The sequence below is a fragment of the Tachysurus vachellii genome, chromosome 11 (genome assembly GCF_030014155.1).
Source record: "Tachysurus vachellii isolate PV-2020 chromosome 11, HZAU_Pvac_v1, whole genome shotgun sequence".
Lineage (NCBI taxonomy): Eukaryota > Metazoa > Chordata > Actinopteri > Siluriformes > Bagridae > Tachysurus > Tachysurus vachellii.
In genome coordinates this window covers 21,432,491-21,492,957 of record NC_083470.1, presented here as the reverse complement: position 1 = coordinate 21,492,957, position 60,467 = coordinate 21,432,491, and the positions used below count along the sequence as shown (strand labels likewise).

General features: G+C 40.9%; 7 protein-coding genes across 8 annotated transcripts; 1 reads left to right on the top strand and 6 right to left on the bottom strand.

Annotated features, from left to right (window-relative positions):
• The first annotated feature begins 6,543 nt into the window (after positions 1-6,543).
• On the top strand, positions 6,544-8,811 carry fmodb (fibromodulin b). Its single transcript, XM_060881789.1, has 3 exons — positions 6,544-6,930; positions 7,230-7,761; positions 8,420-8,811. The coding sequence occupies exons 1-3, from the start codon at positions 6,544-6,546 to the stop codon at positions 8,569-8,571; spliced, it is 1,071 nt and encodes a 356-aa protein (XP_060737772.1). The 3' UTR covers positions 8,572-8,811.
• Positions 8,812-9,365: 554 nt separating this feature from the next.
• On the bottom strand, positions 9,366-16,810 carry pabpc1l (poly(A) binding protein, cytoplasmic 1-like). Of its 2 annotated transcripts, none has more exons than XM_060882510.1 (16): positions 16,649-16,810; positions 15,607-15,809; positions 14,983-15,176; positions 14,545-14,660; positions 13,481-13,620; positions 12,988-13,082; positions 12,759-12,896; positions 12,541-12,636; positions 12,172-12,438; positions 12,000-12,081; positions 11,743-11,835; positions 11,207-11,343; positions 10,480-10,588; positions 10,219-10,349; positions 10,031-10,108; positions 9,366-9,790 (listed from the first exon to the last, which is right to left on the bottom strand). In XM_060882510.1, exons 2-15 carry the CDS (start codon positions 15,797-15,799, stop codon positions 10,046-10,048), a joined length of 1,854 nt encoding a protein of 617 aa, XP_060738493.1. In that variant the 5' UTR covers positions 15,800-15,809; positions 16,649-16,810; the 3' UTR covers positions 9,366-9,790; positions 10,031-10,045. The 2 variants fall into 2 exon arrangements, with proteins under 2 accessions (XP_060738493.1, XP_060738491.1); XM_060882508.1 differs by having other exon boundaries at positions 9,491-9,790; positions 11,722-11,835; positions 16,649-16,807.
• A 645-nt stretch (positions 16,811-17,455) lies between these two features.
• LOC132854222 (14-3-3 protein beta/alpha-A-like) lies at positions 17,456-20,900 on the bottom strand. Its single transcript, XM_060882512.1, has 6 exons — positions 20,762-20,900; positions 19,091-19,391; positions 18,826-18,949; positions 18,566-18,729; positions 18,393-18,488; positions 17,456-18,295 (listed from the first exon to the last, which is right to left on the bottom strand). Exons 2-6 carry the CDS (start codon positions 19,382-19,384, stop codon positions 18,239-18,241), a joined length of 735 nt encoding a protein of 244 aa, XP_060738495.1. The 5' UTR covers positions 19,385-19,391; positions 20,762-20,900; the 3' UTR covers positions 17,456-18,238.
• A 357-nt stretch (positions 20,901-21,257) lies between these two features.
• On the bottom strand, positions 21,258-25,329 carry LOC132854221 (cytochrome c1, heme protein, mitochondrial-like). Its single transcript, XM_060882511.1, has 7 exons — positions 25,154-25,329; positions 24,027-24,217; positions 23,821-23,947; positions 23,471-23,628; positions 22,703-22,863; positions 22,187-22,287; positions 21,258-21,615 (listed from the first exon to the last, which is right to left on the bottom strand). The coding sequence occupies exons 1-7, from the start codon at positions 25,277-25,279 to the stop codon at positions 21,511-21,513; spliced, it is 969 nt and encodes a 322-aa protein (XP_060738494.1). The 5' UTR covers positions 25,280-25,329; the 3' UTR covers positions 21,258-21,510.
• A 1,235-nt stretch (positions 25,330-26,564) lies between these two features.
• eif2s2 (eukaryotic translation initiation factor 2, subunit 2 beta) lies at positions 26,565-32,567 on the bottom strand. Its single transcript, XM_060881672.1, has 9 exons — positions 32,410-32,567; positions 31,336-31,513; positions 31,013-31,113; positions 30,651-30,783; positions 30,157-30,257; positions 29,153-29,301; positions 28,997-29,053; positions 28,795-28,880; positions 26,565-27,607 (listed from the first exon to the last, which is right to left on the bottom strand). The coding sequence occupies exons 1-9, from the start codon at positions 32,422-32,424 to the stop codon at positions 27,432-27,434; spliced, it is 996 nt and encodes a 331-aa protein (XP_060737655.1). The 5' UTR covers positions 32,425-32,567; the 3' UTR covers positions 26,565-27,431.
• Positions 32,568-35,480: 2,913 nt separating this feature from the next.
• On the bottom strand, positions 35,481-40,625 carry LOC132853474 (charged multivesicular body protein 4b-like). The gene is made up of 5 exons (XM_060881262.1): positions 40,323-40,625; positions 39,079-39,256; positions 38,826-38,940; positions 38,232-38,358; positions 35,481-36,584 (listed from the first exon to the last, which is right to left on the bottom strand). Exons 1-5 carry the CDS (start codon positions 40,504-40,506, stop codon positions 36,523-36,525), a joined length of 666 nt encoding a protein of 221 aa, XP_060737245.1. The 5' UTR covers positions 40,507-40,625; the 3' UTR covers positions 35,481-36,522.
• A 4,134-nt stretch (positions 40,626-44,759) lies between these two features.
• LOC132853672 (rhamnose-binding lectin-like) lies at positions 44,760-48,590 on the bottom strand. The gene is made up of 11 exons (XM_060881584.1): positions 48,557-48,590; positions 48,423-48,458; positions 48,252-48,296; positions 48,018-48,147; positions 46,452-46,561; positions 46,185-46,229; positions 45,951-46,086; positions 45,771-45,874; positions 45,287-45,331; positions 44,971-45,106; positions 44,760-44,865 (listed from the first exon to the last, which is right to left on the bottom strand). Exons 1-11 carry the CDS (start codon positions 48,588-48,590, stop codon positions 44,760-44,762), a joined length of 927 nt encoding a protein of 308 aa, XP_060737567.1.
• Between the last annotated feature and the right edge of the window lie 11,877 nt (positions 48,591-60,467).

Below are 60,467 nucleotides of genomic sequence, written 5' to 3'. Positions count from 1 at the left end.
TATATATATATATATACACACACACACACACACACACACACATACACACACACACACAGACAATTATTCATAAATACTAATAGCAGGTGTCCTTTCTGTCCATTCTCTTCTGGCCTCTCTCAATGGAAAGGTGTATGTACAACGCTGAAAGATTTACCTTGAAAGAACTTACAAACTCCATGTTGATGTGTTGTAACATTTGTGACAGTTTCTGATTTATGGCTTATGAATCCTGATGCATACAAAATTTAGATAAGCTAAAGTTTTAAAATATCAAAGCAGTGCACATATTTAATTAAAACTCGTAAAAAACTGATGGACATGAAGGGGAAAATTTAATGCCCTTATTTTTGTCACTGATATAAAATAGATTTAGTAACGCTGCTGGTAACAACAGGGAATAAATGAAAGATGGTATTTACAGTGGCTAATAAACTTCAGTCTGAACTGCAACAGAGAAGCTACTGAGTTTATTAATATATGTATTAATAGTAGTGCATTAATATTAGTATAGAGAGGTGTTAAGGTGAGAATTGTTCCTGTCTGCTTAAAGTAAAGCTAAATCATCAGAGTTGAACCTATCATCACTGATATAGAGTCTAAAACTGAAATCCAAAATTCAGGCAATAATCATATTAGTACTTCATAAAACTGGATTGTAATCCTACCCATTACTAGGGGCTCATATGTATAGATGCAGTTGGAGCTTTTTGTTCAGCTGTTCAAACAAACAAACAAACGTCAATCTTTGTTTTCAGCTCCATACATTATTTAATTTATGCTAAAATACTAATGATTGCATTTTACTTTCTAAATGTTGGGCATTTAGCATCTACAGAGCATCCTAGAGTTATTATTACACCTAGTGGTCCAAAGGAGGAACTACAGCAAATAGTAATAGAATCCCAATGGGGCAGGAATCATGTAGCCCTATATTTCCTCTCCTTTCAGTGGATGTTGAGCAGCAAATAGGACGGTCAATAACAGGATTCCCAATTTGGGATAGTTCTCACTCACTCATTTTCTACCGCTTATCCGAACTACCTCGGGTCGAGGGGAGCCTGTGCCTATCTCAGGCGTCATCGGACATCAAGGCAGGATACACCCTGGACGGAGTGCCAACCCATCGCAGGGCACACACACACACTCTCATTCACACACTACGGACAATTTTCCAGAGATGCCAATCAACCTACCATGCATGTCTTTGGACCGGGGGAGGAAACCGGAGTACCCGGAGGAAACCCCCGAGGCATGGGGAGAACACACACACAAGGCGGAGGCGGGAATCGAACCCCCAACCCTGGAGGTGTGAGGCGAATGTGCTAACCACTAAGCCACTGTGCCCCCAATTTGGGATAGTCTTATTATAATAATCCAACATGTTTTTACCAAAAACAGGAATTAAATAACACTTGTAAAATTATACAAATCAGATAAGGTGTATGTGCAGATGTGTATTGGGCATGAGTGTGTTTGTATGAGGTACAGAACCATTTTTAAGATATAATAAAAAAAAAAGAGGGAGAGAAGAAACTGAAGATTATAGACTGAATCATTCCTAGATCATCCTGTACCTATTCCTCATGTGCACCAGATTGACCTTGTTTTTCATCTCTCTCCTTCAATGCCCATATTTTTGGGTTAGTTTCATGTCTTTGGTGTGTGTGGGGTTTTTTTTTTGGATGTAGTTGTAGCTGTATACAGAATAACTACAGTATTGGCACTTAACGGCCGATTACTGTGTCCCTCTTAAAATTCACTAGATAGTAGCATATAGCATGATTCAGGTGCAATAGGCTCTCTTCATTTTGTTTGAGGCTCCGTCATTGATCAGGAACCACAATTGTTCGTTATGAAAGTAAACGATCAAAGGGGAGAATTTGTTACCGATAATGAAACTAACTTTAAAAATAATTGGTCTTTAAATTTTAGCCCCCAAAGTGCTTGTCCTGCTATATGTTTGTCTGTCTTTGCACGATTTGAAATTCTTTAACACCAATTTCCACCAAGAACAACCTTTTCTTACTTTTAGTTTAGAAGTCTCAGAGGAAATTGTGAAAGGTGGGGTTCATTCATTCATTCATTCATCTTCTACCGCTTATCCGAACTACCTCGGGTCACGGGGAGCCTGTGCCTATCTCAGGCGTCATTGGGCATCAAGGCAGGATACACCCTGGACGGAGTGCCAACCCATCGCAGGGCACACACACTCTCATTCACTCACGCAATCACACACTAGGGACAATTTTCCAGAGATGCCAATCAACTTACCATGCATGTCTTTGGACTGGGGGAGGAAACCGGAGTACCCGGAGGAAACCCCTGAGGCACGGGGAGAACATGCAAACTCCACACACACAAGGTGGAGGCGGGAATCGAACCCCGACCCTGGAGGTGTGAGGCAAACGTGCTAACCACTAAGCCACCGTGCCCCCCCGTGATGTGGGGTTTAAAACAGCAATTAGGGGTTGGTGTACTACAGCAAATTTACAAATGGGTGCCTGGGTTATTAGAATTTACTCTCCAGCTCTCTGTAAGGGTGGAATAAAAAGTTCTTGGCATGATAACACTACAATTTAATATCTGTCATAAAAATGAACCTTTAACTGTGAGTCTTACTTATTGACCATTACAAAGCACTGATACCGGAGTATCAGTGCTTTGTAATGGTTCCAAAACTATTAAACAAACATTTATAAGAAATATTATTAGGGCTCAAATATATGGAGTATCTATGTTAATAGCGAAACCTTTCAATAAATTGAGTAACATGAGTTGAATTACAGTAATCTATTGTCAGAGCTGCTGATATAGAAAACTAAGAGAAAGACTCTTTAGCTGTGTATAAAACAAAGGTTTTTTTGTGTGTAGAAACCGCATTGATAAAGCATGAGCATAATTGGAAAATTATGTTCCCTCACCAAGATCTCTTCTACCGCTTATCCGAACTTCCTCGGGTCACGGGGAGCCTGTGCCTATCTCAGGCGTCATCGGGCATCAAGGCAGGATACACCCTGGACGGAGTGCCAACCCATCGCAGGGCACACACACTCTCATTCACTCACGCACTCACACACTAGGGACAATTTTCCAGAGATGCCAATCAACCTACCATGCATGTCTTTGGACCGGGGGAGGAAACCGGAGTACCCGGAGGAAACCCCCGAGGCACGGGGAGAACATGCAAACTCCACACACACAAGGTGGAGGCGGGAATCGAACCCCGACCCTGGAGGTGTGAGGCGAACGTGCTAACCACTAAGCCACCGTGCCCCCTACTTTCAGCTTAAAGTCAGCAATTTTCATTCCTCGCTATCTTCTTTGGGAGGGAGGTGTTTTGAGAGGACCACCAGAAATTGAATTGGAAACTAGAAAATACAATGAAGAGGTCAGGGAATAATTTAAATGTGTAAATGAGCAAGGCAGTAAACCAACGCCAAAAGCTCCAAGTGCCCTTGTCCACGTTTTCCTGGTTACTTAAACTTTTTTTTCATGGTGTTCAGTAGAATTAGTGCAGAAGCTGGATTAAAAACAGATTGGAAGCATGTGTGGCTATTAGCATTCAGCAACAGGCAGTCACGCTTGTGCAAACCACCACCACAGATCCTGGCCAAATTCCTCATAAACACAAATGCATGTTTGCTGGGCTAATGATAAGGCTCACGTTTCCATCCCGACAGGCTGGAAATGAAGGTTGTTAAAGAGCAGATGTATTGCCTTGAGACACACATGGCATTCATACAGTATTTGTATGGCTTCAGGACATCCAACCCAGCTATTTCAGATCCAGTGTGTTGACGGATACAGGATGATTAATGATGGAAGGGATGCTTGTGTGTTTGGGGTCCACATGAGCTACATGTGCAAGATTTGGTGATAGCACCACAAGTACAGTATCAATCATCATTCTTTAGTAACTGCTTTGTCCTGCTCAGGGTCAGGATGGATCCAAAGCCAATGCCAAGAACATACAACCTGGATGCCAGTCCATTACAGAGCAGCATGTATACACACATTCACACCGGAGAAGTTAGATAGAAACCCACCTGAACATAGTGAGGACATGCCCAACAATTCCATCCAGATAATATCCAGAGCAACTGAGGATTGAGGGCCTCGCTCAGGGAACCAGGATTGGCAGCTTAGTCGCCCTGGGATTCAAACTCACAACGTTTCGTTCAGTAGTCCAACACCTTAACCACTGCGCTTTCACTTCCTCAACCTAGATTTGGTATACATGTGGAAATTAAACAATCATATTTTTATATATATATATATATATATATATATATATATATTTATTTATTTATTTATTTATTTATTTCGTTGTCCTTCGGCTGCTCTTTATTCAGGGTCACCATACCAGATATTCAGATCCACATATATTTAATTTGGCACAGATTTTTAGGCTGGATGTCCTTTCTGCCCCACAATCCTTTCATTTTTTCTAGGTCCGAGTGTCACACATATGAAAAAAAAACCCAGGCATTACCCTTGTACCCTGAGACATTATGGGAAGTGTTTTGAAGTATGTGGGTCCAGAGGCCAAAGACATGTGCTGTAGTCTGTTTGCCATCTCTTAATTTCCCAGTTGGGTTGGTTGCAGTCCAGGGAGTCCAGTGGGATAGACACCAGGTTCCCCTTTACCATGTGTAGGATAAGCGGTACAGAAAAAGAATGGATGGATGTTATATAGCCATTTGTGTTGTAAAGCTAAATACCAGATGCATTTTCTGAAGCAATAGAGCCTCATCTGGCTATTTTTTAAAAACTATTTTAAATAATAGGCGACAGATTTCAACTAAAGGTAAATCAAGGTCATTTTTGTCTGCCTAGGTAGCTAAGGTTTGCAAGCTACCCTGATATTCTAAATATCTAACCAGATTTTCACCAGATTAATACAATGTAATAAAGTCATCTCAGTCTGTTACCTTCTGCATTGTTCTGTCTACATTGTATATTAACAGTGTAAAACACAATGTGTAAGTGTGTGTAATTATCTCTAGTAATGCACAGTTCGAGAGGCGTTTAAAGATGCCGTGCCTCTACACCCCCTTTGTTTCTCCACCTCTTTACCTCGTCCTCTTGCTGTTTTTCACTCGAGGGGAGATTGAGGCAGAAAGAACACTGCAATCAGAGGTAGGTATAGCTCATTCTCTAGCTTTGAAGAATTAATATGAAGTCAGTGTATTGGTTTTGTACAGTAAAAACTATTTCCCTTCGGGTTTAGGTTTTTGTTGCTGATTTTAAAATGTGCTTCTTCCATCCAAACATGGTAAAGTTTACAATAAGCTTAACAGTTATTATGCTCTAATAGTCTATTACTCTGAGATCAACTGATTGAGTTTGAAATTAGACCTGGATTTTAGCTCTATTTACAAAAAAAGCTGAATATACACAGGAAAAGTAGGCATTTATGATTATGCTGGTGAAATTATACCACGTCGCTTTCGAATTCTCAACTCTGATTAGTCGGAATCATCTCTGTATTGATTCATTTTCTAGAACAGCAGCTCTGACGATGGTTCCTGCTGCAAGATTTACATTAACATGTTTGTTCAAATACATCATCTCTGCTATATTAACTCCTGCTGTAGGTTCGACGCTTCACATAAACAGATTTTAAGGATCATTTATACATTTTCTGTGAGACAGAAAGTGTGTACCATTAAGTTTTCGGCCACACCTTTTCTGCCAGTTACTGTTCTTCAGTAATGGGACAAAGCTGCGGGGAATTAATGTATAGCCGTTATACTATAACTGAAAGACGTACCACAGTATAAACGCTAAATGTAAAAGGATAAAAAGGGCGAGTTATTGTTTAATTAATGAAAATTGTAATTGTTGGCAAATTCCTGGGGTATTAAATGCTCATCTATGACACTGTATGGAGTTATTGGAAAAATAATTAGATTTGTGTTCCAAACTGTTAACTATACACACACACACACACCTTAATTAGTTCCTTACTTACTTTATATCAGGTATAAAATGTAATGTAATCGTAGTGTTTTCAAGCCACATTCTGAGCTGTGTGTGTCACTCTGCACATCTGTATCAGAAAAACACCCTCAGGCCAAAATACACTTCTCTCTGTGCTCAGATTCCGTGTACAATACAAAAAAAACCCAGTATTTAGAATTGATGCTGCCTGTCCAGACATGAACATATTTGTAGGTAACTCTGTTTTTAATGTATGGAGTTTTGTTCTGACTTGAGCGGGACAGATCTTTACATTGTTAAAGAGCAGAATGTCACATTTAATCCCAGATTATAGTGATGCATGTAAGAGAGGGGAATCTGCATTATACAGAATCACTGCATTTCAGAGGATAAAAATTAAATGGGTAACCAGTTGCACAACCTTGCATCATTATATGAACAAGAGATAACAGTTCTCAAAAATCCAATGTGCTGGAAGTACAAAAACCAAACCTGAGCTGTTTAAACATCTTTATGTGTAGGAACCAAAAATGTATAATTCTGATACAGTGAGTTTTCATCATTTGGAACAGACAAAAAGTGAAGACCATAGTGATCATGAGGAGTACGTTTTTGCTGTGGGCGGGGCTTGTGCACTTCTACCTCGCGAACGCAGATTCCCTCACCTGGCTCAACTACCTACGCAGCCGAGCCTACAGATACAGATCGAACCAGGACAACTATGCCTCCCTTCAAGCACAAGATGATGCTGAAGCACTAGACTGCCCCCTGGAGTGTGAATGCCCTCCTGCCTATCCTACTGCCATGTACTGCCACAACCGCAACCTCCAGCACGTGCCTTTTGTGCCCTCACGCATGAAGTATGTTTACCTCCAAAACAACCGGATCACTGGAATCACAGATGGGGTTTTTGACAACGCTATTGGGCTTGTGTGGGTCATCCTGAATATGAACCAGCTAAGATCTGACAGAATCAGCAGCAAGGTCAGTACAACACAACAGTCACAAGAAAACAAGTGTGGAATTTGTCCAGGGCACAGACCAGTACATAGTTACACAAATTATCTATGTTCATAATAAAATCTTTTTGAAAGTTTTGAACTTTAAGGGTTTGAAGAAACAAATTGAGTTAGAATTAAGCACATAACAGGCAACAGTAAAATAGAAAACCCTTTATTATAAAACATAAAAGCATTTATATTACACATCAGAAGCAAGACAAAAATCTTATGTGCAAAAATTTTACTCCATGCTACATTTAATACTTTTTATTCTCTTATTAGGTCTTTGCTAAGCTATCCAAACTGGAGCGTCTGTTCTTACAGCACAACAAACTCGAGTACATCCCAGAAGGACTTCCTCATTCTCTTCAGGACCTACGCTTGGACCACAACGCCATCACGTCCGTGCCTCCTGGGTCCCTGCGTGGCATGAACAGCCTCACAGCTTTGCGTCTTCATTATAACACCATCCAGGATCTGGGCGGTGCTGTAGAGCCACTGGTCTCACTCAGCTTTCTGGATTTGCGTGGGAATCAGTTATCAAAGGTTCCTGAGCAGCTTCCAACCAAGCTGAGTCAGCTGTACCTCGACCACAACCACATCTCTTCTGTGCCTGTGGATTTTGTGAAAAAGCGACCAGAGCTGCGCTTTATGCGCCTCTCGCACAATCGCCTCGCCGATGCTGGAATCCCACCCAATACTTTTAATGTGAGCACGCTCATGGAGCTGGACCTGTCCCACAACAAGCTGGAAAAGATTCCAGCCATCAGCACAAGTCTGCAGAACCTCTACCTCCAGGCAAATCACATCAAAGGTACAAGAATCACCTTTCTAAAACAATAAGAAATATGGAAAATGTTTTACTGACCGATATCTAAGCAAATGATTTGGCAGGTACAACTGGAGTGAATGTGCTGCCACTATTTTGTACTATAGACAGCACAAGCTCAAATCACAGTTCCCCAGTGTCATCAAAAATAGCTATTCTGTTAAAAACAGCAACACAAGCCAATCAAAGGCACATGTCAGCTTGTTTGTAGAAGAGGTCAGCTAGCACCTCAGCGTGCATCAAGCATGAGCAACAGTTCAGCAAAATGTAATGGCTAACTTTCTGCATATAGTGGGTAGCATTTAACTTTCCCAGTTCCCATCTTACTTTACATTATTCCCACTAGAACTTTATTTTATAAAAACTTTTTTAATTGGCAAAATTTTAAGTGGGGGTATCCACTACACAGATTTAACTTGGAGATTGTTCTCAGTGGAATCTTGATCAGTAACAAACAGTTTCTCATGTCAGGAGAAATATATTTAAAAAAAAAAAAAAAAAAAAAAAAGTACTTTAGTCTCTCACACACAGAAAGATGAGAACTACAGTTTTCACTATATAAACAAAGCAAAGGGTTCATCAAAAGCGCTATTTGTTTATAATCACTGACGTGCCACTAAAATGCTGTTTTTCCCTTCCTCAGAGTTCTCGGTCAGCAGTTTCTGTCAAGTTATAAACATGACCAATTACTCCAACCTGCGTGTACTGCGGCTGGAGGCGAACAAGATCAACCCTCAGGATGTGCCCCCTGAGGCTCTGTTATGTCTGCGCAAAGCCACAAGTATCAATATATAAGCATGAAATGAGATCATGCCGACATTAACATCCAGGCAAAGTGGCTACAAACTAGTCATCATACTTACTTACTTAAAGAACAGGGCTTAAAGTAATGTACATGGATATTAATAATGGTCATCCTACAGGCATGAACAACTCAAGTATTTCATGCATTACACTGTGGTATATAACAAACCAACATGTTATATTTGAGTAACAATACTCATAGGAAATCAGTAAAAGTCTTATTTGAAAAGACCACACAGAGTGCTGACCTTTGACATACTTGATTTCATTTCTTGCTCAATACATTTCCACAGTCAAGGAAGTGAGAAACAGGTCACACTTTGATCATGGGAGGATCAAACGTAATACCGGTTTTACAAACAGCAGCCGTGAGTCACAAAGCATCCAGTACTTGGTTTTAATTCTTGAGTCAAATGAAACAGGGAAACTTGAACTTTGATTGCTACTTCTTACATTTCATCGAAAGTATGTACAATCCCCTTGTCCTCTGGGCAAATTGAGAACAGAATCAACATAAAATAAAAGGTAAAGGGATTATTATGGGTCATTGTTCTGCTTTCTTTTGACCTAATATGACACAATCAGTTGAACGATAATTCATTTGAAGGAACAATGGAATTAATCTTACCCCCAAAAAAGAGGGAACACAACCAGACTCCAAATTAACCTACTGAGAAACAAGTTGGTAAATGCATCGCTCATCAATCAAGAAAATCACAAATAAAATCCCCACACATTCAGACAAACGTCTGTCATTATCCTGTCCACATTAGGTTTAGCCTTTGTGACTTACTCTTCCTAGTATAAACTTGTGAATATGGTATCATGCAGTTATGGGAGCCAGTAACACTCAAAACCCTTCCACACTTAACCCAGTGAAAACATCTAGATAATAGACAAGATGACAAATGTTTGCCGATAGGCCAAAATATTTTAATGCACAACAGTTTTTTTTTCCCTTTTCAATTTTTTTTTGCATTTTTCCTAATTCCTTTTTAATTCACTTTTTTTAATAATAACAAAACTCAGAAATAACATAACATAGTACTGAGCAGTACTGAAGTGAGGAAAAACTACTCACAAAAGTGCCATTGCCTTTTGTGCCTAAGTGCTTATCATTTTTTCCCCCCACCATTAATCATTTTTATTCTTATTACACCCCTTTTTTCCCCCTCCTTCTGCAAAGCCCACGGACCTTCAAAGTTCATGCCTGGGGAAAAAAAAAATTGAGATCACAGTACATCAGTCCTCATGACCTACTTTTAACAATATATTGTTAAAAAGCAATAAAGCAAAGCAATTATTATTTTGTAAACATGTACTTGTGTAAATTTTAGTGTGCGTGTTTACTCCAGCTAGGAGTACATTGCAATTTAAATGATACCAATGGCTTTGCATACTTTTGAAGATATTAAACATTTTTATTCAGCGTGACCGTGTGGCATTTTACCTGCATAGACTTCCACTATTTCTTAGGGGAGGCTTCCTTTGCTTGATGAGCTTGAAGAACAGCCACTGCCTCCTCAACCTAAATGTTGTAGATTAACAGGAAAAGCATGCATGTGATTATTGAAAGAATATCATGGACAACAAGAAGCCAGGTTTTGGTAGGGCATTACGTTTGACAGTTAAAAGTACCTTGGCATGTAGGGACTCTGGAGACTCGAGCATGTGCAGAAGTTCAGAGTTGTCTATTTCGAGCAACATGCCAGTGATCTTACCAGCAAGGTTAGGATGAAGGGAGTGGATCAGAGGATACAGTCGTTCACCTGCAGAGACACACACACAGAGTCCCTGAGAGGTAGGACAGTAAACCAAGCTAACCGTTAATCCAAATCCACACAGCACATCACAAACATCTCCACAACCTAAAAAAATCCCAACCTGAACGAGACGTACCCAGTAGTTGCTTCTGCTCCAAGAGGGGTGCAGCTGCCAACATTGATGGAGTAAGGGGCTCTTGACCTTTTATGTGAACTGCAGGCTCAATAACTGGAGAAGGCACCATCTATAAAATAACATTTTACCCAGACAGAATACGGCTGAAAAATTAATGAACCTCTTAGGCAAGTCAGCTCGAGTGCAGAGAACTCTCAAGTTCAGCTGGAATTAGTGCCACTGTGATGTATGACTGACTTTATAAGAAAGCTAGCTGCTACAGAAAACATCCGGGTCGAGATATCCATCCTTGTCTCGTGTTTCTGGAATGCCTTATCTAAATACAGATTCCTGAAATCTCACACTGATAAGAACACGTTAGGTTTTATTTTATTCAGGCATACAACCCTCAGTCCAGCTAAACCTAAGCCAAGTATGGGATCACTTAATGAATTTGAACGGGTGGTTGCTTTTCTTGACAACGTGCCCATTAGTTGAACAAAATGGAAAAACACCAAGGTTTAAACACAAAAAATAAAAATGCGTATATAGCTACATAATGTGTGGTGAACAGATTAAAATGTGGTGTGATTTTATGCAGTGATATGGTCCACATCATTTGGTCCAATGCTTCTTTCTTTGGCTATGAGCCAAATATATTTAATAACTCACTGCATTCAAATTCAACAGTATTATTTACAGATGCTTCAACAGCCAAGCCTGAACCTTTCACATAGATGTACATTACCTGTTGGGGAACAGGAGCCGGTACAGTGATGACATGCTGAACATTTCGAACACCGCTGGAGTATTTGTAATGACTTACGCCTCTCATCATTGGCCCTCCCACAGTTCGCCCACCTGCTGTCTGAGTCCCGATGTGAGCTGGAGAGAGAAATGATGTTTAATTTATTTCTGCTACATGCAACAAAACAATCTAGACAACACACAAGAAACTGTAGATTGTTTAATAAGAGCACATTTGAAAGGGGATGCAAAGGTTTTTGCATTTATTTGGGTAATTAGCTTAATACATTTCATTTTTTAACCTATCTGGCTAATTTGAGTCGGGTGAGACTACTGTATACGTGGTAGAAATGACATCCGTTTTAACGTTGTATCAACTAGAATCAGCCGTCTGTGTTGGCTGTCTGTTTTTTTTTTTTGTTAAACCACCCCCATAAGCAGAAGTACAAGGGGGAGAGAAAAAAAAAAACAAAACAAAAACAACTTGAGCCTTGTTAATATTCCCCCAGACCTTACCCATTCTCTGAGTGTTCACACCTGGAGCCTGGGTGGAAGCCTGGCGCATGGTGCTGATGGGAGTGGAGGTCCTGCGTGGTACCACTGGCCTCAGTGACTGAGCTGAGTAAGGAACTAGTATGGCCAATATAAGAGAGCAAACATTAGCACTGTTTATACAGACACACTCCCACGCAAAACATCCATTTGTCTCAGTACAAATGCAAAAATGAAGGAAAAAGGAAAAAAAAATAAAAAATAAGAAAAGGGAGGGCACACTTATGTACTCATATGCCTACCCTGTGGTCTTGGGGCTTGTCCAGTAAAGCGTGGTGCTGGTCGTAGATTTGGTACAGCGTTGTAGAAGGCACGCCCCTGAGGCTGTTCAAATAAATGAGAATACTCATAACATTTATTTAACAGAGCAGTTATAAGGAGTCTTAAACACTAACTCCTAACTCATTCACCCACCTGAGGTATGGAAGGCATGTAGTAGCCAGAACTCTGCTGGTAAGCAGGCATGGCAGGGCCGGGAATGGCTCTCACGCTGGCCAGTCTCTGCATGTACTGGTTTGTGAGTATGGCCTTGCGCTCCTCTTTCCTTTGTGCCAGGGCCACATACAGAGGCTTAGTGCTGACGATCCGGCCGTTCATCTCAGTCACAGCTTTAGTGGCCTCCTCAGGAGAGGAGAAGCAGACAAAGCCAAAGCCCTTACTGTGTCCTCCCTCTGTCATCACCTGGATCAGAAAATCATTATACCAACCTGGACATCAGTATTTTTTCCCAACCTGCTGTGAAATCAGATTTTTTTCTGAAAATTTAAAATATGATTTAAATACCTTAGCACTGGTGATCATGCCATAGGGGGCAAACTCTTTTCTCAGTTTGTCATCGTCAATGCCATCATCCAAATTCTTTACATACAGATTCACCCCCTGCAGCCAGACATTAAACAAGGACCTGGTATCATCAGATTACTAGCAAAAGTAAGAGAGATTTTAAGCATCTATTAAAATCCAGGTGCCAAGTCAATCAGCCATGGATTTGCCACGTTTACCTGGTATCGGTTCAAGCGTTCTTGCTTGATTTGCTCGAACTTGCGTTTGAGTTCGGACTGTCTCTCCAGTCTCTTCTGAGCTCGGCCCACGTAGAGAACACGTCCGTTCAGCTCCTTTCCATTCATCTCGGCTACTGCCTATAAACAAGTTAGGTAGTCTAGATGATGGATTTTAGTTGTCAAGATGCTCGACAACATTCACACATGACCGCTCTGTAGCATCCCTTACTTTCTGTGCATCTTCATGGTTTTCATAATTCACAAAGCCAAAGCCACGTGAACGCCCCTTTTCATCAGTCATCACTCGAACACTCAGGGTTTTACCTGTGAACCACACAATCAGCAACAATAGTTAAAAGTATGTACTGACAGAGCGAGACAAGATACTTATAGAACTGTCTAACCAAACATAGCTATGAGGATACAAATCAAATTTCCACAGAAATACAAAAAGTATTTTCAGCACTTTCAGCCTGCATGTTACCTACTGACCCTTTTAAAACAAAAGGTTTTGCTACTATGCATGTCAAACAATGTGCTTCACAGTGATGCAAAGCACCTCACTCTTAACTATTACATCATGTTTGCACAAACGTAAACAGCTTGTCTGAGGTCCACCTATTCACATGGGTTAGAATGCTAACCCTTTTAACTGTTAAAAAAAAAAAAGTATACAATTTTTAAAGAAATTCTTGAACATATGTCTCAAATCACTTTCTCACCAAATTCAGAGAAGATATTGCGCAGTTTCTCATTGTCAAAATCGTCCCCAAAGTTCTTGATGTAAACATTGGTAAACTCCATGGCTTTTGCACCAAACTCGGCCTCCCGCTCTTTGCGAGATTTAAAATGTCCAACAAAACTTCATGAAGAATCCAGAAATATGCAGGAAGGAAAAACAGTTATTTTATGGCTAATATTTACGTACAGTTTACAAATCACAAATACAAGAGAACCCTAGGCAGAATCCAAAGGTCTAATAGCAAAGACAATACAACTACTGCTAAATTTATTTCACAGGCCTGCTGAAAGTCTGAAACTCATCCTGACCATCACTGACATACAGCCATTTCAACTCAAGACCTGCTGCAAGCTCTTCCTCGAGTGCACTGACCTAACCGCAGACAGTTGACTTATTTTCCCCAAAGGATAGACTGGGCCTGGGCTGCTTTCCAGCTCTTTACCTGCATATTTTCTAAGCAAAGAAAGGTCAAGAGATGTTTATGACGAAACTTTTCACTACCATTTCACTCTACATTACTTTTGCTGGTTACAAAATGGATCTTGTTCATATTGGTACCAAATAATTCTAGAAACCTATAAACAAAATCTGAGTTTGTATGTAATAGGTTAAACCCAGTTTAAACAACCTACAATTTTTTTAAAAACATACTTTACAGGCCTATGCAGACAGAGATTCTAGCTCAATATAAACTCACATGGATGCGGCTTAAAGAATAAACAGTGGAAAATCTCTAAGGTGAATAAATTATGGTAGATATGTAATGTAGATGTTGTACTTGTAACATTATACTTTTTGTTCTTGTAGGACTTCTGTAATCATGATTGCTTTCATTTTCTTCCCAACTCTCATTTTATAGCTAACTCAAATTAACAGGGATGCAAAGTTGTATAAAGGTAAGTATAAAGTACATATACTAACTTCAACAGAGAATAATTGCTTGTTTTAAAAACCCAGACATCTTCTGCACATCTGTCTGAATCCTGGTTTAAGGAGTGGTGTGATGTACAAGTAGACTACAGTGCATAAAGTCTCTGTACTTACACTTTGCGATCGTTCAGGAGCATGCCATTCATTGTTTCAATTGCTCGCTTCGCTGCCTCCTGTGTCTCAAAGTGCACAAATCCATAACCTTTTGAGCCATTTTCATCACACACCACCTATCAAAGAACACGTTATGACAAATGATATATTTAAAAACATATGCTTAACAATAATACTGCAATGTCAAAGGTTTTGAAATCTAATGTAACTAATGCCTACCAAAATTTAACACAATTGAGTTTCTCCATCATCTACTATAACAAAGTAAAACTTGTGTACTGAATATATATATCAAGATGTTTCCTAGACTCTATTCTCCCCATCATGCTTGTTATCTATTATGAAGGTTTTAAAAAATAAATAGAGAGATTCTTCATGGCTAAGCCTAAATCTTACTTGAACTAAGGAGTGGAAAATGGAAACTTGTCTGATGCTGACCTTACATGACAAAATGTTTCCAAAGGCAGAGAAGGTGTCGTAAAGAGCCTTGTTGTCGATTGACTCATCCATGTTCTTGATGAAGATGTTCCCTACTCCAGACTTCCTCAGACAAGGGTCTCGCTGCGACCACATGATCCTGATTGGTCGACCCTTTATCACTTCATAGTTCATCGTGTCTAGTGCACATTCCGCTGCAGCAGAACGGCACAATCGTTAACTCCTCTCAGCAGCACATGACCTTAAAGATTCTATCTTGGTGGAAAAGCCATTTTTCAGATCAAGTACATCAAGTCTTTGATTTCCCTCTAACATATTTTTAGTAATAAATGTTCCTAATGAGAAAAGCACAAGTAAATGCATGATCTTTTCCATTTCATTTCGCTTTTCTGTTATATACACAACGATGCACAAAGATACCTTTTGCGTAACGATTCCTTAACACTTTTCACAAGCTTGTGTTTATTTTTAATGGTTGATTAACAACATAAAACGTATTAACTATCTTGTCATAACGCAAACATCCCTACTATAGAGAAATAAGGTCATTTCGACAGATTAAAATGTCAAGTTAAATACGCTTAAATAATTAAAGACCTAGATCAGGGAGGTGTTCGTGTTTACCATCAGCAGGCTGCTGGAAATTGATGTAGGCGTAGCCGAGGGACCTGCGTGTGATGATGTCCCGGCAGACACGGATAGACATGATGGGTCCCGCAGGGGAGAACTTTTGATATAGCATGGCCTCTGTGACATCAGGGTGCAGGTCACCCACATAGAGCGAGGCCAAAGGATACACTGGCCCACTGCTGTTCATCCTGCAAGCTCTGCCATGGTTTACACACACGTATGAATGACCAGACACTGCAAAACCTCAACAGGACAAACTAACACATTATCTGTGATTAATATCAAACAAACAGATCAGTTAAATACTTTAGGTGTTACTAAAAGTATCTCAAGTATTATTACTGTTGTTATCTTATGAGAAAACGTCTCCAGTATAAAACTACACATAGAGGAATAATTATACATTTAATGCAAGTTCGTTCAATACATATTCGTGTGATAAAAACTCTCATAAAAAGCGTTAAAACAATTAAACGAATTGTATGAAAAGGCAGAGTAGGAAAAAAAAAGTAGCGCGCATGCGCAGAAACCCTTGGTCGGAATAACGAGTGATCCTGATACAAAACTTATAGCTTGTGTGATGACAAGCCTAAAAAAACCACATTTAAATCTTTATTATCAGACCTCCAGGAAACTATACAACTAGTACGCATCAATTAGAACAACAACACTTATTAAAACATAGCAATTTATATCACTCTGGTAATTATTTGAATCTTTTGCACTTAGCTATCAACAGCGGCTAATATCAGGCGACCGTTAAGGTCTCGAGCCACTGAATTAAAGCGAATTTAATCAAAAATACTGGATATAAAGTGAGAAATATTATAGTGACTTTTTCTGGCAATAAACGTATATGAAAGATCACTAAGGGGGAAAATAAATAAATAAATAAATAGCAAAAGAAAACTTAATGAATTAGCTGAATTTTGTTAAGCTAGTGTTATTAGTTATACTATAACCGAAACACCTAAAAAAAAAAAAAAAAAAAACCACTTTCGTGGTGTAAATTTCACGCTTGTTTAAAAAGAATCACCTTTTCCCGCGAGAGAAACACAGATGGTAATGAAGATCCACCTCCTCAAAGCGGCAGCGATTCTGTGGCAAATGTTTTCGTGTGATTATTGTCTTGAAACACCTGTCAAATCAATGCGCGCCACGTCACCGCTAATTAAAAACCGCCGCCGATTCGTTGAACTTCCCCAGAATTGAGAATTTTAGTCCTCGGCGTTAAATAGTTCCATGAACAATTGAAAGGGCGGGTACTTGACACTTTTATTAACAGATAATGATTCAAATAAAAATAATATGCACGTCCTAAAGAAAATGTTTTTATATCATTCACTGTAAAAAAAAAAATAAGTAAATAAGTAAATAAATAAAACGTGAGAGAAAAACTCAATTAATCATAACTGTCCACTAGAAGGCAGTCTGTATAAAAATGCACCAAAATGCTTTCCCACCAACTCATTGGACAACGCAGTGCGTTAGACTGTAAAAGCCATTCATGTCCTATAATGTGCAGTCTGAGAGGAAGCCATTTTCAGGAACCAGAATTATACTGGAGTTATTGTTAGAGAATGGAATTGGGCATTTATCGAGCTTCAGGGCTAGATTTTCTTTAATCATATGTGTACACCATTAAGAGCGGTTCATCCATATCTGCCCATGATATATAGTTTTTGTAGCCACTTGATAAAACCCTACTGACCAAATAATTTGTACTGGTCAAATTATTAGCCGCCATTTGTTTGGGAAATTATCTGCTTACTGCATGTGTTTGTAAGTGAGTGTGAGAGAGAGACACATCGTATAACAAATAAATACACATTTTCTACTGATATTCGGTTTTCAGACATTTACTTTATGAAATGGCCCATTGACCATGTGTCTGAACAGGGCTTTCAGTGAATAAACGGAGCACTGAAACCAGGAATCCAAGCTGAGGCAGAGCATCACAGGTCCCAAAACAAATTCCATACAAAACTCAAAAAATTACAGTGTTTGGTGAAAATAAACTGCCAGTTTAATAACCATACAATAAAACCTGCAAATACCATGACGAATTACACTAAAAAAATCCATAACAAAAAATAAGGATGAAAATGCACAACCAGCTAAAGTGGAAAAAATGGAGGGAAAAAGGGAATCATTAGGAAGGACTTTTAGAGTTTATAACCCCTGACTCCAAAACACACACACACACACACTCACATGAACAACTCAGTCACACTAACACTCACTCTGTCTCTTATACACACATGCTCACTCATGCACTTAACCAATATGGATCTGATATTCAGTACAACCGCATTAAGTTTCACAAACAAAACGAGTGGACCTATTGAAAATGGCATGTCACCCTGCAAACCCTCCCTCCCTCAAATCCCTGCCGCCGGAGCTTGTGTGAGAGGCGTCACTGTGTCTTGCTTTGGGTGCATCTCGTGATGACTGTATGGTAAGGTAGGTACAGGGAGCAGGCTGCTGATGGAAATAAGTTGGAGGATGGAAAGCAGGGTGGGTAAATGGGTGGTCGGTGGTGGGTTTGGAGGAAGCCATGTATAATTTTTTTTTTTAAGTAATATGAAGGTGTGCGCGCGGGTGTTTGGAGATCAGTGTAGCTCCTCTAATTCTCGCCCTCGCCTGCCTCTGCCTCTTCACCCTGGTTTTCCGACGTCCACAGCTACAGAAATGACACCACAAGAAAAGTGTTAGACAATGCTTCAAAATAATCAGAATAAAAGTGAAGTGGGAATATACAAATACTAAATCTATCTTACGGTTAGATTGTCCCTTAGTAACTGCATGATCAAGGTGCTGTCTTTGTAGGAATCCTCATTTAAGGTGTCAAGCTCAGCAATGGCTTCATCAAAGGCCTGAAAAAGTAATTAATTTCTTAACAAAAACATGTTGGAATTGCTAGAAAATTAATACAAGGGTCATGAAAGCTAACCGTCTTGGCAAGGTTGCAGGCCTTCTCAGGCGAGTTCAGGATCTCATAGTAGAAGACGGAGAAGTTGAGAGCCAGACCGAGCCGGATGGGGTGTGTGGGCTGCATGTCTTTCTTGCTGATCTCAAACGCATCCTGGTAGGCCTTCTGAGAGTTATCAACTGTAGCTGCATGAAGAAAATCAAATTTTACAATCACCCTAATTTCCAAGCCATCTGTAGCTACCTCAACGGTGTAGGATCACCAACAACCAATGAACTTACTGCTCTTAGACTCCCCAGATGCAACCTCAGACAGGTATCTATAATAATCTCCTTTCATCTTCAGATAGAACACCTTGCTCTCAGCCTGAGTGGCATTGGGAATGAGAAACTTTTCCAGGAGACCCTAAAGAGAACAAATGGCAGATTACACGCATTTACATACATTAGGTTATTCAAATATGAAACCCACCCATTCCCAGTTGTCTCATTTGTTTAAAAATCAAGGCAAAATAATCAAGATTGCTATAGAGGGAATAAAGATTACCAGAACATCATTGCAGATATCTTGCAGCTCATGCTCAATCTTCTCGCGGTACTCGCGCACCATTTGCTGCTTCTTCTCGTTGGATTCGGTCTTCTGCTCAATGCTGGAGATGACACGCCAGGAGGAGCGGCGTGCACCAACCACATTCTTGTAGGCCACAGACAGCAGGTTGCGCTCTTCGTTGGACAGCTCAACACCACCCTCAGTCACCAACTTCATGGCGGCAGCCATGTCATCATAGCGCTCTGCCTGTTCAGCCAGCTTGGCTTTCTGCACCAAGTCGCTCTTGTCCATGATAAGACTACAAGACGAGACAAAATCGGCATTAAAACCGGGTTCGCCAGATTGCGGCTTCTCAACAAATTCACGTATAATGCATCAGATTGATTTTCAAATAGGTTACAACTGATTCAGCCTTTTACTCGATGTCTGGTGAGGTCCATCTAGTGGTAGGTTTAGTGAAAGCACTGTCAAGTTTAGATTTTCCAATTTCTTTTTAATGATCACAATTGACACTGGAAGCTAAACAAAACTGGGGAGTTGAACGGTGTTCCTTCTTTTATATACACACTTCCTCAAAGCAGATAGTTAAGACTACCTTTAAAGTGTGAATCCTGATCTGAAATAACAGGATGCGAAGATAAATGTGAAGCAAACGGATTCTTTTTCTCCGTTCATACTAATCTTTCATGTTGAAATCTAAGCAGAGGAACAGGCGAATCGAGGACAATCTGATTTCTGACGTTAGATTATCAAGCTATTTCCTAAAGCGAATATTAAGACGAACTAATTAGGACACGACCCACTTAAACTCATCGCCTACGTGATCCATTTGTATTCATTTCTCTCATGTACAGGATGGAGCGCCCTGCACACCTTCCAGGATATAAGCAGCTAGTGACATGAGTAGCTAGCAATCCGACCCCTAATCCTTCAAAAAAGATTTCATCTACCAACCGTAACCATGATGTTCTTCCATCAATGCTTCCTGTTGGGACAATTCTTTATATTCTCGGGTTTCGAGACCACAAAACGATTTATTCGAGTCGTGACGTTAATCCCAAAGGCCCGACTCTCAATGAATCACTAGATACACAGCACTAGTTAGCTGGCTACAATGACGTTAGCGAGCTAATCGCCGCTAGCAACTTAACCAGCTTAAAAGAAATCCACACATTGTACAGAAATACCGTCTCGCTTTGTATTAAAATGACTACGTTTCTTTAACACTCAATCCTGTCATTTCTGGGTATATTTTTTGCGTTGTAATGGCGAAATTTTCCATTGCGGTCTTTCACTGAAGGAGAAAGACAGAGGCCTCGCCTTTGACGAGCATTGGTTATCAGAATAAGCTAGCAAGCTAACAAGCTAACCAAAACCTTGTCCGAATCCCAAATTATTCGATACGAGATGTATAATCCACTAGGTATTATGCTAGGTGCGATATTTTACACCACAAGTAAGGCGTTTAGACGGTGAGCAGGAAGCCATTTTGTATTCAGCCCTCGTTTTGTCTTTTCGCTAGCAAAGGAAGCTAGCTAGTCACTTAACGCTTTTCGCTAGCTAATGCTAACGTCTGCGGTTCAGTTCTTTTTCCAATTCAGACACCAAAAGTGAACAGTACCAGGCACAGATTTAGTATTTTTGTCATTTAAAAGCAGGTAAACTCACGTTTTAAATAGGCTTTAGTTCCGCTTTTTTTCTATGAAAGCTCCGGTTGGAGTGTCCGTCCTCCTCTCGTTCTTCACTGTCTCTGGGCTGTACCACTTCCGCTAAACTTGACACATCCGCTTCCTATAAATTGGGACAGCCTTACTTTATAGGGGGTTTGTTTCCCCCCCTCCCTCCTCACTCCTAAATAACCAAAAAACTAAATAACGTTTTGATTATTTATTTCACAAAACGTGTGTGTGAATGTGTGTGTGAGAGAGTGTGTATAAATCTCATAACAAATCTCATACCTATTGTATTGTGTATGACGTGAGGACGTGGTGCACGCGCTCAGTTTCCATATTCAGAGACAGAACAATTTGCATCAATCACACACCCTCAGACATTATACACTTTATGAGTGCATGAACAAGAGACCTTACATTTTATTGTATCAAAGGGACAGGAAGGATTGGGCTACCCATTGCTATAAAATTCAAAAATAAAGTGTACACACTTGAACACTTGTAAAATACAGTTTATTGGATTCACACCTAGATAATACATATTAACACAGACATGTGTATATCATATCTGGCTAGCCTGGTCTATCAGCTCATGCTGAACCATTATTCGACTGTTGATAGCCTTTAGCCTCCGAGTTTAAAATGTTCGAAATCGTTCCCTTTGTAAAAAGTGGAATGTCCCTTTATACAAAGCGGATGACCGAGTGGATGCAAATTCTTGACTGACTCGATCCAGGTTCATGTTTATTTTGGTGGCCTGTAGGCAATCTTCCTGCTCTTAAGTACAGACCAACGGTGCCTCTTCAAATAATACACCAGTGGCAGAATGATTGCTGAGCCCATAAGCAACTGGAATAGATAGAAATATGGTTAGAAGGAAACCCAATACTACACAGTTCAGATAAAATAAAATAAAAATGTTACTCTGAATTTCAGCAGTGAAACAGTACATTTCAAAATTATTGGTCCCTTTCAAAAGAGAGGGCAAAAATGATAAATTCAATATGAAGTCTTCAACTGAAACAACTAAAGAAACCTTTCCTTTAACAAAAAGAATGTTAAATAGTATTTTCCTTCAAAATAAAACAAAATAGCTTTTTTATTTATGAAATAATTGTTGCCCTGCTGAATTTTCATAGAGGATCCTTCTATATATACACTGTGTGTATGTATATATATATATATATATATATATATATATATATATATATATATATATATATAAATATGAATATAAAATCTATTAAAACTGATATGAATAGTTATTGATAGTAATATTAACATTATTAACTAATTGCGGAGTTGCCTGTACATTTCAAATACTTCAGAGGAAAAGTTCAAGAATGGAAATTAGTTTTTAAGCAGTTTTAATTCCCTACTTTAAAGTGTACATAAAAGGGGTCAAGGCATCATGCATTACCTTAAGGCCCATTTTTTTCCGCTGGTCATGTTCTGGTTCAGCTGCCCAGCGCAAGAACGTACACACATCTTTAGCCACCTGGCTCATTGTGGCTGGTGTGCCTGTAACAGGACAAAAGCCCTTTCAGTTAGAGAAATTCTCCTGTCATACATGAAAAATGACATCATCTACACTTTTTAGACCTCCAGTCATCTGCCATACATCTACCACACTAGTTTGTTCAAGGCACTGAAGTAAAGCCTTCAAACAATAACAGCAGAGATACACAGAGCAAGGTTAAGATTGAAGTATAAATCACACAGCATTGCTTTAGCTGTTGCATTATTTGAAGAAACAGTATAGAATTTAAATAGATGATTTTCCCCCTTAGATTAATGGTAATGAGCTTTTACTTTGTCTTTATTCCCTAGATTAAGCTTGGCAGTGACCCAAACTGGCACCATTCCTTTGGCTAGATGTTCACTTTGAGCATCATGTGAAGTTTTTTTTTTTTATTCTTGCTTGTAGAAAACTCACCATCCTCATACTCTAAGACCTCATTATAGATGGGTGGAGCCATGCCGATGGCCTGGCCAGGAAAATAGGGATTGTAGTAGAGTCCCTCCCTCATAGACACACCAGCAGGGGGATCACAGTAACCAGTCAACAGTGAGAAAATATAGTCCTCACCACCATGCCTGCAATGCACAAACATTCACATTAGTAACTTTCATACATAAAAAACACACACAATTCACACTGTCAGAACAAATGTCTGAGCGTGAGACCATGAACTCTATTTTCTTTTTACATGTTTTTTTTTTATTACAAAAAGGACACTGTGCTTCAATGATGATGCAATTTGCTGCTATTTATAGCAAGCAGTCAGTGGCATAGGAGTGAGAGACATGGGGAGCGCATTAGACCTCTTAAGCGCAAAAGAAGGCTACCCCGCATTAAGAATGAACAATTCTTTTCTTGCCGCATCATACAGCATTTCACGTTACTGCACTGCAAAAGGTCTGCTGAATGTGACTAAGGTTTGAATATAGAAGTGAAGTGTAAAAACAGAGCAGAGGACATGCCCAAGGCAGTAAGTCATCTTTACACTAATAATTTATATATATATATATGGAGATTAGTCATGAGGTCAGGAATGTCGGCCTACTACTACACATTCTCGTTCTCTACTACTAGATGACTCCAGTTATTGTTCACAATTTTAACTTGAATTACAGCTTTGTGATGACTGTATATGCAAAGGCGTGACTTCCTTTCACTAAGCAAATTAAGCTCCAGTGTTACCTGGCATTAACAATGTAGCTAAGGTCAGGAGGCAGAGCTCCATTGTTAGCGGCACGGGCAGCTTCCGGGCTGGCGTAAGGCTTTGGGAAATAATCAGACAGCTTCCCAGGACGAGTGAACATCTCTCCTGATTCATCTGGACCATCTACTACCTCGACCTGTGAGGTGAGAGGAAGAAAGGGAGATGTTCAGAGCATTTAGTGATGTCTCTCAAACTAAATAAACAAATGTTAAAATACAATGACTCTAATCGCTTAATTGGCTCAACAGCTGTTTATACTACAGTTTTTTTTTTTATTAATGGGTTTTTACAATCAAATATAAACCTCAGAAACACCCTTAAAACCCACCTCCTCAGCGAGGGCCTTGGCCTCATCCTCTGTGTGTGACACACCCACAAGGTTTCGGAAGGCCAGGTACTCCATACTATGGCAGGCTGAACACACCTGCTTGTACACCTGATAGCCACGTCGTATGCTGTGAAGATGCGGAAGCATTTCAGTAAAATATAGCTGTATAATGACATCATAATGAGTAAGAGAAAATGTAAGTGCACCTGGCATGGTCTAAAGCAGAAAGCATGCCACCATGGCTCCATGGATAAGATGGTGCATGTAGCTCTAAGTCAGAGGCTTTCACAGACTGATGTAAAATCAGAGCAAGTCCGGCTCCTCCTGCAGTCAACACACCCAGGGTAGAGATCGCTGCTTTCTTCCCATTTGACAGACTGGCAAAGGATATATTTGCCTAAAAATCGGACAGAAATGGAGTTAACATTCATTCATTCACCTTCAGAAACTGCTTTATACCAGTCAGACTCCTGGTGGATCCAGATCTTATCATGGGAACCATACACATAAGGTTCAACCCAAATGGGATGACGCTTTATCGCAAGGCACCGTGCACGTACACACTCACACATCTGGAGGAAACCTGTGAACATGCACAACACAACCAGTAAACCATACTCTGGATTAAACTACAGACCCTGGATCTGTTACACTTTGAGAAACATGCCATCCTTTATTTAAAACAATTCATAACGTCTCGTTAGGATACTAACTAAGTGTTAATGCACTTTTCTTAAAAGTTAAGTGAAGGTCAAGGCACGACAGATCGAGCTTACAGCTTGCAGGCCAAACAATCCAGCAATCCTGGAGGTTCACAGAAATGAGGTTTATAATGTTAGTGTGTGCTATAACATGGTCAAATTCTGTAGGTCTTCAACACCTGACTCTGGAAGGTTAGATTTATATGTTAATGATCTGGTGGTTATTGCTATTATTAAGGTGCACAGATCAGTCTTGTGGAGTCTTATATTACAGTGTAATATAAAACAGTTGCCAGGTTTTCAATTAAAACTGCACTAAACGTCAGCTAATAAACGACACACAGAGATGAACATGTCAGAATCTCCTATGGAAGAGGACAGACTCAGACATACTGCACACGTTATTGACACGTTAAATAAAAACCAAACTGACTCGAGGTCAGTAAATGTGGTCGAATTTAAATCCTACAAGCAATATAAACCTATATTTGGCAACAAGGACAAGGTGAGTAAAATATCACTAATGTGACCTTGTGTTGTCTGACTGAGCTCGTTAGTAACCCTAAATAGTAAAGCTAAGCCTCGATATTTTCCCCAAATTTTTATCTGTTTGTTTAAATCACTTGACTCACTCGAGAAAACCGAGCTGGTTGTTTTGAGTTGAGTAAAGCTCTGCCGGTAGACCGCCACACAAAAAGCCGGAGCGCCGCCATTTCTGCTCCAACATCGACCTGAGGAAGCGTCCTCGCAGTGCGCATGCGCGTTACACGCCATGATTTCACGTTTGCTTCATGGCGGAATGTCACGCCGTGTGCTAGTGGCTTGGCAGAGGATGTAGTATTGGTGTGTTATTGCTGCTTTGAGAGACTGTCCATCTCTCCTGGTGGCTGTTAGAGATGCACTTTGGAACCGGGGTAGTAAACCTCACCCTTCCTTGTCACTGGGTTATTACCCTAAAGCATGATCTTTGACCTCCACAGCCAAATGGAGGGTTTCCCCAAACTGTTAACAAATATATGCTGCACCTTTTACAATAATCCAAGCTTTTACAGGGCTTAACCCGACCCTGTTCCAGCATGACGAGCACAAAGCATATTTTATCGACATTTTATGACTTTAGAGTTTAGGATTCAAGGATTATGTGGAAGAAATTGAGTGGCATTCACAGATCATTGACCTGAACCTGAGTGAAAACCATTGGGATGAACCTACCTGAATTAACTAACGGTCTTGTGGTCGAATGGGTTGATCTTTACAGCGACAACTTCTGGAATGTAGTGTTCAACAAGTATTGAGAAGCGTCCACATACTGGGTGAAAGATTACCTCTTAAATGGTACACAGGAGAAATGTACCACCCCAGCATGGGACCTAATAATTCATAGGAATGGGCAGTTTTTACTTACATTTACATTTCCAGCATTTGGCAGATGCCTTTATCCACAGCAACTTACATGAGTTTTTTTTTATACAACTGAGCAATCAAGGGTTAAGGGCCTTGCTAAAGAGCCCAACATTGGCAGCTTGGTGGACATGGGACTGAACTCACAACCTTCCGATTGGTAGCCCAACACCTTAACCGTTAGGCTACCACATGCCTTGCAGCTGTGAGTGGTCAGTCACATGATGCTCACAGAACAATAAAAGAAAGGCAATGTTTATAGGTGATGAATTGCAGCACAAGGTGATGTACAGAATTCATGCATTTGTTTTCAGTTTCAGTGTTTCGTCCTCATCAGGGTCATGGCCATTGTAGTTTGTATTACTTAATTTTGTTTCCTTTTAGGAAACAAAACCAAAGTTTATTCAAAAATATTGTGGACAAATGCAAACAAAATAATAGCCAGAGTAGTGGGATTATTCAAGAGTGTTTGCAGGACCAAACACGATTGATCTGATTCATTTTTTAATACATACATTTTATATATAAACACAAACACACATGTATATAGACATTAAGAATAAAAAGTCTAAAATCCTGCCAATGACTTGCATGACTGCATCTGCTTGAGAACCACAGTCAGACACACAGATATTGATGTTATAGAGTAAATTTTTATTAAAAAATTCAGTTTTAAACAATGACATCCATCTTATTTTCATCAGAAACACTGCACTAATCTCTCCTGCCCCATTATTTTTTATACATCCTACATAATCATACAGCTCTGTATTTCTCAATATTATGCAGGGCTGTTCTGTGAATACAATTGAAACAAATATGTGGATGTCACCTTTATTAAACTGTGTAATAAACAGTAAACAACCAAAATCCTAAGCACAGCACTCGACACTCCTGGTGGAGTTTTGTCACAAAGGTAGCAGAGCTCTCCAAACCCTCAAGGCTGAATCAAAACACTATAAATGGAATCTATATAACGCCTGCTGGACAAAAATTTTCATCATTATCAGGTCTCGTTAGAGAGAGCGAACTCGATCAGTCACTGTAAAGGTCTGTAATTCCGTGTGGTTCGGTTTTAAAAAGCAGAAGACAGCACGCAGGCCACTCGCCCAGATTTTCACCTACTATATTCATGCAACAAAATCAAAACAGTAGAATGAAATCTGCTACCACTGTGCAAATAAAATGTGAGTCTGAAATGCTCTGGCCCCTATTCCGGCTTCTCACACTACTTTGTGAAATCAAAAGCTGTGATCAGAGAGGCGACGTGACTCATTAAACCAGTGGCTCAAGCTGTCCAGCCCTCTTGCTTATTGTACTTTAATGTTTTCTTTTAGATTACAACCAAAAAAAAAAAAAAAAAAAAAATCCACTTTAAACCTTTCCACCAGTTCACTTCAAAAGTCCATGACTCAGAATAAACTAGTGCTGAGCAGTTGAAGTGGCCATATGGGGCAGCACAGGGTTTGGTAATGGAGAGGAGAATGAAAAAGAGTAGAGGTTGTCTCGTTAGTTGGCTTTGGCGCGGAGTTGCGCTCTCTTGCCCGTGACGGCCTGGAAACCTGTTTTAATGCTGGCCACAGAGCAGCGCGAGTGACACGTCTCACACTGCAGGAAGTACAGGCGAGTGTCCTTCTGCAGGATGGTCTCTGGAGAGCGGCATGTGTGACAGGTCACATATTCCTCTGCAAAAGAGAACAAGATAAGTTGTCAGATACCAGTAATTACTAAGGGAAAAAAACACTTCTTTTTAGCTCAGAAAACAGTCAAAAGCTAAGTAATGTTAAGCACGTTCTCACCCGACCAATCAGGTCACAGGCAGAGAGTGTATGAGGAATACAGATTTTTGAACAGTGTGTAATGCTTAGTTATGCTATGCTGGCGTTATCACATTAGCCACACTATTGAAAAAATTAAGCCACCTTTTTGGAAAAGGTGTAAATGGAAAATCATTTACAAGGACACAAATTTAGTCATTACTATCTGTGTAAATTAATTACCATTGTCTGCCATTGTTTAAGTCGAAATCGACTTAATATACTGACAGTGTACAGTTTATTTTTTGAGAGCTCTATTCCACAATAGTTCATTCAAAGGGCTAACATCACCTCCACAAGTGAAAGATGGCTTATTTTTTATTTATTACCATATAATGCATATGGTGCACGCAATGCAGACACACAGTAGTTTGAAACAATCATAGTTTGAAACAGGTTGAAAGCATTGTTATGGAGCCTTGGATCACATCACATGTGTAATAGCTGTGTGTGTAACCTAAAAAAATATTGTACTATGATGCCATTGTGGTCGGAATTTAATTCCATCTCCTTAGTGAGCAGTTTCCATTTTATTGATTTGTCCACATTCAAGTAAATTGAAGCTTGGTTTCTCCTGACTGGAAAACACAGACTAGGAACGTTGACAAGGAAGCTGATGAGTGAACACACACAATAATACAGACTTTGCTACAAGGGGGAAGTGAAAACAGTGACAGTAGCTTGTCGATCTTCCTGTATGCAGTAACACTCACGTTTCTTTCATTTTCTGCCTTCTAAAAGCCAGTTCATCAAATATTATTATCTACCTAGGCTGGTTTGCTAGCCAGTACAATCTGGTGCAGGGCAGTCGTCCGTGGCAACCGGGTTACTATAGTTACAGAGTGTGTGTGTGTTTATACCGCATCAGAACAGAAATTTGTCTATATATCATGGATGTTCTTTTTGAATACAGCTTTGGCAGTCAGGCAATGAAATAATCTAGACTTATGTATGCTTTGTAGAACAACCCTGCACGATTTAAATGCATTCACACTTATCAATAATGTAACAACCTACAAACTTATGTGTTATGTGAAGATCATTATTTTACTCACTGATGTATCTTCTCAAGACGTTCTCGATCTGTTTTTGCTGGAATCGCCCTTTGATGACAAGCTGGTTATTACCATCTATGGACCCACTGCAAAAACATTACGTACATTATTACAAAAAAATACAATAAAATAAAAAAATAAAAAAAATCACAGTGGAACAAAAAGCGTGCGGCCTAAAATGTCGTGTAATATCCGCGTTTACCTCGTTCCCAACTCAGATAGTAAGAAAGCCAAAAGATGTTTTGGCTGTCGATGCAACCTGCAAAGAGACACAAACAAGATATTAGACTCTCATATTCGTTGTAGGATTGACACACGGAAAAGGGCTCCACAAAGGTGATAAGTGATGCATGCTCACAGTTTGCAGATGTCGGTGAAGTTGACGAAGGATGTTTTCTTTGTTCCCACTCGCACCACTTGAGGGGGTTTCATGACAAATTTCCTCTTCTCTCCTGCCACCATGTCAGGATTCTTCTCCCTCATGATGTTAAAGACACGACTTAGCAGCTGTTGACACAGAGATATTGTCAGATGACAAAGAAGGGGGGGGGGGGGGATATATCTATAAAACTGCCCATGTGCTTTTCGGACTTGAACCCTGGTGCGTTTAACCCTCAGTGCACTTCATGTATGCAGGTGAATACACATTAATGACACTAAGGTGTGGATTAGTGCAAAAGAATGCATCTTAATGAAAGGGTTTCAGTTCAGAATTCCAGCGCAGTGAAATTGAAATAAGAAAGTGAGTTGGCTCTGAATCGACTCAGCTGCAGAAAGTGAAAAGCCGAATATATAGCCGTATATTCTGGGTTGTAGCATTGATCAAGTGGCATGTGTTTGAGATATTTGGACCTACAAACAAATCATGCTAGAAATCTCTTTACAGTTCATTCCATCATCATGGAATCCTTTATGTAGCATCAGCTCGCAGGTCTCTCTATGTAGGGTAATTTTTGCCACTGTTGTACTTCTGACCAATAAAGGAAAAGTTTTGTGAGCATGTTTTCAGCCCTACATGTCCCTCTGCCAAAATGTTATCCAAGTAAATACAGAGTACAGGTATGTACAGAATCACACATGGTTAAGATCAAGATAAAAGAAAAAAAATCCAAAAAGGCAGATCTTTTTTTTTTTTTACGAAATGTGCACTTAAGTTAAATCAAGTGATTTGTTTGTGATGAAACAAATGAACCAGAAATGCTTTAAAACCAGTGCTTAGCGTTTCACTACATGATATGAAGAAGAAAGATTATGCGTCATGCTGTTTGAACACCTGTTCACATATAGCAATCAGTCCAAGTAATTACATAACATCTGGAAACAGCTGGCATTACACCGCGTGAGCTAGGAATGTGTGCGGACCTCATCATATGTGTAGTCTCTCTCTGAGCCTGCCCAAGCTGGACCAGTCTGAGAGCTGAACATGATGCCATCAGCATTTTTACTCTCATCATCCTCCAGGGCTGCAAAAAACAAAAAAAAAAACAAAAACAAAAACGACATGTTTCATATGAGAAATCATACTCATGACACCTTTTAACAAAGTCATGCCAGCCAACGCTACATGATCCTTTTGTTGCAGATAAACACATGAAGTTTGTAGATCTTACTTATACTGGCAGAGATGGAAGGGAAGGTGTATACAGTATGGAACATTGATGACTTCATTAAGTAAGAATAACTTTGGCAACCATTTCACATGTGTAGCAACAATTAATTTTGTGTTCTGTACAACTGTGTGAATTTAAGACACTGTCTTTTACATTGAAACCATCACAAAATAATGTCATTTGATTTAAAAGACTTGCATTCAAGAAAATCCTAATTAAGTATAAAAAAAAATAGCGTTTGCTCACCGTCGTCCTTCTCAGCCGCATCACATTCATTGTCAAATTCCACCTTCTTAGGCTTCTTCTTCTTTGTTGGCAACATCAGGTCTAAGTCATCATCTTCCATCACTTCAGGCTGCTCACCTTCAATCTTCAGCTCCTGGTGAACCAAACCAATAAAACACATTTCTTCAGGAAACAGTTTACTGCACCTGTAGCTAAAGTGTGGACTATCTGGATATTTCTTTCTTTTAGGCTTGTATCAACATATGATCATTTCTGTAGAGGAATTTGCAGTATGACTTTATCTTGTGCAATTTTAGATCAAAGGAATGTGGGATTACTTGCAGGGGAAAAGGTTTGACCGTAGACTCAAAATGGTTACATACCTTCATGCCTTCTTCAATGTCGTTGTCAAACACTTTCTTGGGCTTCTTTTTCTTTTTCTTCTGATTGAAGAAATTTAAATCGTCCAAGTCATCTGTGATCTCTGTGGAATTACAAAACAATCCAGACTGTGATTGGACAGCAAAGCTCATATATAAAATATATTCATATTCAAATATTTACAATTGCATGTCTCGTGTGGCCCAGTACTTAGTTCCGAACATTTTCCTGCTTAAAACATGTTTTTGCTGTATTTCTAGTACAAACACAAAGGGCAGATTTGGCTATTCTACATGACCCACTGTATAGCAAATAGTTTTGGCACCTTTTTTCCTTCCTTCATCTTCCTCCGGCTCCACCTCACGTTCCTCTCCTGCCTCGGGTTCGACTTCCCGAGGCTCTGCCTGCTGCGTCTCCTCGCTGACTCCATCGCCTTCTTCATCAAGCATAAAGGGCTTCTTCTTCTTCTTCTTTTTCTTGGTCGTGGAGGGATCAAATAAGATCTGCAAAAAAAATCAATCATTAAAACTTCAACATCCAAAGGATAACTGTGGTTATAAGCTTACATAAAAGGTTGTGCATCCAATTCTGTATTTATAAGCATAATATTGCACAATATTGTTATTTGCACTCCCACACTTTATGTACATAACTGATCGTTCATATTCTATACTCAATTTATATATTTTATTCGTTCTATATTCATATTTTATACTCATCCTGTCTATACTGCATCTCATCGTCTGCATTGTTTTCTTGTATAGTATAGTGTTATTTATGTCTCTACCTTTGAGAGTCACAAACTGCTGGAAATTGTGTGTCAACACAATTGGCCAATAAATCTGATTCTGATTTCAAAGCTCTTGGTGTTAGTTCTGATCTGATGATCTACTTACATAAGGAGTGTGGAACTACTGAGCTAGTCTTATTCAAAACTCTCAAACTGCATGTGTTTGTTTTTTTGTATATATATATATATTGTGTGTGTGTGTGTGTAGGGAGGGGGCTTCTATTCTCCTTTCAAGACAACGAGGTTGCTTGCTACTCATTGAAAATTAGCTTCCATGGCACTTTAAAAGGGATCAAACACGTGCTATGTAAAAATAACAAAAAATAAACAGGTCCAAGCATATTGTCAGCGCTGCAAATGACACATTCTAATCAGCTGATTATTTATTAAAGACAGGGATTCGAGTAAACAATAAAAATCGAGCCCTATTTCCTAGCTTGGAGCTAATAAATGCAACTCACTGTACGTTAGCAGAGTTAGCGCTCGTGCTAGCTGGCTAAGCTATCTAGCTAGCCGGAAAGGCCCAAAGTCATATTCTAATACATTATTTCGTTCATTTCTCTGTAAACCAAGGCTACAGAACGATAAATCGACTCGTTTTTAACTTACCTCGTCTTCTGACATGGTCGCTGTAGCTGTTGTGTTCAAAAGCGCCTTAGTAACAATAAATAGCTAAATAGCACTGCAGCTCTTCACCATAAGTGTCTTGCATCAGCAAATGAAGCCAAAGTGCGCATGCGTGTTTCCGACGGGTGATGATGACGCTCAGAGCGCGACAATATGCATCGACGCAAAACGTGGTTGTGGCTCATGATACATTTCGACCTGTCTTCCGATAAATTCCGGCACCGCCCTTACAGGCTGATCAGAATGAGAATTGTTGCCGAGTACGTTTGCGTGTACAAGGACTTTATTTTAGTGTCATACACTTCCAGAACACAGTGACAATACACAGACAATACAAATAATAAAAATGACAGATATGTAACTAGAAATAGACAAAAAGAAATTGAAAAATAAATAAATGGTATGTACAGTTATGTCAGACAGTACTATCTATGTGCTATAGATGATAGAATGGGACAGAATAGAATGAGATGCAGGGATGTACTAGGATGGAGGTGGTAACCAATATACTGTATATATATAATTGCACATTGTTATTGTCATACCTGCAAACTCACAAGAGGTGAAAAAGGTGACAAGGTTCGAAATACATCCCCCCCCCCCCCCCCCGGGAAGAAAAAATTGAGAACTTACAATAAAGCACTCTGACAAGAACATAAAGGGAAAAGACAACATTTGCTTCAAGTGAAAAAAGCACTTTTACCAAAATTTCTTGGAAATAATTTTTCTCTGTACAATTTGAGTGCCTTGGAACCAGGGGCGGTTCTAGACCTTTTTTTAGGGTGTCTCTAGCCCCCTGTCTGTCATCTCAGCCACCCTAAAACTATAAGTATAATTTTTACTTTCATAAATACACAATAAAAATTACGTTAAAATGCAGGACATGTCGTGGATGGGAAAGAATATTATTTATCAGTTTGATCCAAGAGCGATTTTTTTACTTTGCTTTTACGCGCGTGCGTTGTAGTCTTTCAAAAGTGCGTTATTTGAACGGAGAAGCACAGGTACGCGCAGCGTGCACGCGCAGTCAGAGTTGGATGCGTTTATCTATAATGTTAATCGCCGCAAAGACGGCAACCAAAAGCAGTGAAATTTCACTTACCAGAGTTGTCATATAATATATAATATAAAACTCTTCTTGTAGATGCATTGTAAGCACTACTTCGCCTAATTATTGGATGGAAGTTAGCGGTTTCGGACGCAGCTGAAAGAAGCCCCCATAACCCCCCCCCCACCCCCCAATAAAAAAACAAAAAAAAACAAAAAAAAACAAAAAAAAACTCTTCGGATCTACACGATTCACACAAATGACACATTTTGATTAAAAAAAGGCGAATTTCGCCGAAAAGCGACTAGTTTGCAGGTATGTATTGTGGAATGGGGGGAAATTTAACTGATCATGATGTAGATTGACTGGGGAAGAAACTGTTATTGTGCCTGGTTGTGCTGGTATTTGGGGCTCTGTAGCACCGGCCGGATGATAAAAGTTCACAAAGTGCATGACTTGGATGTGAGGAATGCAGAGCGACTTTCTGGGCAGTTTTCCTCACTCTGGATATAAACAGTCATTGAAGGGTGGGCATGGGAACAATGATAATCCTTTCGGAGGTCCGAACCGTTCTCTGTAGTCTTCTGGTGTCTGATTTTGTAGCTGAGCCAAACCAGACAGTTATTGACGTGCACAGTACAGACTCGATGACGGCTGAGTAGAACCGTTTCAGCAGCTCCTGTGGCAGGTTAAACTTCCTCAATTGGTTAAGGAAGTAATCCTTTGTTGGGTCTTTTTTACAATAGTGTCGACGAGAGTGTCCCACTTCAGGTCCTGGGAGATGGTAGAGCACAGGAACTTGAATGCCTTCACTGCAGCCACAAGTGCTGTTCATGATGGTGAGTGTGGGTGGAGTGCATGGGGGTTTGTCCTGAAGGATATTATCATCTCCACTGTTTTGAGTGTATTGAGCTCCAAGTTGTTGTGACTGCACCAGACAGACAGCTCTTTAACCTCCTGTCTGTAGGCAGACTCGTCTCCGTCCTTGATGATGCCGATGACTGTAGCGTTGTCTGCAAACTTTAGGAGCTTGACAGAGGGGCCATTAGAGTCTTGGTGTACAGGGAGAAGAGCAGTGGGGAGAGAACGCAACCTCAAGGGGCGGCAGTGTTGGTTGAGCGGCTGTTTGACATGAATTTCTGCTGCCTATCTGTCAGAACTTAGGAACAGGGAGCTGGGTTAGTTTGGTCTGGAGGAGTGGTAGAATGATGGTGTTAAAGGCCAAACTGAAGTCTACAAACAGGATCCTTACATAAGTCCCTGATTTATTCAGGTGTTGCAGGATGTAATGCAGGCCAAAGTTTACTGCATCATCCACTGACCTGTTTGCTCGATAAGCAAACTGCAGGGGGTCCTGTAAAGGTCCAGTGGAGTCTTTCAGATAAGCCAGAAAAATCTGACACAATGTGAGTGGGCTTGCTACTACCTTCAACCCACAAGCCTGTAATCACTGTAAAGCTTTTATTTGAGCTATTATAGGATGTTAGAAAGACACATTCCTATATTGACTACATTCTTTATAACTTGATTCCGTGATATAGGGACTGTATCAAATACTAAATCACTGACATGTCACTTGTGTTTGACTACCTTTGTTTTGCAATATAATGTCTATTCATTCCAGGAGGCCATGACACTTAGTGATTCACTTTATTGCAGAAAACCATGAATTCAGCTGACCAATTTTGAGAAGTAAGCATGTAACCTGAAGCACACTTACATATATTCAAACTAAAGGACTCTAAAACAGATTACACACAATTGCAGTATCTAAAAATGTATTTAATGTAACATGCTTCTTGCACCTTTGGTGTTTGATATTACACACATTAGAATATTCATGTTAAGACATGTCATGTCACTTTTGCATGTTGCATAAGAATGCCAATTATTAAGGCACAGCAGCGCACATACATTTTTATATGCTTAAAGTGCAAAATGAATCGCAGGCCTGCTTGATGCAGGACATCCCACCAACCATAACACAGACAAAAACACCAGCACAAAGAATCGAACAGTTTAATGATCTTTCAAATAAAGGTTTCATCTGGATAATCTCAAACATACAAATGTACACATGACACACCTTGCTGTTATATCGAAGGTTCTTTACAAAAGATAAAGTAAGTTGGTGTATTCCTAGGGATCTTTTCCAAAAAAAAAAAAAAAAAAAAAAAAAAAAAAAAAGTAGCTTTAGAGTTTGCTTCCAACTTTATAACCCTTTCACCCAAACGAACAGTGATACATCAGACGGACGTGCTTTGAGATTTCAGCAGGATAGTTGCAGGTAAGATACAACAATTTGTTGAGACGTTGATGAAGAAAATGTGGGCTGTAACAAATTGCATGGATTTCTACATTATATTTTTCTGATATAAGAATCTATGATGAATGAATTAGAACAAAAAAAAATATATAGATCAAAAACAGCCCTGGATGTTTAAATAATACTCCTAAAACAACAGCACTCAGATCAAGCTTAGAATATCAGACCCAAATCTATTACTGTATAATGAGAGTCAGTGGAGAGGTTTCAAAACGCAAGTCACACATGCAAAAGAAATGTGACACTTGTATATACACAAGCATCGTCATCACCATGAAAACACAAGTTAAGTGTGGATTGGTGTGATCAGGATACTTTCCCAGACAGACATTGTGGATCCCACTTGTTGTAAGTGTTTAATAAACAGATAGAGGTAGATGTCTTTAAGTGGGTTCGGTATGATTACATTAGAATTTCAAGAGGGAAAATGAGCAACAATAGGAGAGGAACATCAAAATATCTGTAAGCAAACATTAGCCGAATCATTTCACAAAAAAAAAAAAAAAAAAAAAAAAAAAAAGTGTCTGATTGTTTTGCTTTCATAGCCTCTTTAAAATCCCCACGGACAGTTTTTTTTGTTTCCGTACCTAAGCCATTAATCGAAGCTACAATTCCCTAGACAATTGGTTCTGCAATGTTAACTCTCTGAAGGTGTTCAAGTCGACTCTGGAAATCAGTCCACCACAGTGAGTGATTAGACAACCCGGATGTTTGGTCTTGTTCACATTGCCCAAGCCTTCAGTTCCTCCATATCATCGTCATCCTCTTCCTTTCTGCTCTTGGCTGTAGACAGAAGAACAGTGGGGTAAGAAGAGTCCTGTAATGGATACTAGATATTTCACTCAGTTTTTAATTCTTTACAAATCCCTGGGGCTGGAAATTCCCTTTGAAATATTTACTAGGGTTTGTAGTGATTTCATATAATAATGATGGTATTTTAACAAAGTACATACTTAGATTTCTATTTTCAATGACAAAGTCTAGTTTCAAAGCTTACAATCAGGTTTTCTGACTGCTACAAAGTGTGAGGTCAGATGGTCCCCATGTGGTCCTCTGCTTTTGTGGCCATTCATACTTACACTAAGGTTCCGTGTGTTTCCTGAGATGCTGTTCTTCTCAACAGTTGAAAATAGTGATTATTGGGCATTCTGGCCAGTCACTCTGACCTCTCATTTCAATTTTTGCACCTTTCTCTGTAAACTCTAAAGACTGCTCTGTAAAATAAAATCCCAGGAGATTCATCCAAAATTAGTGAAATACTTCAATTTTTCCAATTGTTAGAACTTCTTAGATCTTGACATGTGCAATGTTTTGTGTGCAGGTCCGATTCCCAGACAGAGTTTCCAGCCTGCCTTGATCCAGCGTGTTGCCATCATTATTGATGACCCTATTTAATCTCTTCCATGAGCTAAAAATGTAAATTATGTTCAAAAACAATGCATCTACTCCTGAATGTATCTACACATGCAGCAGCTAAATGGACAGAAAAAAATCTGTAAATATTGCATATGTAACAAAACTGACCCAAGACATCGACCATTACAGGATACAAACAAAACCTTGGTTTTGAAAGCTAAGAATCTACAGATTCTGACAGTATAATGATCAGCACTTTGTGACCAAAACTCACAGAGCTAGAAGCAAAAAACCACTAGACTTTCATACAGGTCATGACACTAAATTTGCTCATACCTTTCTTACCACTCATTTCTTGTCATCCCATGTATGCATCACAAAAATCTACTGTTTGTTGCCTATGCTCCTTTCCTTGTCCGGGAGAGGCTTACAAAACAAAGAAGGCAATTGGACATCACCCCAGACACACTAATTATATATCTTACTATCGGATTATGCTGTGAATGTCGCTAATTTTGCGCTTTCGATCCGATTCTATTGGCTGAAACCTTTCCATAGGCGGATCAAGCATCTAAATTGGCCAAGGGGATAAATACGAGTAAACGCTGTTTGGAAACAAACCAACATTTAAATCCCGTTTAAGTAAGAAGAAGGAGGATGGTAGAAGTGGTGTATGTGTGTTGTCAGTGAATTTGTTGTACTTGTGATTAGAGTTCTCTGTTCTGGTGTTTGACTCGTGTCTGTTTTCTTGACTTTTGAGCTTGGGTTTCTCTTTCAGACTTAGCTCTGTTAATCTTTCACTTTGTACATTTCATCGTTTCTTTTCTTTCTTTTTGTTTTGTGCATTATGGAGTTAGGCAAGTTCTACTGTATTTTTGTTGCTTTTCTTTGAGGGATGTTTGATCTTTATGTGCATGAATTTACACACTGCCATGCTGCAATGTGATTGGCTGATTGGATAACTACACCTACGGGCAGATGTACAGGTATTAATCCATTGAATTTTATGAGTTTATGTACACATGCATAAGCAGATGGTTTTGAGTATGTTGTTACTGCCGCTGTCTGTGTTACCTGGTTGGGAAGGTAATGAGGTTGCAGGCACGCTGGGCAGTGAGACGTTCTGAGTGCCACCAATTTCCAGCAATGTATTGTCCAGTTCCTCCTGTTCCAACTCTTCCAGTTCAGCGAGCAATTCATCCTAGCAGAGAAAAAACACGGAATAAATAATTCAGTGAGTTTTAACTATTTATTTATTTTACTAATTAACAAACTTCCTAGTACAGTCTATTAACTAAGCTAAAGTGACAGATTTGCTCATGCTTAGAAATCCAAAAATTCCAATCTGCAGATTATTTGTCCATGACGGCATTTATCCAGTTATACTACATGTTATACTACACCTTAGACTACATGTTTATGCTTTATCTTTCACTGTATATTTTTATCACAACATTTCAACATTTCTCTTCTGCGTTCTTTTTACCGTCATTACAACTATAGAAAAGGCTCTTATTTTAGAAGGTGGCAGTAAACTGGAATGCAGCTTGGAATTTCCAAGCATTATTGTGCAACCAGTTCACGTGGGAGTTCACATGCTTTGACATACTGCACACACAATGACTAAAATCCAAAGCATAGTTTGTATGTCCAAAGGAATCCAGGTACCTCGTCAAACTCTTCTCCAAAGCCAACTGGTTTTGAAATAGCATCCGAGATCTCCTGTGCCAGCTCCTGCTGTTCTGTGATATCCTGCATGAGCTCATCCACTTTGTCAATATCCCTAAAAAACACAAAAGGGATTAAATTAATAAAAGGTCAAAGAACACCATCACAATTACTTTATTAAAATGTAGCTTATAGCAGAACAGTTCATGCACAGCTGTTATTAAAAGGATCACAGAAGAACACAAAACCATACATGTTCTGGTGAGCGTTCTTCATGGCCTTGGCGGCTAAGCCCATGTTCTTGAGTACTTCTGTGTTCGTGTTGGCGTTTTCCAAAGCTTCTCGTTGATACTCGATGGTGGACAGAGTGCCGTCGATCTGAGCCAGCTGCTTTTCATAACGCTTCTTCCTCTTCAGGGCCTGGAGTGCAGCTTGAGAAAGCAGATAACATCCATTTTCCCACAGGAATCCATGCTTTACCTGTTTTTCTTTTCCTTACTAAATTATATTGTATTTTATTTATTGTATTCTTAATGCACTTTTGTTTCAGTGCTTATTTGTGTTTTTTTTTGTATATTCTGTGCCTTATGTTACATTACAAGCAATTTGCTTGAGCATTAACCATAATCAATTCAATTTACACAACAAAATGAATACATTTGACTGAGCTTCTAGTTCCTTAACATGCAAGTTTATTAAAGGAAACCTGCATCCTGAAATACTTATAAAAAATGTATGTGTGTGATGCGTTTGTTGATTCTGGGGCTTAAGCGAAAGTTGGCGTCTTATTTTCATTATTCCTGTTAGCAGTTGTCAGACGACATGCTGTCATCACATTGTGACATAATAAGGGAGGAACTAATTTCATGGGATACATCAGACATCATATCAAGCATCAACTTGTTTTTTCACTCATAATTTTCCAGCGAGGGCAGATTTAAGTATTTATAGATAAGACGACCATGATGGAACAGACAGAAGTCTGTATTAAAGAATTAAAGTCTGACAGAGTGTCCAAATGTAGAAGGGACACAGCTGGACAGACAAAAGCACTAAAATAGCTGCTGCTTTACTCTGTACATTGGAGCTGAAGGCCACTATTGTAAGGCCTACTTCCTACAGGCAACATGATCAGCAGGTTTTCTGGCATTGTGGGTAATAGAGGAAAAGGTACAGACCAAAGTTTTAAAGAAACATTAAAAGTCTTGACGAAATAAATTTAGGATTATGTGCTGCTTATAAAGATTAACATGGACGTCTTTCAGAATGTTATTTCCCTTGAGAGATCAGTGGCTTTCCATAAACAAACTCCAAATATAAGGCATAATAGAAGAGGTTTGTGTTTGGAAATGGCTGATTTGGGCTGGGTGACATATTTAAAGGCGTACACACACACACACACACACACACACACACACACACAAACCATTCCTCCCACCTATTTCATGTCCAAATCACCTAATTACGGTGAAAAAAGAAGGCTCACTAACGGTTTACCTCGTTTGTTTTTCGTTCCGTTCTTCTTCGCCGTTATCAATTCCATCTCAATCTTCTTTTCCAAAAAATCCTGCTTCTTCGACAACATATCTTCCGTCTCGCGCAGTTTCTGGATCGCATCTTGAGGACTCGGGGCTTTGTCTCCTTTCCCACCGCTCCCGAATATTTTCGCAAACAAAGCCATGGTAGCTAAAGTTTTCTGTTTAAACACACAAATAAATCTCAACAACGTTCACGTCCGTCTGGGTCTCCTAAAAAAAAAACTGACGGAGGGCTTGTTGATGCTTGAACTTCCGCCTTCAGGCCCGCTTACGTCACGGTATCATACTGGGCTCGTGAGCGCCACCACAAGGCGCGCGCGCTAAAAGCCACTGTAACTATGCAGAACATTCCAAGCAAACCTGAAAACACACGTTTCACTGTCAATGCGCATGCGCGAACTCGCATGACGTAGCCTCTAGTGTATGAGTCACGAGCGCGTGAGGTGGTTTAGGTGTTTCCTTATGGCAAGCCGTTTTAACATTTAATGGCTAGTCTGGATATGTATAATAGATATCCGTAATTCAGTTCTGCCTAGTCAAAATGAAAATTTCAGATATCCAAAATGGCATTCCTCCTATCCACAACTGTCTTTTCAGATATCCACAACGTCATTCTTTCTAGGACGAATGACGTCACTTTTCCCATTCATGTCTATGGAATTTCCCTTAACATGGAACTTGTATGGAACTTCCCTATATCTTTAATTCAGTTGTAGATATCCGCAATGTGAAATGTGAAATGGAACTAAATTATGACTATCCATAATTCTAGTAACCACTAGTCACAATTCCAGTTCCAGATATCATCAACTCCCCTCAATTAAAGATATCTACAGTATAGTGTCTTTTTTTATTAGATATCTTAAATTCAATTTTAACTAGACAAAACTAGATTATAGATATCTTGAACTGAAATTATGAGCAGGTGGAGGAAAGGTGGAACATCTGGAAAGGTCAGAGATGAAAGTCATTCGTAGTAAGAGAGATTACATGTGATTACATCTGTTTACTGTTTACTTAAATTGCACATTTCACAACTGCACATGTGTACATACAAATTGTATATATTGTATACCTTAATTGCCCATTTCTCACACTTGCAAATTTGTACATACAATTGCCTATATTTGTATATGTATATTTCAACTGCACATTTCACACCTGTAAATGTGTACATACAGTTTCGTCTAGAATGTATATGTCATTCTGTTACACTGTGAAGCTTCTGTCACTAAAACAAATTCTTCGCATGTGAAAACATGCCTGGCAATAAAGCTGATTCTGATTCAATGAGAGGGAGGGAAGTGGAATAGGGAGGTTAGAGGGGGCAGAGGTCAAGAATGTACAGGTATTTAAGTATTTAAGTATTTACACTTCAAAACTGTGCAATCTATCAGAAATTCTTTTTATTTATTTTCTTTTTAGAATTTTATAATCTTTTGTAAATTCCAAATGTTTTATTGATTATGCATGATACGTTCTATGCTTGTGGGTTCTGTGTTTTCTCTCTCTCTCTCTTTGCTCCACTATCTATCTTTTCAGATCCCTACCATTGGACACTTCCTGTCAATCTTCATTATCCTGTGTGACGTCACCCGTCGATCCACCAGTCAATCAGAATCAGAATCAAGATTAGAATCAGAAACAGAGACAAACAGAAACAGAAGGAGAAAGAAGACGTGGGCTAATTTGTTAGAGGGCTATTGTTGTTCACTTGGTTTTAGTATGTCAGACTGTTCATGTATCCCAATTTGTTAGTTATTTTGTGTATGTGACTTGTGGGTCACTTTGTGTATGTGACTTGTGGGTCACTTTGTGTATGTGACTTGAGGGTCACTTTGTGTATGTGACTTGAGGGTCACTTTGTGTAGGTGACTTGTTAGTCACTCGTTCTGCATCTGGATGCTTGTGTTTCTTCGCTTTGTGGATATGACTTTGTTTATATTGGGGAAAACTAGACAGGTGAGTACGTCACGTGACATACATTGTGCAGCACTAAGGTAAGCTTTTCTGTATTAGACACACTAGGTTAGGAGCGTGTGCCACCCTCTGTATCTTTTTTTGGATAGGAAGTATAGGTTAGTTAGTGCGTCATCGATGCTGAAGATTTGTTTTATTACTTTCCTTTGTAGTTCAGGTTAGAGTGTTATGTTCAAGCTAGCGCAGTTTTGTTTTGCTTATTTCTTTGTTTTGGCACTGCTCATGTCTCTTTTCCCCTTTGTGTTTTTTGTTATCATTTTTCTGTAGATATCGTTAATATTATCACCTTTGTCACCACCATTTGTATGATAATAGAGACAGGTTGTACCCACTATTTGTTGTCCTTGTCGTTGATTGCCACATACACACCAGAAATCTAATTTTATAATCATTTCATATTGTTACATCCCAACCATACCCCTAAACACCATTTGGGATCATAACAATGTATAATACTTAGAAAGTAAAATGTCCATAAATAAAATCTAAACCAATATACTGTATATATGTATGTATATAACTATGTATGCCAGGAATATAACAACAGGTTCAGCTACACAACATATTAATAACTTAATAAAAACAATAAATGTAACTCATTGACTGGCCTCCTCTCCAAGGTTATTTAAGATGAAACAATTCATGCTGAATGTTAGCAATACATGTTCCTGTGTATGTAGTTACTATAGAAAGAATGTATTAAACAAGTTTTTAATTGCAATTGTACAATTGTCTATTATCTAGAGTTGCTGAGTAGAGTCTGTTGTTTTAGAACATTAATCAACACCATGTGACCAATTAGTTTCTAGTATATAGGAGCACAGTGGTATCAATTATTTTAAACAATTATACTAATTAATCATGGCACAATTATATTAATTAATTATCCTGCGTTCACTTCCTGTCTGTCTGCCTGGTTTGAGATAGTACACAGTATACATATATATAATTTATGTAGGACAGGAATATAACAATGGGTTCACTTATACAAAATATAAAATTTCTAATAGAAACATAAAATGTGACTCAGTGACTGGTCTCCCCTCTATGTTTATTTTAAACACTCAGTGTAAAACAAACCTTTTTGTATTTTGTAATGTTATAATCACTTTAGCAGCATTTACCTTACTAATGCATAATAGTAACTGCAATTACATTCTTTACAAGGTTAACTGCCTTTTCTGTGTTTGAGAGGTGAAAAACAAAAGATGTAATACATTTATGACAGCCTAACAATCTAATTTAGACCTACCTTGAATACAAAGACACCACCAGATTTAATAACTTAATGAATGTAATTAATGACCTCTTAATTATGCCAATTTGTACTATAACACTGAGGCTGTTTCTTATGAGCTTTCTACAGTATCTGCCTGTGGATTAGACTTGCACTGGCTGAATTTAAAATAAATTCACACAACTCTCAACTGTTATGCTTGCACTCAGAGAATTTATTGAAGTATAGAAACAGGATCATTAGTAAGTGGATTTCTTTAGGAGGAACTGATTACAAGTTTTCAAAATGAAATCATTAGAGCAACTGATTATAAAACAAAATGTTAGTATCCCAACACCCAGACTTCTGCACTTTATGATGTGCATGATTACATATTTAAATCTGATTCCTTTTCAGACTGAACAGAGGCCACTTGGGAGAAAGCTGCAGTCCCTCAAGTCTGTGAATAGCAGGAAAAAAGAATTGTTAAAGTACTGCACATAAAATAACTATCATAGTGTATAAAATAAGTGATAAGTTTTAGAAAAAAGATGAACGTAAAAAGTTTGTTTAACAAAAGTAATTTTATTTAAGTTTGGAATATTTTGTCTTGCATCAACTTTTGAGATTTTGTACAAAATTAACAATAAGTTACACATTTTAAAATTTAAATCTTTGGCCTTACAATTTTTAATTGTGGCTTGTTTGTTTCTTACACGTTTTGACTTTAATAAGAAGCATTAAAATGTCAAGAATCATTTTGTTATGGAAAAAAAAATTAACAGGGTGACGTGATCGGTGATGTGAACGTTTTTTTAGTACCCTGAATTTAATTATTTATTATTCAATAACAACCCTGTTTTAATTCTCTTATACAACAGCAATTTTCCAATTATTACTTTTTTAAAATTTATCAACAAACTAACCTATTAACAAACCAACGAACCAACTGACTCCTAAAGGCCTTTTCATGTTAAAAAATGCTGATACAGGTACCAGAGACTTGGTGTGTAAATATAGAAATGATAATGTATTAGAATGATTATAAAGGTGTCATTTAAATTTTAGCTAGCACTATGATCACGTCTGCTGTTATAGAATATTAATGACTTTCTAACAAGCCAGCATTGAGAGAATTCCTCAACACTGTGTTATAAATCAAAGAGAGAAAGACAGAGACAGAAAGAAAGAAACTCACAGTTAGATGCAGCTGTACACGATCGTCAGGTACTTATAGGTGCCACCGCAGGGATCAGAGAATACATAATTTGAAGCAGGTACCTGACAGCTGCTCTGTCCATTACACCTGGAAACCAATAGGGATTTAATTAGAAATTTTATCCACAGATATCAGTACTGCATGCCAATTATAATGATTATGTGTACTGATAAAGGCCACTGCTTATTTTACCTATCATTAACTATTTTTAGTGCGTTAGAGGCGTAGCACATTGTGTTGGAAAGTTGAATGGCAGGTCGTCCTGATGAACATGTGGTGGAATCGGTTCGGCCAAAGCTAGCGCTGCTGATCTTGATTTTGAGATTACCTGAAAGCATTTATCACAAAGGAAAAACAGACTATTAATGTGAGCAGTGGAAAAGGAATGCTAAATTTACTTACACTCATCACTACTCAACTCTCATAGGGCATGAAAATTAAATTAATGTCTTCTTATAGGTTGAGATAAGGTTTGATATAAAAGAAGGGATAAAATAGCGGCACAAACCACATGTCAGGCCAGCAATATTCTGTTCACAGGTCATAAGTGTCTCTGCAGGAAACATATTAAGTGTTTGAAACCATATAAATAAATAAAATAAATAAAACCAAATAATAAATAAAACCATCAAATACTTTGAGTGTGCATAATAAATAAATAAAGAAATGGAAAAAAATGGAATTTATTGGACTTTAATTTTTCTGAAATTAAAAGAAATACATTTTTTATTAATTTACCCTGCAACTGGATGTTTTGAAGTAAAGTGAATTAATGACTGTTGATGCTACAGGTGCATAAAAGATTATGTTTAGTTTCTTAGTAAACATAAATATTAATAAGGTTTAGTCTTATTTAAATTAATTTGTTCTTGTTAATTTAATGTTATCTGCATTAAAGTTATTTGCTATACGCAACTTTAGTTATAGCTCATAAGGGCATAAGTTCTTTTCTGTTTACCCAAGATTACAGAAAACATTTTCGGATTACTCACTTAAGCACGTATAGGACACTGTGAGGTATTTAGCAGTTTCTTTACAAGAATCTTTGAAAACGGAGGAGGAAGACTCTACTGTGCACTTGTGCTGTCCATTGCACCTGTAAACAAAAGCAAATGTTAACCTAGCCTTGAGCAGGTTATGAAAAAAATGTAAAAAAATAAAAAAGTCCTCACAGTGATCTGACAGTTGAGAATGTGTTTGGAGCATAGCAGTTGGTTTTATGGGTCGAATCGTCTTTGACTCCACGTGAACAGGTTACAGTATCAGCGCGCCCGAAGTTTGCATTCATGATATTAATTGTATCCGCCCCTGTACAAATATACAGTCAAGCCTGCGTTATTTCAGCACTAACATAAAAAGTAATTAAAAAACATAATACTGTAACCATGAGGACAAATTTTTCTTACCACAATCCAGTGTGCGGTAGCCGTGCTCACAGACCACGACATCCCCTAGATAAAGGAGATAAAGCAAATAAATGAGCTTTCATAAGTGTACATTTTAAGAAGAAGCTACCCAACACTACTCTTCATCCTAGAACTTCATCAAAACCAAGAAGCATGGTGGTGGTGATAGGTTTCATCAGCAGAGAATGAAAAATTGGTTAGGGATTTGATGCTGGGCTGGAGGTTCACCTGCCAACACCGAAACAATACCAGGCATAGACTACTTACGGGCATTGATGCAGTCGTAAGTGGTAGTGTAGTATTTGTAGGTTCCTTTGCATGGGTTAGAGCTGCCAAGTAAATTTGTCTTTACCTCACACTCTCTTAGTCCATTGCATCTGTTTGGGTAAACAGACCAAATACGCTCAGCAGGGTTATGTATCATACATTTTATATTTTTACAGTTATATAATACAATATTATATATAATGTATTTATAATACAATATAGTCAGTTTCAAGTCAGTTTCCCTTATTTTGTATGTTATAGCAGCTTTAGACTGTCATTTCCTCACCAGCACAAACTCTTTTTGTTCCTCTCTCTTGAAATGACATAACTTGCCCTTGTTGGAAACCTTACTGATCATTACAAAGCACTGATACACTGAGACTCCTACCATAAATATTAAATAAACATCTATTTACATAATTAATAATTAGTATTAGCCATACAAGTGTAAGTAATTACTAAAGAAAGAATAATCTATTAAACAAGTTTATTAATATAAAATTTGCAACAGTAATGTTGTTTATTGTATACAGTGTTGTAATGTAACGGAGTACAAATACTTCGTTACTGTACTTAAGTAGAAATTTCACGTATCTGTACTTTGCTATTTAAATTTATGTCACCTTTCATTTATGGCATTTAGCAGACACCCTTATCCAGAGTGACTTACAACTGAGCAACTGAGGCTTAAGGGCCTTGCTCAGGGGCCCAGCAGTGGCAGCTTGGTGGACCTGGGGTTCAAACCCATGACCTTCCGATCAGTAGCCCAACACCTTAATGTATACATTTATAAAATGTATACTTTTACTCTGCTATATTTCCACTAAGCATCTTCGTTACTCGTTTCTACAAAATAAAATCAGAAGAAATGTGTGCGACTGCAATAAGGGAGGTTTGGTGAATCACTGCTCCTAGATTGCATTACACACGCTCCGCACGCACTATTTCAGCGTAATGTTGCCAAAGGAGGAGGAAGCACAACTGAAACTGCCATGGAAGCACCTACTGGAGGACATCCCATTATCGTAGACGACCACCCCGACGATAGTCGTGAACTCGGTGAACAGGGTGAAGAAAATAACGTTACACACCGATGGCCATATTTACAAGAAATGTTTCTGTACATTGGAATGAAAGATTCTTCCTACCGGATGAAGTGCCTCTTATGCCTACCAAAAATCACTGAAATTTTACTTTTACTTCAAATACTTAAGTACATTAAATATCAGAAAATGACTTTTGATACTTAAGTACAGTATATATCAGATACTTTAAGACATTTACTTGAGTAATATTCTAAAAGGTAACTTTCACTTCTACCAAAGTCTTTTTCTAGTACGATACTTGTACTTTTACTCAGGTATTGCTTTCTTATACTTTATACAACACTGATTGTATAGTTATGGTGTTGTAGAAAAACACCTTCTTTTAGATTCTAGCACTTAGTAGCACAGTGGCATCAATTATTTCATACATTTATAAAATTGATAACAAATGAACTTTGTTTACATTTCTGCCAGTTATTGTACATGTATTGTGTATAGTATAAACTAAGAAACACTGTACCTGTCAGCAATAGTGGAAACGGTACTGGAGCAGCTGGTATCAGTAACATTAAGATTGCGAGGTGCATTACTGCAGATTTTGCTGTCTGAACGGCCGTACACAGTAGTTGTGACCAGTATCACTCCAGTGTCTAAAACACATCGAATACAGACTTACAGAATTGCTTTATCTAGTTTCCTTTGATAATGCAATGTTTTTATACAGCTCTACACTATGAAAGACATTTAAACTTACCACAAGAGAGGCGCTGGACATCACCATCACAGGTAATCACAGTTTCTGAAAGAACAAATTATTCACACAGATATTTAAAGTCAACCTGACTGATTTGTTTATGTTCTCTGTAAAACAGTTATTACATGTTAGGTTATATGAAAAAGGTGTTTAATTGCATTAAAATATTACCTCCAGAAACATGCAAACCAGGTGCTGCAATAAGCACTGTAAAGTAAACACAGATAACAAACACAAATGGAAGAGGTAAAAATTAGATTAACACAAACATGGAGTTCATATGGAAAAGCATGGAAGAAACTTACCTGTGAGTAGCGTGAGCTTCAGGCAGAGCATCATGATGCTGAATGTGTTGAAGCAGTGATGTTTGATGTAGATGCTGTGGGATGTGTTGAAGTGCTGCACCACTGGCTCTGATCTCCTTATATATAGTATATCATGTAACTGAAAACAAAAAAATTGCACTAAAGCCTCTCCCTAGACCCCCAGGATACATTATAATTGTAGATAATTATATATAATTTTATTTATATCTAAATAAGTATGAGTATATTTCAAGCCATTATGGTGTCATTATAATGAGTTTAATGACAAACAGGTTTGCAGGAATTCAGAAAAATATGTGAAAGTTAGGTGTAAGTTCGAGTTTTTGCTTTTTCTGTCATTTTATACCAGATGGAAAAAAATGAGTACCATACTTCAAAGAACCATTTTTTCTAATATCCAACATTATGAGAGGCGATTAATTAACCCTTTACTGTACCATATTAAATCCAGGCAACATAACGGATTTTAACTTTTTTCAGTAAAATTATGAGAAATTTTATAAATTAAGATTGAAAAGGAACTCAAAATCTAACCAATTTATTATATGCAAAAAAGTAGTCACATGGGACACAGAGGTCCTTTTTTATTTATATGTTCTCGATATAGCCTGTTAATGTCTATTTTCTGTTTGCCAGACCTCTGTACAGTATGTTTATTAGTGATGGGAAGTTCGGTTCTTTTCCGCGAATCGGTTCTTTTGGACAGTTCGTTTTAATGAACAGGTTCAATAATCCAGTTCACCAGTTCACATTCACAATGACGTAATAACGTAAATTCCTTCATCCCGCCGCTGCCGGCAGATATGAATACAATTTAACACATTTGAAAGGTTCTTTGTAATCATAACTTTAGTTGAATACGTTTCTTACATTTAAGTTTTGCAACTAAAACACCCAGTACAGGCACTGATGTGCCAACGTGGGTGTTTTACGTGTCTTAAAGATATGAAGTTAATAAACTAATCTTCATCAACTTACAAAAACTTACAAAAAAAAGCATAATTTTGAAATGTTTCTTTCGCTCCATCAGTTGTTTCAAAAACGAATTCAACTGAGTTGAACACTCATACATTGATAAGACATTAAATCATAACCATTTCCATTTGTTGCTGTATCAGTTCAGTGATTTACGCATGCGCAGTAACAACAGCTCATCGGTTCTCAGTATGTCGGACGCGTCCGAAAGAAACAGTTCTCAGTTCAGAGTACTGATGATTCGCTGTATCAGTTCAGTGATTCACGCATGCGCAGTATCAACAGCTCGATCTCACAGTTCTCTCAGCACATGTCTCAGTTCAGTGTACAGGAGATACATATACTCCTGGATATTAGTTTATTTAGAGTCGGAGGGGCTGTCAGGCATGACCGAAAGTGAGTAACTTTAGTAACTTGTGGATCAGCGCTGACTCAAGACGCGAACTGTTTAGAACGAATCAGTCCGATTTGGTGAACTGGTTCAGTTCACTAAAAAGAACCGGTTCAAAAGAACGATTCGTTCACGAACCGGCCATCACTAATGTTTATAGGATTTTGGTATAGCCATTCAAGTGTGTTTAATAAAACCTGCTCTACCTGCACTTACAATCGCCTCCATGTTTCAAACACTGCCATATTAAAGCATAGCATAATTACAAGTAAAACTCATTCATTTGGAATAACTAGCTTTAAATGAATAGAATTAACAAGCCCACATATGGGGGGCATGGTGGCTAAGTGGTTAGCACGTTCACCTCACACCTCCAGGGTTGGGGGTTCGATTCCTGCCTCCACCTTGTGTGTGGAGTTTGCATGTTCTCCCCGTGCCTCGGGGGTTTCCTCCGGGTACTCTGGTTTCTTCCCCTGGTCCAAAGACATGCATGGTAGGTTGATTGGCATCTCTCGAAAAATTGTCCATAGTGTGTGATTGCGTGAGTGAATGAGAGTGTGTGTGTGTGCGCCCTGCGATGGGTTGGCATTCCGTCCAGGGTGTATCCTGCCTTGATGCCCGATGACGCCTGAGATAGGCACAGGCTCCCCGTGACCCGAGGTAGTTCGGATAAGCGGTAGAAAATGAATGAACGAAGACCACATAATTTAGCTTAAGAGTCTCTTTACATTTTTCTTTTAAAGGGTCAGCCATTGTCATGTGCCCATTTTAGATGAATGTACATCTTGCAAATGATGAAAAAAAACAGGTCAGTGTTGAAACATGAAGAACAAGCAATATTCAGCAATGTGACCTCATCCTGTTTACGTGCCCTTTCTGTGACAGATTTGGCATGTACTTATTTGCTATGCATCTTACAAAGAATGTCATGTCAAAATGTCATGCATTCCATTTAAAAACATTTCAGCTATTTGAATTAAGTGTACAATTATTGCGAATACAACAATTCTATCTCTTCTTCTTCTTCTTCTTCTTCTTCTTCTTCTTCTTCTTTCGGTTTTACAGTTAAGGGTCACCACAGTGAATCATCTGTTTCCACCTAACTCTATCCTCTGCATCCTCTACACTCGCACCAATTACCTTCATGTCCTATTTTAACACATCCATATATCTCCTCTATGGCCTTCCTCTTGACCTCTTACTTGGCAGCTCCATCTCCAACATCCTCCTACCAATATAACATCTCCCTCTTCTGTACATGTCCAAACCATCTCAATCTAGCCTCTCTGACCTTGTCTCCAAAACAGCCAACCTGAGCTGTCCCTCTGATGTGCTTATTCCTAATCCTGTCCATCCACATCACTCCTAAAGAGAACCCCAACATCCTCATCTCTGCTACCTCCACTTCCATTCTTGGCCTAGCTTCCACTACTCTTTCCTATAGCTTTAAATTTATACCTCTGTAGCTGCTACAACTGCATCACGCTTGTTCTTAAAGTTCCGTTTTCTATTCTACAAGCATCTTCTCACTCTAAAATCCTGTTGAACAATCTAAATAGAAACTCCAGTGCTGTCTCTTTTACACATTTCCAACAGCCTTTCCACTCTTGATTAGCCTCAGAGCCTTCCTTACCTCATACTTTCTAATCGTTTCTTTTACTTGCTCTACAATATTGACCTCTTCCTCCCGTCTTTCCCTCTCATTTTCCCTCATTCATCAGCTCCTCAAAATACTCTTTCATCTTCTGTGCACACTCTCCTCGCTTGTTAGCTTTAATTACCCTTATCTGTCGCACATCCTTCCCATCTCTATCTCTCTGTCTCACTAATCTGGACAGAGTCCTTCTCGCCTTCCCTCATGTTGAATCTGGCATACAACTCATCGTATGCTTTCTGTTTGGCCTTTGCTACATCCCTCTTCACTTTGCACTGCGATTCCTTGTAATCCTGTCTACTTTCTTCAATCCTTTCTATTTTCCATTTCTTTTTACAGTAGCTAGCCTCTTCCTCTGAATGCTTTACTGTACTTCCTCATTCCATCAATATGTTTCCTTATCTTCTTTTCTCCTACCAGATGACACACCTAGCACCCTCATACCTGTCTCCCTGATCACTTCTGCTGTAGTTTCCCAGTCATCAGGAAGCTCTTCATGACCACCAAAAGCTTGTCTCATCTTCTGTCTAAATTCCTCATGCCATTCTTCCTTTTTAACTTCCACCAGAGACATCTTACACATCACCAGCCAATGCTGTCTTGCTACAAACTCTTCTACCACCACTTTACAGTCACTAATCTCTCCCAGATTGCCTTGTCTATATAGAATGTGGTCTACCTGCATACTCCTATCTCCACTCTACCATGTAACTCTATGTTCCTCACTCTTCTAGAAATAAGTGTTAACTATGGTCATTTTTATCTGCTTAGCAAATTTCACCACTGTCTCTGTCCTTCTAAGTTCCTTTCCTTAACACCAAACATGCCCTTCACCTCCTCATCACCTCTGTTTCCCTCACCAACATGACCTATACTCCTGCCTTTCCTCTTCTCTCGCTGCCGGCAGATATGAATACAATTTAACACATTTGAAAAGTTCTTTGTATTCATAACTTTAGTTGAATACGTTTCTTACATTTAAGTTTTGCAACTAAAACACCCAGTACAGGTATTGATGTGCAAACGTGGGTGTTTTACGTGTCTTAAAGATATAAATTTAATAAACTAATCTTCATCAACTTACAAAAACTTACAAAAAAAAGCATAATTTCTTTCGCTCCATCAGTTGTTACAAAAACTAATGCAACTGAGTTAAACACTCATACTGTAATGACAGGTCATGAGACTGAGGATCCATGTGCACGCTTTTAATACAAGCTCGAGGTACAGACAGGCGTAGGTCAGAATCGGCAGTCACAATATCAAAGGTGAGGCAGAAATCAGAAACGGTAATACAGGCAGAAGGTCGGGGCAGGCGGCAGACAATAACAAAGGGGAGCAAAAACCAAAACAGAGTCAAAACCATGAATACACTGACAGACAAACGCTCAGACCGATAGCAGAGGCAAATCGAGACTTCGCAGAGAAGGGAAGTTCAAGATCCTGTTTTATAGAACGCCTGTGATTGGGATCAGCTGGTAGTGGTAATGACAGGAGCGGTGGCTTGTGGGAGATGTAGTTCGGGAGTCGTTAGAACTCGGGTGAAGGTTCCCTCTGGTGGCGGTCAGGAGACAAGGCAGGTGCTTCATTCATAACAGAGCCCCCCCCCCTGCGAGCGGCTCCCGAAGCGAGGAAGAGCGCGCCGTCGGGGCCGCCCGCGAGGTCGAGGGGCTGGCTTGTCTGGATGGGACTGGTGAAACTCAGCAGTAAGTGAGGGGTCTAGGATGTCCCGTGCTCTCACCCATGACCGTTCCTCTGGTCCGTATCCCTCCCAATCGACCAGGTACTCGAGCTGGCCGCCCCGGCGTCTGGAGTCAAGGAGGCTGCGAACCTGGTACGCTACCTCGTCCCCGATCAGCAAGGGCGGTGGCGCTGGTGGTTCGGCAGTTTCCTCTCGCCCCCCTCTCGGACCGTCGGCAGGCTTAAGGAGTGAAACATGAAACGTGGGAGATATGCGGTAGCCTGGTGGAAGTGCCAGGCGGTAGGAAACAGGATTCACCTGTCTAAGCACCTTAAAAGGACCCACGAACCTGGGGCTGAGTTTCCTGCAGGGGAGACGGAGTCGTATGTCGCGGGTGGAGAGCCATACCCATTGCCCTGGCTGATAGTCAGGATGTGGTTTCTGCCGTCTGTCGGCTTGGCGCTTCTGGCGGCGGATGGCTCTCTGTAACTGGCGGTGTGAAAAAGTGTGCCACCAGAAAGTGTTTCGTACCAGATGGAGCGTGGCTGATACGCCGGGATGACCGGAGCTGGGTGTAGTGTGTAACAGATGTAACAGGGCGGAGCGTAAGGTCTCGGGTACGTAGGTTTTGGTAGCGGGACAATCGTTGGGAGGTGGAGATAGCGCGTTGGCCTGGGAGATCTGGGTCATGATGTCCCATTGGATTGGAGCGATAATTCGAGTCTCGGGAATAATGGTCTCTGTCCGAGAGGGTTGGTCAGGTTCATTACTCAGGCGGGAAAGTGCGTCGGCTTTGATATTTCTCGAACCGGGTCTGTAGGTTACTGTGAAATTGAACCGTGTGAAGAACATGGCCCATCGGGCCTGACGGGGATTCATCTGCTTGGCCGCGCGTAGGTATTCGAGGTTCTTATGGTCCGTAATAACCGTGAACGGCTGTTGGGCGCCCTCTAGCCAGTGTCTCCACTCCTCGAAGGCCGCTTTCATGGCCAGTAACTCACGGTCCCCCACGTCATAATTGCGTTCCGTGGTAGATAGTTTCTTAGAATAGTAAGCACATGGGAACAACTTGTTAGCCGGACCTTGTCGTTGAGAGAGCACCGCTCCGATGCCTGTGCTGGATGCGTCTACCTCTACTACGAACGGCCGAACCGGATCAGGGTGATGCAGGATGGGAGCGGTTGTGAAGCGCTCTTTCAGCAGGTGAAACGCTCGAGTTGCTTCAGGTGACCATGACAGACGGGATGAGTTTTTTTTTGTCATAGACGTGAGTGGCGCCGCGACGGTGCTGAATCCACGAATGAAGCGGCGATAGAAATTAGCGAAGCCGAGAAAGCGTTGTAATTCCTTGACAGTCTGGGGCCGGGGCCATTTTAACACTGCCTCCACCTTGGACTCGTCCATGGCGACCCCTCCAGCGGAGATGATGTAACCCAGAAAAGACGTAGAGGTTTGGTGGAACTCGCATTTCTCTGCTTTAGCATAGAGCTGATGTTGAATCAGTCTTTTCAGCACTGCACGTACATGCTGGACGTGAGCCTCCATGGTTTCAGAGTATACTAGTATGTCGTCAATGTAAATGATTACCCATCGATCCAGCATGTCTCGGAACACGTCATTGATAAAGGATTGGAACACGGATGGACTGTTAGATAGGCCGAACGGCATGACCAAGTATTCGTAATGGCCGGACTGGGTGGAGAAGGCGGTCTTCCATTCGTCCCCCTCTCTGATGCGAATCAAGTTGTAAGCACTGCGTAAATCCAGTTTAGTGAAAAACCTGGCCCGGGGCAGCTGTTCCAGGGCTGAGGGGACCAGGGGGAGCGGGTAGCGGAATTTGACGGTCACGTCATTCAGAGCTCGATAGTCTATGCACGGGCGGAGGCCCCCATCCTTCTTCTTTACGAAGAAGAAGCCGGATGATGCTGGTGACACGGAGTGCCGGATGAACCCTTTTTCCAGTTCCTCCTCGATATAAGTATTCATGGCCTCGGTCTCTGGCTGAGAGAGCGGGAAGATTCTGCCTCTCGGGGGTGTGGCATTGGGAAGCAGCTCGATGCTGCAGTCACCGGGACGGTGAGGAGGAAGCTTGGTAGCCTTGACCTTGCTAAAAGCCTCTATGAGGTCATGATATTCGGCCGGGAGGTCGGGGTTGACGGGAGTGGCCAGCGCGGTGTTTGCGGAGTATAGTGGAAGCAGGGCTTTGGAGGGCTGGTTATGAGGAGCGCAAACTGGATCCCATGATATAATCCGTGGTTCTCTCCAGGAGATGATCGGATTGTGGAGCTTTAGCCATGGTAACCCCAGGATCAGAGGATGACGGGGAGAGGTAATGACGTAGAACCGGATCGTTTCGCGGTGATGGGAACCCACCAGTAGCTCGATCTCTTCGGTGACGAATCTTATCCGTCCTTCCCCGACGGGTCGACCGTCTATCGCTTCGACGGCTGCGGGGACCTCACACTCTGTTACGGGGATGGCATTGGCTTTGATGCACTCCTCTGAAATGAAGTTTCCAGCAGCACCGGAATCAATGAGTGCCTCTAATCCAATACTTCCGCCGAGTACGTTCAGGCGCACGGCGAATCGGGCGTCTGTCTGCGTATGCGAGACGAAACTAGTCACACTCACTAACTTGCTCTCGTTCTGTGGTCTGACGGGACAGGAGGGCAGACGATGCCCGGGCGCGCCGCAGTATAAACAGAGCCGGTGATGCATGCGACGTGCTTTCTCCGTGGGAGTGAGATGAGCGGAGGCATGACGTGTGGGCGGAGCGCCTTCAGAGGACGGAGAGTGGGTGGACGATCGCCGGGCTCGGATCAGATTGTCGAGACGGATGGACAGATCCATAAAGTCAGCTAAACTTCTCCCTTCATCACGACAAACGAGCTCGGCTTGCAGTTCATGGCTCAGACCCTTCCGGAAAAGGAGCTTGAGAGGTCTCTCCCCCCAATTTGTCTGAGCGGAGAGTGTGCGGAACGTTAAAGCATACTCCGCTGCGCTGTGACTCCCCTGGGAAATATTCAGGAGACGCTCCTCTGCGCTCTCTCCTCCAGCGATGTGATCAAATACGCTGCGGAACTGGGCGAGGAAGTGGCTGAAGGAAGAGAACGCTGATCCGAGAAGGGAAGTTCAAGATCCTGTTTTATAGAACGCCTGTGATTGGGATCAGCTGGTAGTGGTAATGACAGGAGCGGTGGCTTGTGGGAGATGTAGTTCGGGAGTCGTTAGAACTCGGGTGAAGGTTCCCTCTGGTGGCGGGCAGGAGACAAGGCAGGTGCTTCATTCATAACACATACATTGATAAGACATTAAATCATAACCATTTCCATTTGTTGCTGTATCAGTTCAGTGATTTACGCATGCGCAGTAACAACAGCTGATCGGTTCTCAGTATGTCGGACGCGTCCGAAAGAAACAGTTCTCAGTTCAGTGTACTGATGATTCGCTGTATCAGTTCAGTGATTCACGCATGCGCAGTATCAACAGCTCGAGCTCACAGTTCTGGAAAAGACAAAAGTTTGAATTTCTTGGGCTAGAGACCGTACATACATATATATATATATATATATATATATATATATATATATATATATATATATATATATATATAGTAATTCTATATATATATAGTAATTCTATTTTTTTTTTGGAAGTTTATCTATTGTATTATATATATATATATATATATATTGTAGGGCTCTTCGAGAGATGGGACACGGGAAAAAAAAAAAAAGGGCACAGAGGCGGTGGGAGAGATAACAAAAAATGAGGTATTTATTTCCTCACTCACTTAAAGCAAGAAAAACAGAACTTTGGAAGGCAGAAAACTGAGTCCTTCCTGTAGGGGCGGTTGGGCAGAGAACCAGGCTCCACAACCCGGTAGCAAGAGGAGGACGGCAGGAGAATCATACAGCGGCCCTCCCAGGATATTAGCAAGGCTCAGCCAGCACCGTGGAGTCCCAGGTCAGTTGGATGTCTCTGGAAAAAAAGGGAAGAAAAGATAACCAACATTAGTCCCGTTTAGCACGCCCCCCTTTCCTTTCTTCAGTCGCTGAGCCTTGCTTCCTGCTGTGCTTTCCTCCTGGAGGGTGAATGCTCCAGCGGCGCTCCTGATTGGTCCGGGATTTCCGGCGGGAGTTTCGGCCGCTCCGCCCCTCTCTCACTTGCCGCGGTGCTGACCAGGGTGCTGGAGATCGGGGGCTCGCGGATAGTGCCGCTGGCCAGGGTGCTGAACCACCGCCTGTTCCACTCTCCCGCTTCCGGGTTGCCGATGCCGTGGGCGAAGAGCGGTTTTTCCTCCGTGTGTGTGCGGTGGTGCACGTGCCGCCGTCACAGGTCCCCCCCCTTTGCTCTGAGCCCCCACCTGGTAGTAACCATCCCCAGAGAGCATAGCGCCGCGAGAGGCCATCGGCGTTCCCGTGCCGGCTCCCGGCTCGGTGTATGACCTGGAACGAGAAATCTTGTAAAGATAAGAACCATCTCGTTACCCTGGCATTGGTGTCCTTCGCCTTGGCCATCCAGAGTAGAGGGGCATGGTCTGTCACCAGGGTGAAGTGTCGCCCTGCCAGGTAGTACCGGAGATCCTCCACCGCCCACTTGATGGCCAGGGCTTCTCGTTCCACTGCAGCGTAGTTTCTCTCAGCGGGGGTCAACTTCCGGGAGATAAAGAGGACCGGGTGTTCTTCTCCCTCGAACTCCTGTGACAGGACGGCTCCCAGCCCTGTTTCAGACGCATCCGTCTGCAGCGAAAAGGGGCGACCAAAATCGGGGTTCCGTAGTACTGGCTGGGTGGTGAGGGCCTCCTTGAGCTGGCGGAACGCCTGTTCTGTGCCGTCCGTCCAGTGCACCCGGTCCGGCTGGCCTTTCTTGGTGAGGTCTGAAAGAGGGGCAGCTAGAGAGGAGAAGTTAGGCACAAAGCGTCTATAATAGCCCGCTAATCCTAAAAAGGCCCGTACCTGTTTCTTTGACGTGGGTCGAGGGTACTCTCTCACGGCCTGGACCTTCTTCTCCTGGGGCTTTAGGAGTCCCCGGCCGATGCAGTATCCCAGGTACTGGGCCTCGGACAGGCCCAGGTGGCACTTGTGGGGGTTTGCCGTAAGACCAGCTGTTCGGAGGGCCCCCAGAACCTCCCTCAGGTGGAATAGGTGATCGGACCAGGTGGAGGAATGGATTACTACATCGTCCAGGTAGGCAGCAGCGAAGGCGCGGAGGGGTCGGAGGACGATGTCCATGAGGCGCTGGAAAGTGGCCGGGGCCCCATGTAGGCCGAACGGAAGGACCCGGTACTGCCAGTGGCCATGGGCGGTGCTGAAGGCGGTCTTTGGCTTCGCCTCTGGCGCCAGGGTGACTTGCCAATAGCCCTTTGTCAGGTCAAGGGTGGAAATAAACCGGGCCTTCCCCAGCCGCTCCACCAGATCATCAACTCGAGGGAGGGGATAGCTGTCGAAGTCTGAAATCTGGTTGAGCCTCCGGAAGTCGTTGCAGAGGCGGATGGACCCATCTGGTTTAGGCACCAGCACGATGGGGCTGGACCAGGGGCTGACAGATTCCTCGATAATCCCCTCTTTCAGCATGCGTTCTACTTCCTCTTCAATAGCCTGGCGTCGAGCTTCTGGGACCCTATATGGTCGCAGTCGAACCACCATCCCAGGAGGGGTCCTGATCTCGTGATGTACCAGTGCCGTGCGTCCTGGCTGGGATGAGAAGACATCCGCAAACTGGTCCAGGAGCTCTGTGAGGTCGTGCTGCTGGGCTGGTGTGAGATCCTCTCCCCTCCGCACTAGGGCCCGTTCTTGGGGAGCTGTGTGAAGGGAGGCAAACGCAGACACCACAGCCGGCGGGGGAATCCATTTTTTTAAAAGGTTGATGTGATATAGTTTGGTGTCTGCACGCTTACCTGGCTGTTGCAGCCGATAGTTCACCGGTCCCACCTTTTCGAGGACAGTGTACGGGCCCTGCCACTTTGCCAGGAACTTACAGGCGGCACTGGGAATGAGGAGCATTACTTGGTCCCCAGGGCGAAGTTCCCTCGCCTGGGCGGGCCGATTGTACGTCCTCTGTTGTGCTCGTTGGGCCTCCTCAAGGTGCTCCTTCACGATGGGCCCCACACGCTCGATACGGGTCTGCATGTCCTGGACGAATTCAATGACGGAGCGGAAGGGGGAGGGTTGCTCCTCCCAGGCCTCCCGGGCAACATCCAGCAGGCCCCGCGGCCGCCGCCCAAACAGGAGCTCGAAAGGGGTGAAGCCTGTGGACGCCTGGGGTGTTTCCCGGATTGCAAAGAGGACGTATGGAAGGAGGAGGTCCCAATTCCGTCCTTCCTGGTCTACCACCTTCCGTAGCATACGTTTCAGGGTCTGGTTAAAACGTTCCACCAAGCCATCTGTCTGGGGGTGGTAGACAGACGTCCTCAGGTGTTTGAGCTGCAAGAGCCGACACAGATCCATCATTAATTTAGACATAAAGGGCGTACCTTGGTCGCTGAGGATGTCTTTAGGGATCCCGACTCGGCTGAAGAGCAGGAGCAGTTCTCTGGCCACGCTCTGTGAGGTGGCCTTCCGAAGCGGGACCGCCTCGGGGTAGCGGGTGGCGTAGTCCACCATCACCAGAATGTATTCATGGCCCCGGGCAGACTTTGGTAGCGGCCCGATGAGGTCCATGCCAAGCCTCTCAAAGGGGACGCCAATGATAGGAAGGGGAATAAGGGGGGCCGGAGCTGGTTTCAGGGGAGAGGTCCGCTGGCACGTGGCGCAGGCCCTGCAAAAGCCCAGGACCTCGGCGTTCATGCCCGGCCAGGTGAATCGGTCCCGCAGTTTCTCTAGTGTGTTCTTGGGTCCCAGATGGCCCCCCAAGGGGTGAGTGTGGGCTAGGTGGAGCAGAGGCGGGGTACGTTGGCATGGCACCACCAGTAGGTCGCAAGGTTCTCCTCTCCTATCGGTGTGAAAATAAAGTAGCCCATTCCTCACCAGGAAGTACGAGGGGGGAAGTGGCCGGGCAGGGTTGGTGTTGACTCCCTCCACCTGCAGGACCTGACCCCAGCAGTGCTTCAGCCGGTCATCCTCCTTCTGCTCTTTTCCAAAACCTCTCTCCTGGGTGGCCTGTTGAAACAGTGAAGAAATAGGGTTAACCTGCGGCTGGGGCTCACCTGGAGAGGAGTCGCTGGCGTCTCTGTCACCCCGAGCCATGC

Coding starts and splice junctions, on each gene's coding strand:
- fmodb (XM_060881789.1), top strand. CDS start 6,544: ATGAGGAGTACGTTTTTGCTGTGGGCGGGGCTTGTGCACTTCTACCTC. Junction 6,931..7,229: donor CTGACAGAATCAGCAGCAAG/GTCAGTACAACA, acceptor TTCTCTTATTAG/GTCTTTGCTAAGCTATCCAA. Junction 7,762..8,419: donor CCAGGCAAATCACATCAAAG/GTACAAGAATCA, acceptor TCCCTTCCTCAG/AGTTCTCGGTCAGCAGTTTC.
- pabpc1l (XM_060882508.1), bottom strand. CDS start 15,799: ATGAACAGCAGTGGGCCAGTGTATCCTTTGGCCTCGCTCTATGTGGGT. Junction 12,082..12,171: donor ACATGCCTTCCATACCTCAG/GTGGGTGAATGA, acceptor TTATTTGAACAG/CCTCAGGGGCGTGCCTTCTA. Junction 10,589..11,206: donor CGGCTCCTGTTCCCCAACAG/GTAATGTACATC, acceptor GTTATTTTATAG/ATGGTGCCTTCTCCAGTTAT.
- LOC132854222 (XM_060882512.1), bottom strand. CDS start 19,384: ATGGACAAGAGCGACTTGGTGCAGAAAGCCAAGCTGGCTGAACAGGCA. Junction 18,730..18,825: donor ATCTGGGGAGTCTAAGAGCA/GTAAGTTCATTG, acceptor TTCTTCATGCAG/CTACAGTTGATAACTCTCAG. Junction 18,296..18,392: donor TACTAAGGGACAATCTAACC/GTAAGATAGATT, acceptor TCATTTCTGTAG/CTGTGGACGTCGGAAAACCA.
- LOC132854221 (XM_060882511.1), bottom strand. CDS start 25,279: ATGCGCACTGCGAGGACGCTTCCTCAGGTCGATGTTGGAGCAGAAATG. Junction 24,218..25,153: donor AACCAGCTCGGTTTTCTCGA/GTGAGTCAAGTG, acceptor TCCGATTTTTAG/GCAAATATATCCTTTGCCAG. Junction 22,864..23,470: donor AGCTACATTGTTAATGCCAG/GTAACACTGGAG, acceptor TGTGCATTGCAG/GCATGGTGGTGAGGACTATA.
- eif2s2 (XM_060881672.1), bottom strand. Junction 29,302..30,156: donor GAGACTACACATATGATGAG/GTCCGCACACAT, acceptor CTGTGTCAACAG/CTGCTAAGTCGTGTCTTTAA. Junction 29,054..29,152: donor TTCACCGACATCTGCAAACT/GTGAGCATGCAT, acceptor GTCTCTTTGCAG/GTTGCATCGACAGCCAAAAC.
- LOC132853474 (XM_060881262.1), bottom strand. CDS start 40,506: ATGGCTTTGTTTGCGAAAATATTCGGGAGCGGTGGGAAAGGAGACAAA. Junction 39,257..40,322: donor CGGAACGAAAAACAAACGAG/GTAAACCGTTAG, acceptor TGCTTTCTCAAG/CTGCACTCCAGGCCCTGAAG. Junction 38,941..39,078: donor AAGAACGCTCACCAGAACAT/GTATGGTTTTGT, acceptor TGTGTTTTTTAG/GGATATTGACAAAGTGGATG.
- LOC132853672 (XM_060881584.1), bottom strand. CDS start 48,590: ATGATGCTCTGCCTGAAGCTCACGCTACTCACAG. Junction 45,107..45,286: donor TATTGCTGGCCTGACATGTG/GTTTGTGCCGCT, acceptor AAATGCTTTCAG/GTAATCTCAAAATCAAGATC. Junction 44,866..44,970: donor CTAAAAATAGTTAATGATAG/GTAAAATAAGCA, acceptor ATTGGTTTCCAG/GTGTAATGGACAGAGCAGCT.